We start from the raw sequence: 64,762 nt of genomic DNA, 5'->3' as shown, positions 1-64,762 counted from the left end.
TTTTTATCGCCTTTTTTTTGGGGGGGGTTCTGAGGTAGGGTCCCACTCTAGTTCAGGCTGACCTGGAATTCACTGTCTAGTCTCAGGGTGGCCTCGGACTCATGGTGATCCTCCTACCTCTGCCTCCTGAGTGCTGGGATTAAAGGCGTGCACCACCACACCCTGCTTTTTTATAGCTTTCTTATTGAAAATTTTCATATATATATATATATATATATATATATATATAAAATGTATTTGATCATAATCATCTCTTGATACCTCCCCCCCTTCTATCACCCTTCCACTGAACCCTTTCTTTCCAGCTGGCTCCTCTTCTATTTTGATGTCTTTTCATTTGTTTGTTTGTTTTGCCCTCCATCTGTGATGGGTTGATGGGCCTAATGTTGTGCATGTTTTGTTCAGGTAAGAATAGTCACTGTGAAGTCATGAATGCAAGGGCCACTTCCTGTCCAGAAGATAGCATTCCTAAGCCTCCCCATCCTGACTCTTACATTCTTTTAAAAATTTTTTTTTTAATTTTTATTTATTTGATGGAGAAAGAGGGATAGGGAGAGAGAAAATGGGCACATCAGGGCCTCCCAGTCTCTGCAAATGAACTCCAGATGCTTGCACCTCCTTGTGCATCTGGCTAACGTGGGTCCTGAAGAATCAAACTTGGGTCCTTTGGCTTTGTAGGCAAACACCTTAACTGCTAAGCCATCCCTCCAGCCCCTGACTCTTACATTCTTTCTGACTCCTCTTCTGCAATGTTCTCTGTACCTTGGAGGGCATGATAGAAATGTCTCATTTAGAACTGAACATGGGCTGGAGAAATGGCTTAGTGACTAAGGCACTTGTCTGCAAAGGCTAAAGACCCATGTGTGACTCCCCAGATTCCACGTAAGCCAGACACACAAGGGGATGCTTGAGCAAGGTTGCAAATGCGCACAAGGTAGAGCATGCATCTAAAGTTTGATTATAGTGGCTGGAGGCCCTGGCATGCCAATTCTCTCTCTCTCTCACACACACACACACACTCACAAAAGCTAATCTGTTGGGCTTGTCTCAAAAAAACCCCCCAAAAAACAAAAATTGAGCACTTAACAAATAGTCACTTATTCTCAGCACTTTAGTGAGTTTTTTTTCCCCCCCAAGGTAGGATCTTGCCCAGGCTAGTCCCAAGCTGGCCTCAAACTCCTGATGATCCTTCTCTGCCTCCCAAGTGCTGGGAATAAAGGCATGTGGCACCATGCCTGGTTTTTGATGAGTTTTGAGTGTTCCAAGTAGTTAGCATTGTCTTCAAAAGGAAGCTTCTCTACCAAAGATGAGAGCAGCACTAATCCGTGGGCATAAACGTGATATAAATATTGCAGGGCAAGTTGAGGGACCCAACACATCCTTTTAGTCAACCACTAGTAGTGGCTCCCTCCCCGGGGTCCATGACTTCCCCAGGCATATAGCTTAGACTAGGTTTTCCGTACTGGAAATGAATTCCCTCTCAAGGAGAAGCTGGTTAGCCCCCAGCCGTCGTGCCACTATTGCACTGCTGGACACCTCTTGCCTGGCTGGTCAGTTGTGTATTGGCAGGGTGGGTCCCCAGTGGGATGAGCCTGTTGATGACTTTTCTCCCCCAGCAGGCTGCATAGTACTTTCTAGCACTGTGACAACTAGCAAGGAGAGAGAAGGATTCTAGCTTCATTACAGCTGCCGTAAGTTTTTGGTGAGGTTTTCCGTACCAGACATGAATTCCCTTTGAGTGGACTCAAATTCATTCAGATATGTGTCAAACCACAAACAGCCTACCCACACCTTTTAAAAAAATATTTTGAGGGGGCTGGAGAATTGCTTAATGGTTAAGGCACTTGTCTACAGAGCCAAAGGACCCAGGTTTGATTTCCCAGCACCCACGTAAGCCAGATGCACAAGGTGGCACATGCATCTAGTATTCGACTGTGGCAGTTGGAAGTACGGGTGTGCCCATTCTCTCTTCTCTCTCTTTCTCTGCCTTTCTCTCTCTCTCTCTTAAATAAATAAATAAACATTTAAAAATATGTATATTTATTTAATTCTCATACCTTTGTCTCCCCTGTGCTGGGATTAAAGCCGTACACTACCATGTCTGGCAGCGTTAAAATCTCTTAAAAAAGAAATCTTCCTAACTGAATCTTAAGCTCAATTCTGAGCTCAGAAGACAAGTATTCCTTTCCAGAAACCTTTGGATCTGTGAGCCGGGCAGGGGACCCATCCCCAGAGGAAAGAAAACAGAGTCCAGGCATGCCAAAGCAGCAGTCCCCGCATGCAGGGGCTAGATTTCTGGGCAGGGGAGACTTGCATGAGCAAAGACTCAGAGAATGGCAATGGCTTGTATTATGAGGTTTAAGGTTTGAAGTTGGGCTAGGAGGGAAAGATGACTAGGAGAGAAAGATGGCTAGGAGATGGGCTGACTCCAGACCACAAAGTGGTCATCAGAAGATTTGGACTCTGTCCTAAGAACAATCACAGTCAAATTGGAAAATGAGATAAGCATATTTCCAATTTAGGTTCCGCTCACTGAAGAAAGATGCATTTGAGGGGCAGAGCGGCTGCAGGAGCTGGGAGGAGGCTGTCCAAGAAAGCTTGAATTCCAGTTATGCCAATGGGGCAGGAATGCAGGCAGAGAGAAGTCCTGTGGTTCAGGCAGGAGGAAGATGGGTGTGGATGGGAAGTCAGGAAGTGGCAGAAGAGGAATTTCCCACCTCACTTCCTGTTCAGTCCCCTGTCCACCTGGCTATCCTTGTTAGGTTTGGATCATTCCCCCAGTTGCCCCTTACCTGGCATGAGGCCCATCTGGCAAATGACCCCATCAAATGGAAGCAAGAGTGGCTGCTGTCAGTCTATGATGCGTCATCAATGCGGCCAGAGGATGAGAAGGAAGGAGCGGGCGCTGAGTTCTCTAGCCCGCCATGAGCAAGTGCCCTCCCTTCAATTAATGTTGGGCAGGCGCTGGGCGGGGTGGGGTCACGGTTAACATTTTACCCACAAAGAAACTGAGACTTTAAGAGTTAAAAAAGCTGCTCGATGCTGGGTGTGGTGGTGCACGCCTTTAATCCCAGCGCTTGGAAGGCGGAGGATCCATGTGAGTTCGAGGCCAGCCTGAGACTACATAGTGAATTCCAGGTCAGCCTGGGCAAGAGGGAGACCTTACCTTGGAAAAAAGAAAGAAAAAAGGAAAGCAAGCCAGCAAGCTTCTCAAGGCTAGAGAGATGGCTAAGTGGTTAAGGCCTTTGCCTGCAAAGCCTAACAACCCAGGTTCAATTCCCCAGTACCCACATAAAGCCAGATGCACAAAGTGGCGCATGTGTCTAGAGTTCCTTTGAATGGCTAGAGGGTCTGGCATGCTCATTCTATCTGTCTCTCTTCTCTCTATCTCTCCCTGCTTGCAAATAAATAAATAAATAATATTTTTTAAAAAGCAAGCTGTTCTATGTTACCCATTAGCCAAGTGAAGCCTTGAAGCCTGGCCCTCATCTGGTGCAGGTCTGTCGACATTGCTGTATGCCAGGCTGTATTCCAGATGCTGCATACACAACAGGTAGGGGCTGGAGACGGCTCAGTGGTCAAACGCACTTGTTTGAAAAGCTCATCAGCCTGGGTTCAATTTCCCAGTACTCGTGTAGAGCCAGACACAAAAAGTTGTATGAAAGCCGGGCATGGTGGGGCACGCCTTTAACCCCAGCACTCGGGAAGCAGAGGTAGGAGGATCACTGTGAGTTCGAGGCCACCCTGAGAGACATAGTGAATTCCAGGTCAGCCTGAGCTAGAGTGAGACCCTACCTCGAAAAGCCAAAAAAAAAAAAAGTTGTGCATCTCACTTGCAGAGGCAAGAGACCCTGACATGTCCATATGCATGAGCGTGCCCCCCACACAAATAAATATAATTGCAAATATATAAGGTATCTCACTCTAGCTCAGGTTGGCCTGGGATTCACTATGTCACCTCAGTGTGGCCTCCAACTCACCACGATCCTCCTACCTCTGCCTCCCAAGTGCTAGGATTAAAGACGTGCACCACCACACTCAGCTCAAACATAAATATACATATATTTTTAATTTTTATTTATTTATTTGAGAGAGAGAAAGAGGGAGAGAGAGAGAGAGAGAAAATGGGCACCCCAGGGTCTGCAGCCACTGCAAACAAACTCCAGTTGCATGCAACCCCCCTTGTGCATCTGGCTTACATGGGTCCTGGAGAGTCAAACCAGGATCCTTTGGCTTTCACGCCTTAACTGCTAAGCCATCAGTCCAGCCCAAATATAAATATTTTAAGAAAATAAAAAACAAAGCAATAAATGAACAGATAGAATATGTCTGTATATTTATAAAAAAAGAATATGTTTTTATAAAGAGTATATTCTTTTGTTTGTTTGTCTTTTGTCAGGTAGGGTTTCACTCTAGCCCAGACTGACCTGGAACTTACTCTGTAGTCTCAAGCTGGCCTCGAACTCACAGCGAGACTCCCATCTCTGCCTCCCCAGGCCTGAGTGCTGGTATTAAAGATGTGCACTACCATGCCCGTCTGGAGATTATATACATATTATTATAAATATAATATAAATATTATAAAATATATTATATAATAAAATATATATTTGTGTGTGTGGTCTGTTGAGGTAGGCTTTCACTTTAGCCCAGGCTGACCTGAACAAGGAAATACATAAACGGCCAAATCCTCTCATTACCACGAGATGGCGCTGCAACCGCATCACTAGATCTCAGTGCTCTTTCTGGGTGTAAGACAGTAAGACACTTATGACCATGAATACTAAATTCAGCATCTGCTCTAGAAGCCAAACTGGCCGGGTGTGGTGGCGCACGCCTTTAATCCCAGCACTTGGGAGGTAGGGGTAGGAGGATCACGGTGAGTTCGAGGCCACCTTAAGACTACATAGTGAATTCCAGGTCAACCTGGGCTAGAGTGACACTCTACCTTGAAAAAAACCAAAGAAGGAGGGGGAGGGGGAGGGGGAGAAGCAGCCAAACTGAGGGCTGGATAGATGGCTCAGTGGTTAAAGGGCTCTTGTTTGCAAAGTTTGAGGGCTTAGATGTCATTCCTCAGGACCCATGTAAAGCCAGATGTACAAAGTGACACACGCATCTGGAGTTTGCAGCAGCAGGAGGCCCTAGCCACACTCAATCTCTCCCTCTCTCTCCTATTTTCAAAAGCCCATTCTCTCTCTCTCTGCTTCTCTTTCTCTCAAATAAGTAAGATAAACTCTCAAATAATAAAATAAATGTTTTTTAAAAAGAAGCAAACTGGGCTAGAGTTTGCTTCTTTTTTGCTAGACTTTTTTTTTTTTTTTTTGCTAGACTTCAGCTCAATGGTAAAGGTGTACAACCAACATCATCACCTACATTCAGCAAATTGTAATCAACCCCCAGAGAAACTCTACACCCATTACCAGTCACTCATGCCCCTCCCTCAGCCCCTGGCAGCTATGTGTAATCCCTACAAATCTCCGATTTATGTCACCTGTATCAACAGAATCATACATGTGGTCTTTGTGTCTGGCTTTTACTGGTTTCCAAGGACCATCCATGCAGCATGCATTAGCACTCCATTTCTTTTAAGGCGGAATAATATTTCACTGTGTGAATATGCCACATTAAAAATATTTTTATTTATTTACAAGCACAGAGAGAGAGAGAGAGAGAATAGCAGTGTGTCAGGGCCTCTGGCTGCTGCAAATAAACTCCAGATGCATGCACCACCACCTGGGCCCTTAGGCTTCACAAGCAAGTACCTTAACCACTAAGCCATCTCTCCAGCCTTTTAACAATTTTTGAATTTTTTATTTTTCAAGGTAAGTTCTCGCTCTAGCCCAGACTGACCTGGAATTCACTATATCATCTCAGGGTGGCCTCCAACTCACCGCGATCTTGAACTCATGGCAATCCTCCTACCTCTGCCTCCTGAATACTGGGATTAAAGGTGTGCCACCACGCCCGGCTATTTTTTAATTTAATTTTTAAGGCAGGGTTTTATGTATCCCAGGTTGGCTTCAAAGTCACAATATAGCCAAGAATGACCTTAAACTTCTGATCCTCTGCCTCCATTTTCTCAATGCCTGGTTTATGCAGTGCTGAGGAGTGAATTCAGGGCTTCATGCATGCTAGGCAAACACTCTACTAACTGAGTTATATCCATAGCCCTCCAAATCTCAACTTAATCAACACATAGAAGATACACCACAACTTCCTTACTATTCTTTTTTTTTTTTTTTCTCTTGCTGTAGCACAGGTTGATCTTGAATTCCCTCTGTAGTCTCATGGTGGCCTTGAACTCATGGCAATCCTCCTAGCTCTGCTTCCCAAGTGCTGGGATTAAAGGTGTGTGTCACCACACCTGGCTCTCTTAATATTCATTTTTTTTAATATTTTTTTGTTCATTTTTTATTTATTTATTTGAAAGTGACAGAGAGAGAGGGAGAGAAAGAGACAGATAAAGAGGGAATGGGCGCGCCAGGGCTTCCAGCCACTGCAAACGAACTCCAGACGCATGTGCCCCCTTGTGCATCTGGCTAACGTGGGTCCTGGGGAAACGAGCCTCGAACCAGGGTCCTTAGGCTTCACAGGCAAGCGCTTAACCGCTAAGCCATCTCTCCAGCCCCTCTCTTAATATTCTTGTCTGCTCATTCTGAACTTGATGTTGGTTCTGGGTTGATTTCAGTTGATTGATCATTCTCTTTCTGGTGCACCACCATGCCCGGCTTTTAAAAATGTTTTGGGGCCGGGCGTGGTGGCGCACGCCTTTAATCCCAGCACTTGGGAGGCAGAGGTAGGAGGATCACCATGAGTTCGAGGCCACCCTGAGACTACATAGTGAATTCCAGGTCAGCCTGAGCCAGAGTGAGACCCTACCTCGAAAAACCAAAAAAAAAAAAAAAAAAGTTTTTGGCAAATTATAATCATAATTATGGAGTGTGTCAGTGGTGGCAAAGAGACACAGTCTGCTGCCAGCAGCCTGAGGGACCACCACTCAGGTAACAACAGGTCCTCTATGACACTGCAGGAAAAAATGAGCTGGAATGGAGTGAAGTTAGTAAAGTAAGGAATAGTACACATTTTAGATTTAAGCACAGCTGTTAGAGAGTTGAAGAAAAGGCTGGGCATGTAGCACGTGACTTTAATGCTAGCACTTTGGAAGCAGAGGTAGGAGGATCGCTGTGAGTTCAAGGCCAGTCTGAGACTACATAGTGAATTCCAGGTCAGCCTGGGGTAGAGACCTATCTAAAAAAATAAAAAGTGCTGGGGAGATGGCTTAGCCATTAAGGTGCTTGTTTGCTTGCTTGCAAAGCCTACTGACTGGGATTTGGTTCCCCAGTACTCACATAAAGCTGAACGCACAAAGTGACACATGCATCTGGAGTCTGTTTGCGGCAGCTAAGGCCCTGGAAAAACCATTCTGTTTCTCTTCTCTCTCTCTCTGCTTGCATATAAATAGGTCAAATTAAAAAAAAAATCAAGGCATTTTTTAAAATAAGTATTGTTTACATTTAGGGATTAGAGAATAGTGCTAACATTCTGGCCCAAAGTAAGCATAGTTTGTTGTTGATTTGGTTGGTTTTTTATTTTTGTTTTTTGAGGTAAGGTCTCATTCTAGCCCAGGCTGACCTGGAATTCGCTCTGTAGTCTTTTTTTGTTTGTTTGTTTGTTTTTGTTTTTCGAGGTAGGGTCTCACTCTGGCCCCAGGCTGACCTGGAATTCACTATGGAGTCTCAGGCTGGCCTCGAACTCACGCAATCCTCCTACCTCTGCCTCCCGAGTGCTGGGATTAAAGGCGAGCGCCACGCCCCGCTCCAGCATGATTTTTCCCTAGGGAGATGTGAACACATGTCTTCACCCCAGATAGGGCTCAGATCACAGTGTGACTGCAGCAATACTAGTTTGGTGAACCAGTGAGTTTCTTGGGGTTACTTTCAGAACAGAGCGAGGGGTTGCTTGCAGCTGTGCCACCGAGAAGGCTCAGCCAAGCCCTGATTCTGACCTCCGCAGGCTGCTGAGGCGAGCCCGCTGTGTCGGGGTCATCACGTGGACGCTCTCCCGCGGCCTTGCGGTGAGGGCTTCCTTAGGCAGCACGGAGACCCCAAGGCAGCCACATCACCGAGAAAACCCAGCCCATGTTGGGTGACAACCTCCCCATGGCTGCTTAGGTGGAGCTCACTGTGTGGGGATGACCCCATGGATGCTCTTCCCTCGAGCCGCAGTGGAGCCCCTTGTCTCGATCGTTTACCCTCCATCGCCCCCTGAGGCCATGGGACCTCGCCTGTCATTGCACGCAGCTGGCATGGGTGGTGGGGGGCTCCCGGGACTCTCAGGTGGGCTCCCATGGCCCTCTCCATGCCCCTCCTGCTATGGGGAATGTCAACAAGCCCAGTCTCAACAGTCACCTCATGAATTGTCCCAGCTGCTTCTGATAAAGCTGGCAGCCTTTGTTCATTCCTTTCAATGCAGAGGAATGTGCCATACAACATATATTCATGAAATTATTAATGCTTTGTGTGACTTTACCTAAAAACTCATTTTGATCTTCTAGAAAATCCGAATGGCTCTGGCATGGTGGTGCACACTTGTAATTGCACGCTTAGGAGACGGAGTGAAGGATTGTTATGAATGTGGGACCAGACTGGGGTGCATGCTGAGACTGTCTCAAGGGGCGGTGGTCAGACATGAGGCCACAGAAGCTGAGGGAAGAGAAAGTTTGGGGAGGAGAATCAAAATATCTAAGGCTGCTGGGTGTGGTGCTTTGGCCTGTAATACCAGCAGTTCAGGGAAGGTGAGGCAGGAAGACCACAAGTTCAAGGCCAGCCTTAGTTACATAGCAAGACCCTGTCTCACAAAGAAGATTACAGAAAAGAGTTGGGAAGATTGCTCAGTGGTTAAAGGTGCTGTTTACAAAATCTGCTGGCCTTGGTTTGATTTCCCAATACCCATGTAAAGCCAGATATACAAAGTAGCACATGTGTCTAGAATTTGTTTGCAGCAGCAAGAGGCTCTGGTATGCTCATTCTCCCTCCTTCTCAAATAAATAAATAAATAAATAAATAAATAAATAAATAAATAAATAAATAAAGTATTTAAAAGAAAATTATAGCTGGGCGTGGTGGTGCACCGTGGCAGAGGCAGGAAGATCACCATGAGTTCAAGGCTACCCTGAGACTATATAGTTAATTCCAGGACAGCCTGGGCCAGAGTGAAACCCTACCTCGAAAAACCGAAAACAAGAAAAATTAACCAGATATGGTGGCACACACCTTTTAGGAGGATCACTGTGAGATTAAGGACAGCCTGAGACTACAGAGTGAGTTCCAGGTCAGCCTAGACTAGAGTGAGACCCTGCCTCAAAAAAAAAAAAAAAAAAAAAACAAGCTGGGAATGGTGGTGCACGCCTTTAATCCCAGCACAGGGTAGGCAGAGGTAGGAGGATTGCCATGAGTTCGAGGCCATCCTGAGAATACAGTTAATTCCTGGTCAGCCAGGGCTAGAGTGAGACCCTACCTCAAAAAACCAAAAACAAAACAAAACAAAATTCTAAAAAGAAAACCTCAAGATGAAAAGGCTTACAAGTGTCCTTGGATGAAATAATACAGGTTATAATTTTGGGGAAAGCAGTTTCTGTAGAGTTCTAGAAGTATGAGGAAACCCACAGCGATAGGAAGTTGGAAAATGTAGACTGCTCAGATAAGCAATACTTTACAGAGGATTGGCTGCAAAGGTACTACGAATGTTGGTTGGCTGGCTATTTCTTTAAAAATATTTTATTAAAAAAATTTTTTTTTTTAGGGAGAGAAAGAATGTGCATGCCAGGGCATCCAGCCACTGCAAACGAACTCCACATGCATGCACCATCTTGTATATCTGGCTTATGTGGGTCCTGGGGAATCGAACCTGGGTCCTTTGGCTTTGTAGGCAAGTTTCTTAACCACTAACTCATCTCTCCTGGCTAGCTGTTTTAAGATGGGAAAGATGCTTATTTTTTTTGCTTTCTTTAAAAAAAATTGTTTTTTGGTTAGATTTTTAATTTTTAAAATTTTTTTTAAAATTTTTATTGATTTATTTGAGAGAGAAAATATTTTTATTAGTGGGTCATGGTAGTGCATGCCTTTAATCCCAGCACGAGAGGTAGAGGTAGTTGGATCACTGTGAGTTGGAGGCCAGCCTGGAACTACAGAGTGAGTTCCAGGTCAGCCTGGGCTAGCATGAGACCCTACCTCAAAAAAAATGATGACAAAAATTTTTATTTATTTGAGGGATAAAAACAAAGACACAGAGAGAGGGAGAGAGAATTGGCCTGCCAAGGCCTCTTGCTGCTGTAAAGGAATTCCAGACATATGCGCCACTGAGCGCATCTGGCTTTACATGGGTTTTGGGGAATTAAACTCAGGCATGTACGTTTTGCAAGGAAGTACCTTTAACCACTGAGCCATCTCCTCCAGCTCTATTTAGCTTGTTTTTGAGACAGGGTCTCATATAACCCTGCCTTGAAAAAAAAAAAAACAGAAAAAAAATAGTCTGAAGTGTGTTTGTATGAGTGTGCATTGCAAATAGAGTAACCTAGCAGACATGCCCTTCCCATAAAACATCTAGATATGCTGCATAAAATTAAACAAACATCCTTTAAGTGCACAGCCAAGCCTGGTGTGGTGCCATATGCCAGTAATCCCAGCACTCCGGAAGTGGAGGCAGGATGATTAGGAAGTAAAAACAATGTGTGCTTTCAAGAATATTTTTGAATTTTTATTTATTTATTTGAGAGAGAGAGAGACAGAGACAGAGACAGAAAGAATGGGCATGCCAGGCAGACGCATGTGCCACTTTGTGCATCTGGCTTATGTGGGACCTGGGGAATCAAACCTGGGTCCTTTGGCTTTGTAGCCAGCTGCCTTAACCACTAAGCAATCCCTTCAGCCCCCAATGTGTGCTTTTTATTTTTTGAGACAAGGTCTCAAAAAGAAAAGAAAAAAAAACTGTAAGGAAAGTGTAAGAGAAAAGAGAACACTGGACTTGATCTGTACAACAGATTATTCAGAGAAGAAGCGAGGGGCAGCAATCTTCTCACAGGATGAAGGCTGAAACCTCGAGCCAGGCTGGGGTTCAGGCTTATAAGGAGGAGCCTAAGAAACAGACTGTACCTAAGGTGCAGTTGATAAGACAATCATAGCTCTTTGTGTCCTTGTTCAGAATAGGCTTCTTCAGCCAAGATTGTCTAAGGGAGGATACTCAGATGGTTTCTGGTCCTTCAAGGCCATCTGAGCTTAAAGGGAGTCCATCAATCAGGAAAGGTGTTGAACTTAATGAGGCCAAATACCTCTGTGACTTCTTTATTGCCTGCTAGTTTTAGGGATAGTTATTAACTCTTTAGTTCCCTTTAGTTTTCAGGGAAGGCTATTAACTCTTCAGTTTGGACTCTGGAAGAATAAAAAGGATTGGGGAGAACTGGGAATGAGTGGGGCACTGTAGGGGTGGGCTGCTCAAGCAGGAGCAGGGGTGATGTCAGGTCCTGTGGTTACTTCGTGCTGGGAGGGGCAGTAGATCTCTTGGGGTATCCTGTGCCATCCTGTGGAAGTTGGATGTTCAGGGGCTGATATTCAGTGGCCATGAAGAATTCAGTGACTCGCTGTGAAGTGAAGATACATATTCTGTCTTGGAGGAATTCCATAAGGCATTCCATGAATATGCAAAGCTCAAAAGAGAGGGTAAACATTATCATAATCAGGGGAATAAAGTACATGTCAGAGATAGGATAGGTTTAACTTGAAGGGAGTAGAGCTGTGAAATTTCTTAACTTATAGCAATAGATATCTTAGTTGGTTACCGAGAGACATCAGGTCACATGCAGAGAAATAATATTATTGGCTGAAATAGCCCAAAATATTATTGGGTCTGGATTAGTAACATTTACTTCTCCACAATCATTGTAGGCCATCATTGAAGTCTTAGTCATACAGGTGTGGCTTTTGGGAGTCTCAGCTTTTGGTTTTCCATTTGCCAAGCTTCATTTTGCAGTTTGTGTACACAGTAGGCTATTATCCCATGTCATTCTTCTGAACAGGCAAGGAGGCAGCTCCTCAGGAGAGTGACAGTTACCAAAGCCACTAGTACCAGAGCCACTAGGAAAGAAACACCTAGATCATGCCAAAATCTTTAGCCATTATGATCTGGTTAATATACATGTATGAGTTTTCTTGCATGTGACATGACATTTACAGGTGACAAACATTATATTTAAGGTTGAATAATATAATAATATAGGTGATAGGTAAGGAAGAAGGAGATGTTAACTTGAATGGGAAGTTACCTGGAATTTGTGGAAATATAGTTTTGTTTAGGTAAGTAGGAAGTATAAGAGATTAGTATTGAGCAATATTTGACATATTTTAAATTTAAAAATTATAGAGATTAAGAAGATAACTAATTCTGGAGTTTAGGTTTAAATGTTTCTTTTTGTGTAAGTCTTTAATATAGAAGGTTTATGGTCTTTACCTACTTGGTCCAAAGATCAAAAAGTCATATCTTTAGGAGAACTAATGAAAATATGTTAGGCTGAAAGGCTAAAACTTTGATTAGTATGATAATTTGTTATTATCAGCTGTGTATTTTATAAACATAATAAAATATGTTTTATAGAATTAAAATTGGTTATATAATACAATGAAATATATTTTATGTAATTAGACCCAGTTTTATTTATTAGAACAAGAAGTACAAAGGGAAGGGCGGAATGGGGCTGGGGGGAGGCAAAGAAGCCCTGAAGGTAAGGAGCTTCAGCCCACTTGTCATGTTTTCTGAGGAAGTCATCAAGATCAATAAGAATAGTAAGATCAAAAGTATCAAACTCAGGCCAGTAGTAGCCATTATGTAAAGAATACTGTGGCCAAATTTGAACAGAGAGCCAGAGTACTGTGGCAGGCAGGAGCTCAAGAAGTTTGAGTTCCTTTAAATTAGCCTTGAGACATGTCAATGAGTGTCTTTTGGAACAGATAATTTGGAGCCCATTTTGAAGGACATGAACTAGAACTAGAGTGGCCAATCCTGCCACTAGGGACATCTCCCACGCTTAGGAAGGGCAAACAAAACCCAAGGATTAGAAGGTTGTGTCCAGGGGCTGGAGAGATGGCTTAGCAGTTAAACACTTGCCTGTGAAGCCTAAGAACCCCAGTTCGAGGCTCGATTCCCCAGGACCCACGTTAGCCAGATGCACAAGGGGGGGGGTATCTGGAGTTCGTTTACAGTGGCTGGAGGCCCCGACGTGCCCATTCTCTCTCTGTGTGTGTCTCTCTCTCTGCCTCTTTCTCTCTCTGTCTGTCACTCTCAAATAAATAAATAAATATAAACAAAAGAATTTTTAAAAAGAAGGGTGTGTCCCTGCACTTGTAATGCTTGCGGCGTCCCCATGGAAAGATACGTGCGAGGCTCCCAGAGTCTCCTGGAGTTTCTAAGGTCTGAGATGGAGCACCTCCACCCCAGACCGCGTACAAACACCTTGTCCTGAAGTTGTAATTTGATGAGGGTGTGGATGCAGCAGATCACATAGTGAGAGGCCTCTAGTCTGCAGTTCAAAAGTCTGGTGAGGGAAGGTGAAAAGAAGAAAAGGAAGAATCCCCTAGGTATCAAGCTGGAAAGACTGGAGGTTTTAGGTCACAGGCGGCTGGTTAGTTCAAAGTAGTGAGCACAGTGAGTTTTGTGCCCTGGAGGGAGTGAAACATTGGCAGGGAGGTAGAGAGGAGAGAGAAAGAAAGGAAGGGCATGGCCCGAAAGCCCCAGAGGGCTCTGATCCAAGTCATGACACCAGAATGTAAGGAAAGTGTAAGAGAAAAGCAAAAGAGAACACTGGACTTATCTGTACAACAGACTGTTTATTGAGAGAAGCAGCGAGGGGCAGCAGCCTTCTCACAGGATGAAGGCTGAAACCTTGAGCTGGGGTTCATACTTATAAGGAGGAGCCTAAGAAACAGACTGTACCAGGTGCAGTTGATAAGACAATCATAGCTCTTTGTGTCCTTGTTCAGAATAGGCTTCTTCAGCCAAGATTGTCTAAGGGAGGGTACTCAGATGGTTTCTGGTCCTTCAAGGCCATCTGAGCTTAAAGGGAGTCCATCAATCAGGAAAGGTGTCAAACTTAATGAGGCCAAATACCTCTGTGACTTCTTTTTCTTTTTTTTTTCTTTCTTTTTTTAAATTTTTATTAGCATTTTCCATGATTATAAAAAAGTATCCCATGGTAATTCCCTCCCCCCCACACTTTCCCCTTTGAAATTCCATTCTCCATCATATTTTTCCTTAATTAAAAATATATTTATGTATTTATTTGAGAGCGTAAGAGAGAGAGAATGGGTGCACCAGAGCTTCTAGCCATTGCAAACAGATGAATGTGCCACCACATGCATGGGTTCTGGGGAATCAGATCAGGGTCCTTAGGCTTCGCAGGCAAGCACCTTAACCACTAAGCGATCTTTCCAGCCCCTAAGACTTGGGTTTTATTCCTACCTAACAACTGGGAATAAGGCTAATAGAAAGCTCAGATTTTTTTTGTTTTGTTTTGTTTTGTTTTTTGTTTTTTAGAGGTAGGGTCTCATTTTAGCCCAGGCTGACCTGAAATTCACTCTGTAGTCTCAGGGTCTCAAAGTCATGGCAATCCTCCTACCTCTGCCTCCCGAGTGCTGAGATTAAAGGCAAGTGCCACCATGCCTGGCTAAACTCAGACTCTTCAGGGGTGTTATCCTCAATAAAAAAAGCACACTAGAGCCAGACATGGTGATGCATGCCTTTAATCCCAACACTCGGGAAGCAGAGGTAGGAGGATTGCTGTGAGTTTGAGGCTGCCCTGAGACTACATAGTGAATTCCAGGTCAGCCTGGGCTAGAGCGAGACCCTACCTTGGCAGTGGGGAGAAAGAAAGAAAGAAAAAAGAAACAACCCCAGGGAGCCCAAAACAACCTTCCCTATCTCACACTGAGATCTGATGACAATGAAGGGGATGCCTCTAGATTCATAATCAAAGGCTTGGCCTCACCTGGTTTAGGGTTCAAACTGATGCCATCTTCATGGTTTCATTTGTGTTGTTGTTTGGCCTGGTGACTGAACGCAGGGCCTTGCACATGTCAGACAGACATTCTACTCCAGAACTGTATCCCCACTCCGTCTTCATGAGGTCCAGGAAACCCAAACAACGTGGTCCAGGGTCAGTAACAGGCTTGGAGTGTTGCTGACCGACCTGCAAGCCTCTGAGGAGGCTGTGTTAGTTTCCCATTACTGGAATGAAATATCTGAGATGACTGACTTGTAAAGAGAAAAATGATTAACTTTTGATTTTTTTTAATTTTAATTAATTAATTCCCCCCCCCCAAAGGGCCTCATGTGGCCCAGACTGGCCTAGAACTTGATATGTAGCTAAGGATAACCATGAACTCCTGATCCTTCTGCCTCTACCTCCCAAGTGCTAGAATTACAGGTGTGTGCTACTGTAGTAGGCTGAAATTGTTCTTTTGAACCATGTGTGATAGTACATAACTATACTCTCAGCATTTGGGAGGCTGAGGCAAGAGGATTCGGAGTTCAAGGCCAGCCTAGGCTACATAGTTTGACCCTGTCTTTATTTTATTTTATTTTTTTTTTTTGAGGTAGGGTCTCACTCTGGTCCAGGCTGACCTGGAATTAACTCTGTAGTCTCAGGGTGGCCTTGAACTCATGGTGATCCTCCTACCTCTGCCTCCCGAGTGCTGGGATTAAAGGCGTGCGCCACCATGCCCGGCCGACCCTGTCTTTAAAAGGGGGGGAGGAGGGAGCTGGACAGATGGCTTAGCAGTTAAGGCATCTGTTGGTAAAGCCAAAGGATCCAGATCTGATTCCCCAGGACCCACGTAAAGCCAGCTGCAAAGGTGACACATGCATCTGGAATTTGTTCGCAGTGGCTACAGTTCTAACATGCCCATTTTCTGTCTCTCTCAAATAAATAAATAAAATTTAAAAAGGGGAGGAGGGAGCTAGAGAGATAGTTTAGCAGTTAAGGCACTTGCTAGCAAAGCCAAATGACCTAGGTTTGATTCTCCAGGTCACACTTAAGCCAGATGCACAAGGTGGCACATGCATCTGGAGTTCATTTGCAGCAGCTGGAGGCCCTGGTGCGTTCATTCTCTCTCTCCCCTGTCTCTCTTTCTGCCTCTTTCTTTCTCTCTCAAATGAATACAAAACACTTTTTTTTTTTTTTAAAAGAAAGGGTAGGAGAAGGCTGGAGAGAAGGCTTAGAGGTTAAGGCACTTGCCTGTAAAGCCAAAGGATCCAGATTCAATTCCCCAGGACCCATGTAAGCCAGAAGAGTTCATTTGCACAGATTGGAGGCCCTAGCATGCCCATTCTCATTCTCTCTATAAATAAATAAATAAAAATAAAATATTTGTAAGGGTAGGAGGGGCTGGAGAGATGACTCAGTATTAAAGGCACTTGCTTGCAAAACCTGGTGATCCAGGTTTCATTCCCCAGTGCCTACATAAAGCCAGATGCACAAAGTGGCACATGTGTCTAGAATTCATTGGCAGTGGCAGGAGGCCCTAGTGTGCCCTCTCTTTCCCTCTCAAATAAAAATAAAATTAGAAAAATAGCTAGTCATGGTGGCACACACCTTTAATCCCAGCCTGCAGGAGGCAGAGGTAGGATGATGGCCAGGAGTTGGAAGCCACCTTGAGACTACATAATTAATTCCAGGTCAGCCTGGGCTAGAGTGAGATGCTACCTCAAAAAACCACTATATATATATACATAATTTAAGAAATATAAACTTACTTATTGGTGCCTCACACCTTTAATCTCAGCAGTCAGGAGAATGAGGTAGGAGGATTTCTATGAGTTCAAGACTAGCCTGGGCTACAGTAAAAACCTGCCTCATAAAACCCAAAAGAGCCAGATGTGTTGGCACACGTCTTTAATCCCAGCACTTGGGAGGCAGAGGTAGGAGGATCGTTGTGAGTTCAAGGCCAGCCTGAGACTACCGAGTGAATTCCAGGTCAGCTACAGTGAGACCCTACCTCAAAAAAAAAGACATTTATTTATTTTTTAATAGGGGTTTTGTTTATTTTTATTTATTTGAGAGTGACAGACAGAGAGAAAAAGAGGCAGCTAGATAGAGAATGGGTGTGCCAGGGCCTCCAGCCACTGCAAACGAATTCCAGATGCATGCACCACCTTGTACATCTAGCTAACATGGGTCCTGGGGAATCAAGCCTCAGCGGGGGTCCTTATGCTTCACAGGCAAGTGCTTAACTGCTAAGCCACCTCTCCAGCCCCCAAAAGTGAAAAAAGGCTGGATGTGGTGGCACACGCCTTTAATCCTAGCACTTGGGAGGCAGAGGTAGGATTGCTGTGAGTTTGAGTCCACCCTGAGACTACATAGTGAATTCCAGGTCAGCCTGAGATACAGTGAAACCCTACCTCAAAAAACAAAAAAGCAAAAACAAAACACCTCAAATAATAAAATTAAATAATTAAAAAATGAAAAACTAAAACAACCCTCTACCCCTACCCCCCAAAAAAGAAAAGGAAGATGACATGTATACACCCATGCAGGCATTATCTAGTCAACCACTCATTCACAGAGCCCCTCACCCACCTATCCATTCTCCCACCCACCCATCTACCCATCATTACCTGCCATTCCAGTGTCACAGCTAGAGACTCCAGAAAGAGCATCAGGTTCAACTCTGAGCTTTTGTTGTACAGAAAAAGACTGTGATGCCTAAAACTATAGAAACCACTTTTCTGAAGTCTCCAAGTGGATGATGACAGAGCCATATCAAAAGCCAGAGTCGGGCTAGAGAGATGGCTCAAAAGCTAAGACATTTGCCTGCAAAGTCTAATGACGGGAGTTCAATTCCCAAGTGCCCATGGACAAACAGATGCACAGTGGTGCACGCATCTGGCGGTTGTGCAGCAGCTAGAGGTCCTGGCACGCCCATTCTCTCTCTCTCTCCCTCTTCTCTCTCTCTCTTTCTGCTTGCAAATAAATAAATAATGTTTTCTAAAAAGTCAGAGCCCTGACGGGCATGGTGGCACACACTTTTAATTCCAATACTAGGGTGGCCAAGGTAGGAGGACTGATATGAGTTCGAGGCCAACCTGATACTACAGAGTGAATTCCAGGTCAGGCTGGGCTAGAGCGAGACTCTATCTTGAAAAAACCAAAATAGCAACAGCAGTAAAATATATACATTTTTATATTATTTTATGTTTTATATTATTATATAATATTTATATATCTCCAGAGCCTTGCTGGGTTTCCCTTCCACCCCATGCTGCCTCCTCAGAGCATTTGGCAAGGAGACATCTAACTATTCACTCCTCATGTGTATGGTCCCTACAGCCCAGTGCTGTCAGCTGGTGGTGACAAGGAGAATGGATGTAGTTCCCCTGCTCATGAGTCACAGAGGACAGGAACTGTCCCTCCCTTCTTTCTTTCCTTCCCTCCCACCCTCTCTCCCTTCCTTCCTTTGTGATAGGGTCTCATTATGTAGCCCAGGCTGGTCTTGAACTTGGGATCCTCTTGCCTCAGCCTAATAAGCGCTGGGATAAAAGGTGTGCCCACCACCCCTGGCTCTTTTCCTTTCCTTTTGTTTTGAGATAGGGTCTCCCTTTAGCCCAGTCCAACCTGGAACTCACTCTGCGAGTAAGTGCCTTTAACTGCTGAGCCATCTCTCCAGCCCCTGACCAATTCACCCTATAGCCCCCAAGATGGCCTCTAACACATGGCCATCCTCCTTCCTCAGTCTCCCCAGTGCTGGGATTAAAGGCAAGTGCCACAGCCACCACCCTTCCTTGACTTTTAACAAAGAAAAGACAATGTGAGGTCAGTGCTTCCAGTACGCAACAATGTCTCCTTGGAACTACATTGTCTACCTTGTATTTATTTTCAGGTTTTATGTTTGACTAATGGCAAATGATAGGGATTTTCCATTTCTAGAAGCCATACAAAAAGATTCCTTTAAAAACAATTTATTAAGCAAACAGTGAGCCAATTTAAGTAAACACATAAAGTACATCATAATAAGCTGGTAGAGTGAAATGGCAAAACTGTTCAGATCCATGACACAACTTTGGGAAATCTGTTTCCTAGGGAGTGGAAACTCCTTTGTTCTCCTCACTCCCGGGGTCTTCTCCTGTAGGGGAAGTCACCTAGTAGGTACATAGGATTTGGGGTTTCATTCCTGTGGATTGGATAATTTTAAGCAAGTTCCTCTTGTGACAGACAAACCTGTCTCTGGACCACTCCAGCAAGTTGGAAGGGAAGACGGCCAGGGGCAGTGGTCAGGGTCAGGGGAGCTGCCCTTCACTGGAACAATTCTCATGATCTCACTGGATCAAACTCAGTCTGTCTGGCCCATGCTTTCCTCGCCATGCACTTGTAAGATCCTGAGTCCTAAGACGTGAGCAACCACGAGGATGCGCAGAGGAGCCTGCTGGAGGTCTCTGAGGGCATGTTTCAACTCCAAGCAAGAGAGGGGCCTCTTCAGCTGGGCTCAGCAAATTCCTTGTTGCTATGTGGTGGTCAAAGTCACGGTTTGTATGTAATAGAAGACTCCTCTGTCAGTTCTTGTCCCCTGCATTTTCTTGGAAGACCTCACGGTGGTGGAGGTGACAGCGGCTGGGACAGAGGTCAGTGGCTCAGGGAATCTGGATTCTTGCCATCTCTTGCCCACACTGGTCCTTGTCATCGCAGTATCTAGGCCTTTGGTCAGCATTCCGTGCAGGATCCTTCTGTTCTGATATCGGCATCTTAGCCATTTCCTGCCCGGCTTTGTTGTTGAGTTCTTGCATCTCCTGGAATGCCATCTTGGAACCTTCTGGCTCAGAGCCAGCTCTGCCAATCTCTGAGCCACAGTCTAGGCCGTGGACCAATCCCGAGGCTAGAGCCTGGGGTCTCACAGCAGTTCTGAGGTGTCAAGCCCAGACCACCGGCCCAGGAGGTTCAGAAGCCCACACTGGTCCGACCTTCCCGCCTCCAGAACGCAGAGATCTGCTCCAGTGTGACCCGAGGCTGGAGACCCCAGTCTGGCTCAGGGCTCCCTGGCCTCAGCCTCCAGGCCTGGGGGCTCCCAAGCTGCGCATCGTCCTCCGGCCTCTGCTCAGGCCCGACCCAGCTCACCAGGCCTGCAGCAGCGGGCCTCTCTTCCCCTGCCTGCGGTCTCCAGAAGGTACTTCTTGGGGGTGCTTCAGCGGGGGTGTGGGGAACCAAGGAGCTGGGGGCAGACTGTGCGGCTGAAGGGACTAAAGGCGCGGGTGGGGCAGTGGCTCGGCCCTCCAAGGTGCCCCCAGGGGCGGGGGGGTCCGGGGCTCGGTCCATCAGCAGGGGCACGGAGGAGCCGTACCAGTCCTCGGAGCGCTCCCTGCTGGTGCCCGTGGGTTCGATCCACAGCTCTCCTCCCGGCCGCCAGACCAGGGTGGGCGCGTGCTGGCGGGGCTGCGGGCGCAGGGAGCTGCGGAAGAGGCGCTCGGCCAGCACTGCGGTAGTTACGATGAAGAAGGCGGCCAGGGAGGCCAGGGCCAGCATGATGGGGATGCAGGGGCCACAGGGCAGCGGGGGCCACAAGGCTCCCTCGGCGGCAGGTAGCCCCTCCGTGTGCCCCGGCTGCTCGGGAATGGAAGGCATCTGGGAGATAGAGGGGTGAGGAGAGGAAAGGGACATGAGGTGAGGATGGGTCAGGGGTGGCAGGATGGAGACAAGAGAGGCAGCAAGAAAGGGACGGCGGAAGGGAGTCTTCAGCGGCTTGAGGAACCAAGGAGCTCCGGGAGGCCTGGAGGCCCTTTTCCCCTCCCAGGCCGCGGGGCGCCACAGACCAAAGGCCTAGGATCTTGCTCCTGCCCAGAGAGGAAGTGGGGAGAGAGGAAGCACGAGAGCACCTCCCTTCCTGACCCCTCTCTTACACGTACACCATCTCAGCTGCCTGTTTGCCCCTTGCCACGCTCCCTGGGGCGCCCTCCTGTTGGCTCTGGTCTGCCAACTCTGCACCTGTCCCAGCCTATCCGGTTTTGTTTGTCTCCACCCACATCTGTGACCCCACTCACAATCTGCGGAGGCTTCGGCACCCCTCTCCTGCCTTAGGTCAGCCTTTCTTCAGTTTCTCCGTCTTCAGAGCTGTCCTTCTCTGCATGCTGGGACAGTGCAGGCGGCTGTCCCAACGGGTTGGAGGGCTGGCCTCAGATAAAGGCGGAAGGATGGCTACCACCTATTGCTGGGCGACTGTGCCCCAATTCTGCCTACCCCCGTGGAGTGTTTCCAAGGCAACCTGAGAGGATGTGGTCACTGTGGCGAGAAAGCGTTTCCTGCCTAAGGTGGGGCCAGATGGGCAGCAGCTCCGTTGAACTCAGTCTCAGCCCAGGAGAACGATGTTCAGGGCATCCTCTGCTTGGTTCTTTGAAGTCGCCCCATCCCTCTCCTGTTTTGTAGTGACTAGAGGCCCTGGTGTGCCCATTTTTTTTTTCTCTCTCTCCTTGTCTCTCTGTTCCTTTCTCTCTCTAGTTTCTCTCCCAAATAAATAAATAAAAATAAAAATAAAAATATACTTTAAAAAGAACAGGGGGCTGGAGAGATGACTTAGTGATTAAGAGCTTGACTGTGAAGCCTACGGACCGCAGTACGAGGCTCGATTCCCCAGGACCTACGTTAGCCAGATGCACAAAGGGGCGCACGCTTCTGGAGTTTGTTTGCAGTGGCTGGAGGCCCTGGCACACCCATTTTCTCTCTCTCTGTCTCTTTCTCTCTCTGTCGCTCTCAAATAAATAAAAACAAACAAACAAAAAACCAGGGTCTAGAGCTGAGTAGATAGCTCAGCAGTGAAAGGCACTTGCTTGGAAAACTTGGTGACCTGAGTTTGATTCCCCAGCACCTATGTAAAGCCAGGGCTCATGGGATAGCTAGATTGGCAATCATTTGTGGTAGCGAGGAACTTTGTCTCAAGGAAGGTGGAAGGAGAGCACAGACGCTTCACTGTTGTCCTCTGACCTTCACAGCTTGCAAGAAGTAAATAAATATTAAAAAGTAAAATAAAATAAAATAAAATAAAATAAAATAAAAAAAAAGTAGTTGTGGTCCGCAATTGGGCATAGTAGCAAATGCCTGCACTTGGGAGGCTGAGGCAGGAAGATCACAGGTTCCAGGACAACCTAGGCTACATAGTAAAACCCTCTTTTCTTAAAAACAATAGCAAAATCCACATATTTAGGCCACATCCCAGGGACCAGGCTTGCGTAAGGTATTCCAGGTGATTCTAACATGTAGCCCAGATCAAGAACCACTGCTCTGCTGGGGGTGGTGGCCCACGCCTTTAATTCCAGCACTGGGGAGGCAGAGGTTGGAGGATCGCCTTGAGTTTGAGGCCACACTGAGAATACGCAGTGAATTTCAGGTCGGTCTGGGCTAGAGTGAGACCCTACCTCACAAAACCAATAAGTAAATAAAATAAAGAACCACTGCTAGCCGGGCGTGGTGGCGCACACCTTTAATCCCAGCACTCAGGAGGCAGAGGTAGGAAGATTGCCATGAGTTCAAGGCCACCCTGAGATGACACAGTTAATTCCAGGTCAGCCTGGACCAGAGTGAGATACTACCTTGAAAAACCAAAAAAAAAAAAAAAAAAAAAAAAAAAAAAAGAACCACTGTTATAACCTGTATTTTCTGGGAGTCCAACAAATTCTGCTCTGTTGGATTATTTGACCTGCATCTCTATTTGAGGAACTGTCTTTCCTGAGCTGTTGACTTTCTAGCAGGACTTCCCCTACCTTCCCAGCCTTCCACATACACCTAGTTTCAAGTTCCTGGGCTGAACGCTTTACTTTTGTTGGGTTTTTCCCTCTTTCCTTTGGATGATGATGAGGAAGAAGATGATGATGATTATTTTAGTGACAGGATCTCTAGCCCAAACTGGCCTTAACTTACCATGTTAGCCAAGGATGACCTTGAACTTGTTTCCCTCCTGCCTCTACCTCCATGTGCTGGGCTTTTAGGCATTCCCCACCATGCCTGGCTCTGACTTGTGACTAATAACTTCATGTATATAATCCTTTGACTCTTTCCTAGCTTCCAGAGCAGACTTGCAAGTTAAATCCCATGGACAACTCAAAGTAAATAAGCAGGAAGAGGCTCATAGTCCCCCAAAACAGCTTTAAACATTCATTTTATTGGGGGGCAGAGGGAGTGTTGGAGGTAGGGTTTCACTGCAGCTCAGACTGACCTAGAATTCACTGTGTAGTCTCAGGGTGACCTTGACATCTCGGTGATCTTCCTACCTCTGCCTCCCAAGTGCTGGGATTAAAGATTAAAGGCATATGCCCATGCTGATGAACTTTTTGTTTTAAATAATTTATTTATTTTGAGAGAAAAAGAGGGGGGGTGGGGGAGAAAACGGGCATGTCAGGGCCTCAAGCTTCTGCAGACAAACTCCATATGCATGTGCCACCTTGAGCAACTGGCTTATGTGGGTCCTGGGGAATCAAACCTGGGTCCTTTGGCTTTGCAGACAAATGTTTTAACTGCTAAGCCATCTCTCCCGCCCTAAATATGTTTCTTTCCCCCCTTTAAAAATATTTTATTTATTTATTTATTTAAGAGAAAGAGGCAGAGAAAGAGAGAGAGAGAGACAGGGACAGAAAGAATGGGCACACCAGGGCCTCTAGCTGCTACAAACAAACTCCAGACACATGCACCACCTTGTGCATCTGGCTTTATGTGGATACTGGGGAATCAAACCTGGGTCCTTTGGCTTTGCAGGCAAATGCCTTAGCCATTGAGCCTTCTTTCCAGCCCAAGATTCTTTTTTTAAAAAAATTATTTTTACTTATTTATTTGAGAGAGAGAAAGAGGCAGAGAGAAACAGAAAGAATGGGCACATCAGGGCTTCTAGCCAACTCCAGATGCATGCACCACCTTGTGCATTTGGCTTATGTGGATCCTGAGGAATCAAACCAAAGTCCTTTGGCTTTGCAGGCAAGTGCCTTAATCACTAACTGCTAAGCCATCTCTCCAGCCCCCAGCATTCTTTTTTTTTTTTTTTTTTTTGAGGTAGGGTCTTACTCTAGTCCAGGCTGACCTGGGATTCACTCTGTAGTCTCAGGGTGGCCTTGAACTCATGGTGATCCTCCTACCTCTGCCTCCCAAATGCTGGGATTAAAGGCGTGTGCCACCACACCTGCCTTCTTCAATATATGTATGTATGTATGTATATACATATATATACATATGTATATATAAATATAAATATATATATATATATATATATATATATATATATATATATATATATCAAGGAGAGAGAGAATAAATGGGTGCACCAGAGCCTCTAGCAACTGCAAACCAACTCCAGATACCTGCACTGCCCTGTTCATCTGCTTTAACATGGGTGCTGGGGAATCAAATCCAGGTTGTTAGTCATTCCAGGCATGTGCCTGAACCACTTAGCCATCTCTCCAGTCCCCAAACAGCTTTAGAGGTGGGCTTGGTGGTGTTCATCTATAATCCCAGCACTGAGATAGCTAAAGCAGTAGAATCATGAGCTCAAGGCCAGCCTGGCCTACAGTGCAAGACCCTGTCCAAAAAGACATTTTAAAAAATTTATTTTTCTTTTTTCCAAGGTAAGGTCTCACTGTAGCCAAGGCTGACCTGGAATTCACTCTGTATTCTCATGGTGACCTTGAACTCACAGTGTTCCTCCTACCTCTACCTCCCAAGTGCTGGGATTAAAGGTATGTGCCTCCACACTTTTATTTTCCTTTTTTATTTATTAGAGAGAGAGAGAGAGAGAGAGAGAGAGAGAGAGGGAGAGGGAGGGAGGGAGAGAATGGGCATGCCAGGGCCTCTAGCCACTGCAAACGAACTTCAGATACATGTGCTACCATGTGCATCTGCCTTACATGGGTTCTGGGGAATTGAACCTGGGTCCTTAGGTTTTGCAGGCAAGTGCCTTAACTACTAAGTCATTTCTCCAGCCCAGAAGTATTTTTTCTGAGGATGGTAAGACTGATAAAAAAGGCCTATTCAAAAATAGTTTTATTATTTTATTGCGGACATGGTGGCACACATCTTTAATCCCATCACTTGGGAGACAGAGGTTCAAGACCAGCCTGGGACTACAGAGTGAGTTCCATGTCAGCCTGGGTTGGAGCAAGACCCTACCTTGAAAAGCAAACAAAAACTACAACAACAAAATGGTTTTATTATTTTTAAAAAGTATTTATTTATTTGCACGTGTGTGTGTGTGTGTGTGTGTGTGTGTGTATGTGTGTGTGTGTTCATCAGGGTCCCTTGACACTGAAAAAAAAGGCTTTATGTGGGTGGCTGGGGAACTGAGTCCATGCAGGTAAGCTTTGCAAAGCAAGCACCTTTAACTGCTATACCATCTCCCCAGCCCTAAGTTTTTAAAAACGTATTTTATTTTTTATTTATTTGAAAGAAAGAGAAAGACAGGTAGATAGAGAAAGAGAGAGAGAGAGAGAGAATGGTGCACCAGGGCATGCATCTGGCTTATGTGGGAAATTGAGCCAGAGTCTTTTGACTTTGCAGGCAAGCACCTTAACCACTAAGCAATCTTTCCAGCACCTCAAGTTTTATTATTTGTTGTACAGTACATTTTTGTACTTTTTGATGTCTGTGTAATATTTGATAATGGATGGCTTAGCAGTTAAAGTGTTTGCCTGCAATGCCTAAAGACCTGGGTTTGATTCCCAAGTACCCACATAAAGCTAGATACATAAAATGGTGCATGCACTTGGAGTTGATTTGCAGTGGCTGGAGACCCAGGCACATTCATTCTCTCTCTCCTTGCAAGTAAATTGATAAAATATATTTTTTAATTGGGGGGTTGAAGAGATGTCTTAGCAGCTAAGGCACTTGCCTACAAAGCCAAAGCATCCAGGTTTGATTTCCCAGCACCCACATAAGCCAGATGCACCAGGTGGCACATGTATCTGGAGTGTTTTCAATGGCTAGAGGCCTTGGCATGCCTATTTGTGGTGGTTTGATTCAGGTGTACCCCATAACCTTAGGTGTTCTGAATGTTAGGTCCCAGCTGATGGACATTTGGGAATTAATGCCTCCTGGAGGCGGTATATTGTTGGGGGTGTGCTTATGGGTGTTATAGCAGTGTCCCCTTGCCAGTATTAGGCACACTCTCCTATCCTGTTGTCCATCTGATGTTGGCCAGGAGGTGGTGTTCACTCTCTGCTCATGCCATTATTTTCCCCTGCCATCATGGAGTTTTCCCTCTTAAACCTTCATCTCTTATCATTAACAAAAGGTTAGAATGTTACATTGGGACAAGCTCCCAAAATGGAGTCAACATGTAGTGACAGAGAGAGACATAAGGAAGTAGGTTATCCACATTCCTCAAGAAACAGTCCAGCCATTATCCCTTCCTTGCCTAACAATACCCCCAGGTCATGGTTTCCTGCCCCCTTATCTGGTAAGTCAACTGCTCGCTGTTCTGGTCTCACACCCTAGCTATTTGAATGGCTAATGGAAAGAACAAAGGAGTTCTTTTCCCTTCCTCATCTTCCCCCAACTGAAGAAGCCCTATAAAGCCCACTACCTGGAATCCGAGGTTGGCTGTGCTCCACTCTTGAGAATCAGTCCTGACAGCTTGTGTTTTTCCCAAGTAAAAGGTTTCATCTTTGCCTCAGAGTGGTCTCTGTAGTCTTGGTCACTCCCAAACCTTACACCTGGTGCCGTGACTTGGATAGAAGGCTTCCAGTTGCCCTCTTGGGTGGCCAGACCTCCTTTCCCCTGACCAGACCACCAAGCTGCCACTGATCCTCTGACAGCTTCAGACCATCTCTGCCTGACACCAGCTTTCACATCCACCACAATCTGGCCTCACTGTTTTTCCCTTTGTCTCCTCCCTCCCTGTTGGTAAGTGTCCTTCATGCACTGGCCTGCTCTCGGGTTTAATCTCTCCCCGTAGAAGCCATGCTGGTACACCAGGCCACACCCTTCAGTTGCTTTTGGACTCCAACCTCAAGTCTCAAGAAAGACACACTCTCGATACCTCGGGTCTCTTGCTCTCTGTCTACCGTAGCTTAAGGGGTGCCTTTTGGTTTGGTTGCACCATCTCAGGACACTCTCACTCTCTTCTTTCACTGCCAGCCATTTTTGCCATCCGGAGCATAGTTGCCTGCATTGCCCACTAACAGGCTAACAAGCTGACAGTTGTGACCTGTACAGCCTCTGCCCACGTAGGAGGTGCCCGCCCTGTTCACTCTGACAGGCCAGGAAGTCATATTGGTGTTCTGTGTAAACCCAGCTTAAGCTCTGGTTTATTTTTCTCTCACCCTTGTTTTGCTCTTTCCCTGTCTCCTTAAGAACTTAAAGCCTCTAGGACTCTTGGATGACATCTTATCTTTCTCTGCAACTTGGCCTGGCCACAATACAAGCTGTACAGTGGATCCAAATGGCCTGAGAATGGTACTTTTGATTTCAAATTCTCACCAATTTAACAAACTTCTGCCAATATACAGGCAAATGGTCCAAAATACCCTATATTCAAACACTTTTTCACTCTGCGTGCATGGCCTGCTCTCTGCTCTACCTGCTCTTCTCACCAGGTCTCTCTAGCCAAGGTCTCAGGAATGCGCTCTTCCTCAGCCCCTCCCCCCTGGTCATCCTCACCCTTTGCCTTTGACCCAGACACCGTAGATGACCTTGCCTCAACAGCTCCTCTGGCTCCTCCAGCTCCCTCAGCCTCTCCTGACCCCCTGCCTGATAACGAGGCTTAATTTTAGCCTCTGAAATTGTAAATAGAATAAAAATTTAAAATGCAGATGCAAAGCTTCTAAATGAATGAATGAATGTGTGAAGGGGAAATGGTTGTCTGGAGTCTACATGAAAAGTGCACTTGACAAGAATGTGTGTGTGTGAGGATGCACGTGGCTCACAGCCCTGAGGTTGCAGAATGATTTCTGTTCTCCTCCGAGCCTACTGCACAAGATGGCATAGCCAATGTTTTACTGGTGAGTGTCCCCCAGAAGGAACAGTAAAAGTAATTAAGAATTAAGACCATAGGCAAAAGAAAAAAAAAAAAAAGAGGCAAGATTTTTCTACTCTTAAAGAGTTGTAAAATAACAAAAAGCTGCCTTGTAGCCCTGAGGGAAGTCCAAAAACTCTCCTTGGAATTTAGAAAGAAAAAAAACAGGCTCTTTCTTAGCTTCCCTGCCTTGCAGAGCCAAGGGCCTGCAAGCACAGGGAATCTCGGGATCCTGGCCCAGCATGATGATGGATGAATGCCAAGTCGCTGTAAACAGACTTCTTATAAGAAGTTTGTAACTGTTTTTATGTTTACTTTATCTTTCTGTGCTTCTATGGAGCTACTAACAAACAACAGCCACAAATTTTATGCTTAAATTTAGAAGTACTCAATACTGATTTTGTAAAAAAATTTTTTTTTAAATTTCTAATAATGTAAGAATCTGCTTTCATATTTTAAAAAAAATGTGTTTCAGGAAAGTTATAAGAAACAAAATTCCAAAATCAATAAATGATAAAATCTATATGTTTATTCTGGGAAAATAGTATAAGTTAAATCTGGTCTACTCTTTCATTAAAAAAAGTTATTTCAGGGCTGGAGAGATGGCTTAGCAGTTAAGGCCCATGCCTGCAAAGCCTAAGGACCCAGGTTTGATCTCCAGGTCCCATGCAAGCCAGATGAACATGGCACATGCATCTGGAGTTCGTTTACAGTGGCTAGAGGCCCTGGTGCACCCCTCCTCCCCCTCTCTCCCTCCTTCCTTCTCTGTCTGTAATAAATAAATAAAAATAAATCTTTAAACAAGTTATTTCAAAAGGCCTTTTATTAAAAGTTTTATGGTAAGGACAATGAAAGTTTTTGTTGGTAGTTATAAGATGAACTAACTAAAAGATAAACTGTAGAGGAAAATTTAAATGTTGGAAATATTTGATGAAAAATATTGTTACAGAGTGGTTACATAGATTGTAGAATAAAAGTATGTAGATGAAGATATGAATAAAGTATGTAGATGAAGGTATGAATAAAGTATGTAGATGAAGGTATGAATAAGCTTAAATGGAATGTTAAAGACAAAGCACTTGATCAGATTACAGACCGCTTGAGATATAAAATGACAGTTTGTCTAGGATTTACATCAAACTAACAAAGGAAGGCCCTGGCTGGTAGCAGATTACTATGGTAGTCAGGCTGTAAACTTCAAACTTGAACTAATTGATGTTAACCTGGTCATAATAATGGTCATGAAAGACTGAATTTAGAGTACCCAACCAACTTCGCTAAGTTCCTACTTGTCAACCTTTTAACTAAATCTTAAAGTTAAAATTGACTCATTAATATTTAATTCTCTCCCAAGGTTATTATATCTCAAACGCTGCCTCAAAAAACTTCACAGAGAGGGCTGGAGAGATGGCTTAGCAGTTAAGTGCTTGTCTGTGAAGCCTAAGGACCCCGGTTCAAGGCTCGATTCCCCAGGACCCACGTTAGCCAGATGCACAAGGGGGCGCACGCGTCCGCAGTTCGTTTGCGCAGGCTGGAAGCCCTGACGTGCCCATTCTCTCTCTCTCCCTCTGCCTCTTTCTCTGTCTGTTGCTCTCAACTAAATAAATAAATATAACAACAAAAATATTTTTTAAAAAATTTCACAGAGAAATGATTTACTCTCTTATTCCTATTTTATCAGGTAGGTAGACCACATTTGTAGGCACTGAACAATATTTACAATTTCTAGATTAAATCAATTGCCTTAAAGTTGTTGATAAAATAGGCTCCCCTGTCTGATGCTGACTTATAATACTAGAATCTAACATTAACTCATGCCTTTTGCCTCTGTCCCTGATTACTTCTGAACTCCACCTACCCTGGCTCTAGCTCCTCCCACTTGCCTTAGAATCAGAGCTATTCCTTGGGCCCCTCCTTCCTTAGCCCTTACCATATCTCATGCAGGGATAAGTACACTGCCACCCCAATGGACTCTCAAACTTAAACTCTCTTGTGTTCCTACTCTTCCCCTGATCCCAAAATACTCCTTTTGAGTACGGCGATGCCCCTCTGCCCCCTCTCTCTTGCCCCAAGTCCTCTATCCCTCACCTCTTCCTCCCTTTATGCTTGGCGTTTTGATGTCATAGCTGTTGACAAGAGTAACAAGCTCCTTAATTCTCCCTTCTGACTTCTCAAGGGGTGCACACGGCCAATCTCCCTCACCTTCTCTATAACAGTTGTCGCCAGCAACTGCCCTGAAGCCAGCCGAATACAGGGACAGTATGAGAGAAGTCTCTGCTTCACTCAAAACCAAGTGGTAACAACACGCTACACTGGCACTGTTGATCTCACCACTCTGCCACCTCTAGCCACCATGAAACTGCCTCCTCATCACCTGTCCTGAAGAGAGACCCATCAATAGCATTATCCAGCCTCTCCCATAAGAACTCATCACCCCTATGGTCAGCATGAAAAGAATTAACCTTCATTTGTAATCATTAACAAAAGGCTGGAATGTTAGGTTGGGACAGGCTCCCAAAATGGAGTTACCAAGGACAGAAGAATGAGACAGAGAGTTACCCACATTCCTCAAGAAACTGTCCAACCAGTTTCCCTTCCTTGCCTAACAATGCCCCAGGTCACGGTTTTCTGCTCCCTTATCTGGTAAGTCAACTGCTCACCATTCTGGTCTCACACCTTAGCTATGTGAAATGGCTAATGTAAAGAACAAAGGAGTTCTTTTCCCTTCCTCACCTTCCCCCAACTGATGAAGCCCCATAAAACAGACTATCTGGGATCTCAGGTTGGCTGGGCTCCACTCTTGAGAGTCAGTCCTGGTAGCTCATGCTTTTCCCAAATAAAAGCTTTCATCTTTTCCTCAGAGTTGTTTCCATGGCCTTGGTCACTCCTGAACCTTACACCATCCATCCATCCATCCATCCATCCATCCATCCATCCATCCATCCATCCATCCATCCATCCAAAGGCCAGTGATTTGGCAGTTATCAGGTGGTAGGATACATAATGTCTGTCCCTCCCCCCTTTCATTGTTTGTTCTAAATGTGGAGAATCTCCTTCCAGGGCATACTTGTTTTTGTTTGTGCTGCTATAACAAAATACCCCAGACTGAATAACTTATAAAGAATAGGGGCTGGGTGTGCTCGCACACAGCTTTAATCCTAGAACTTGGGAAGCAGAGGTAAGAGGATTGCCGTGAGTTCAAGGCCACCCTGAGACTTATGTACTAAATTTCAGGTCAGGCTGGGCTAGAGTGAGACCCTACCTCAAAAAAAAAAAAAAAAAAAAAAAGAATAGGAATTGATTGCTCACAGTTCTAGAAGCTAGGCAGTTCAAGGTCAGCAGGCTTGGTGGCTTGTAAGGAATGCATTATAGGCTTCCAAGGTGGCCCTTGTTATTATCTACACCCATGGAGAGATACACCGTTTCTTCACAATGGGGGAAGCTGGAAGAGAAATTGGCTCGATATATTTAGCTGCATAATACCTTTTATAAAGGTATTTATCCTATTCCCAAGAGAGGAGCCCTCACAGCAAAACCAGCTCTTGAAGATTCCCCCCCCCCACCTTTTTTTTGTGAGTGAAATTCAGGTTGCTTACATGTGCATGGGTGAGGGGTTATTTAGTGGAGTATAGACAGCTTACTAATGTCTACACCACTGATCTTGGCTCCTCCTTCCCTATCAACCATTAGCTCATCTACTTAGCCTTGTACAGGAAACCACAGCTTCTATGAGTTCATGAGTATAAGGGCCATGTCATGACCAGAAGATATTATTCCACAGCATTCCTCCCCATCCTCTGGCTTTTACATTCATTCTGCCCTCTCTTCCATGAATCTCTTCCTGAATCCTGAGGGGGTGGCTTAGACGTCTTGTCTAGGGCTAGGCACACAGTTAGTTATTCTCACCACTTTGCCAGGTATGTGCCTATATTAACCTCTGTCAATAGAAACCTCTGTGAGTGAGGTTGAGGGCAGCACAGATATATGGGTATAAAGATAAATATTTAGAAGGCAACCCCTTTTTTGAGACCTTGCTGACCTTGGATTTGAGATCCTTCTGCCCCTCTCTCCCTAGTGCTGGGATTAGAAGTGTTAGCCACCATGTCTATCTGTCTCCCCCTTGAGGTTGGAATAGTTGACTCATTTTTTTTTAAAATTTATTTAGTTATTTGAGAGCATCAGACACAGAGAGAAGGACAGATAGATGGAGAGAGAGAGAGAGTGGGCGCACCAGGGCTTCCAGCCACTGCAAACGAACTCCAGACGCGTGCGCCCCCTTGTGCATCTGGCTAACGTGGGACCTGGGGAACCGAGCCTTGAACCGGGGTCCTTAGGCTTCACAGGCAAGCACTTAACCGCTAAGCCATCTCTCCAGCCCAGTTGACTCATTTTTACTTGATACCAACGTTCAGCTAAAAAGTGTGCCTTTGGAAGCCTTCTGTGACTTCTCCAAAGACTAAGAAGAGATGGAGTTCCCTCTGTGATGGGCAGAAAGGGCCTGTGAACAGGCAAGGCTTCTGAGAGTAAGTGATGCTCATCTGCTCATTCAGGATTTCCTAAGAAATGATTCCACTGCTGGGCTTGATTCCAAGAAAAGTTGTCAGAGCTGGGTGGATGGATTGGCCTGGATTTCCAAAAATAAATCAAGTTCACTAGAAAACCCATGATGCTGCAAGTGAGATTTGATACTGTTGGTGCTACCTTCTTGTTGCTGGGACAAAGCACCTGACCAAAAGCAGCTGTTGGGAGGAAAGGCTTATTTTGGCTTATAGCCTGCAGGAAAAGCTTCATGGTGTCAGGAGAAAACATGGCCTGAGTAGAGGCTGGACATTACCTCTGCCAGAGCAGGTGGAAAATAGCAACAGAAGAGTGAGCCAAACTCTGGCCAGGAGGAGTTGGCTATAACACCCTTAAACCCACCCCCAACCTCCTCCAGCAAGGCTCCAATTTCCAAACTGCCACCAGCTGGGGACAAAGCTTTCAAAACACATAAGTTTATGGAGGCATCTGATTCAAACCACCACAGACACCTGATTTTCAAATTACCAAGATGTGTTGTGGACTGGAGTGAGTCTGAGTATGTTTCTGCATCTTTGTGTGTGCATGTGAGTGTGCTTTTATGTGCCTGAGGGTGTCCAAGCCTTGGTGATACCAACAGAATGAAGTCATGTGAAGGGCAGCCATGGCTATGTGATAGAAAGGAACCTGGCAATTTCAGACTTAGAGCCCCGCTGCATTAGCCAGGCTTTTCTGTTGCTGTGACCTGATACTGGAGGAAAGCAACTTAAAGGAGGAAGGAATGGTTTTGACTCACAGTGTCAGGGGGTTCAGTCCATCATGGTTGGGAAGGTATGGACAATAGTTCACGTTGTGACAGTTCACACTCCCAGCTATAAAGAAGGGAATGCAGGAAGGGGCCAGGAAAAAAAATACAGCCTCCAAGAGTCGCTTACTTTCTTCAACTTGCCTCCACCTCTTAACCTTTCACCACCTCCCAACAACATCATCATATTATGAATCCATCAAGATATTAATCCAAAAATATTAATCCATTCATTAGAACTCTCATAATCTCTCTGTAACAGACACACCCAGAAGTATGCTTTACTTAATCTCTTAGGAGATTCTTTTTTCTACTTATGAGAGAGAGTGAGAAAATGGCATACCAGAGCCTCTGGCCACTGCAGATGAACTCTAGACACATGCGCCATCTGGCTTTACATGGGTACTGGGGAATCAAACTTGGGTTGTTAAGCTTTGCAGCCAAGTGTCCTAACCGCTGAACAATCTCTCCAGCCCTAGGTTTTATATATGTTTGAGAGAGAGAGAGAGGGCATATCAGCATACCAGGGCCTCTTGCTGCTGCAAACAAACTCCAGGTACATGTGCCACTTGGTGCACCTGGCTTTATGTGGGTACTGGGGAATCAAACCCAGACCATCAGGCTATGCAAGCAAGTACTTTAACCACTGAGCAATCTCTCTAGCCCCTCCTATGGGATTCTTTTTTTTTCAATTTTAATTTTTAAATTTTTTGAGATAGAGTCTCACTCTAACCAAGGCTGATCTGGAACTCTATACCACCAGGCTGGACTCAAACCCACAGCAATACTCCTACCTCTGCCTTCCCTAGGGGATTATTATTATCACTACTTTTTGGAGGCAGGATCTGACTCTAGTCTAGTCTAGGCTGACCTAGAATTCACTGTGTAGTCTCAGGCTATTCTGGAACTCACAGTGATCCTCCTACCTCTACCTCCTGAGTGCTGGGATTAAAGGCATGAGTCACCATGCCTGGCTTCCTAGTGGGATTCTTCTAAAAATTTTTTTTAATTAATTAACTTATTTATTTAAGGGTAGATGGACGGAGGGAGAGAATGGACACACCAGGGCCTCTAGCCACTGCAAATGAATTCCAGATGCATGCGTCACCTTGTGCATCTGGTTTACATGGGTCCTGGGGAATTGAACCTGAGTTCTTTGGCTTTGCAGGCAAGTGCTTTAACCACTAAGCCATCTCTCCAGCTCCCTATGGCGATTCTTAATCCAATTAGGTTGACAACCAAAATTGCCTATCATACCTGCCTTAAGGACTCCCCACCTGCTGAGGAAAAATGTAAATTGTCAACCTTAAGCTGAGTTTGGAACACCTTGTCTATGAGTAAAACTTAAATTCAGACAGTATTTACTGGGGATCTACTATGTCCTAGGCACCAAGATTCCAGGGAACACACAAGGAGTGTCTTGGGGGAGACTGACAAGAAACAGCAGTGATAGAGTGGTGTCTTGATTCCTAGCAACCAGCATAGCCCAAGCTCCTCTGGTCTCAGCCCAATGTAAGGATGTGAAGCTCCTCTCTGTGTGGCTTTCTTAGAAAGGCTCCCTGGGCAAGTCTGCCTGGCTTATCTAGGGGGTAGGAAGGCAGGGAAAAGCAAGCTTTTTCTGTAGCACAGCCTCTCTGAGGGACAGGTATTTCCAGACATGGAAGCCACAGTTCTGTCTAATTCAGAAGGTCCAGAAGATGGCCGGCCCAATGGCTTAGTTCTCAGAGGAACAGAAATTTGAGGGTTGGTTTTACTTACTTTCAGCCTAAAGGACTTGCTGATTGAGTCCAGGAATCTTCTTTGCTTTGTCTTGGGTCCTACCACCCCAGTCTGGCCACCCTGTGCCTTCACACAGTCCTTTTTAGCCCTAAGCTGAGGCCTAAACTCAGGCACAATTAGGAGATAACAGGACCTGATGGATTTCTGATGTCTATCAGAGAGCTGAGTATGAACAGGGGCACCCTGCCTACATGGCCACTTGTCATGGGTTAGTCATCCCAGACTCAGGATTTAAGAGGTCAGCATCTTGCCTGACACCGTGCTGTGGGGGAGATGTTGCGGGAGAAGAGGACTATCACACCCTCTCCTGATTTCTACATGTGATGGACCTGATTGGGATGGAGGTGGATGTGCTCAAGAAAACCTCAGGTTTGGTTCTTGCTGGACGTGGGGGAAGGAATCAGAAACTGCATAGGGAGCAGGGCCAGATGACAACAGCCTAGATTTCCTGCTGAGGCCCTTCCAGGAGATTGTAGATGCCCCAGTGGAGCCCCAGCCCTGTCCTCAAAGCTTGGCTGAAGGCCTCCTGGAGAAGGCTTTGCAGTTAGTGAAGAGCTTTGCTAATTGCAGCGTTGAGAGCCTGTGGGCATCACCCACAATTCAGTTGCTTATGGGTGGAAACCACATTGCAGCTAAGTGCCTGGCTAATGCCAGTGCGCCGATGAAGTGTTCTTCCTGAATATGAACACACGACAGCCTGGTATGGCTCAGGCTAGGTGACGTTTGGAGAAGTCAGTGTGGTCTGGAACTGGTGGGACACTGAAGGACCTAGAGTAATTCCCTTCACAGGGACACCCTAGATGACTGGTACCAACAGTCAGAGCCTGACTCCACAGAGAACCGGCAGAAAACTGACTGGGCAGACACTTCTCTGGCATTACTGCCCTAGGGACCTCGGTGCAGCTGAGCATGTCCTAGACAGACTTCTGAAGTCACATTTGCTTTCTTAGAGGAAAGGTTTTTTAAAATATTTTATGGAAGGAATAGGATTTATTTCAGCTCACAGATCTAGGGAGAAGTTCCATCTTTGGTGGAAGAAGCTGGCTCCCACTCATAAACCCAAGCAGAGAGAAACCACCACCAGCCAGAAAACACTGGAAGCAGCAAACACAACACAGATAGCAAGTAGGGACCCCAGAGCTCAAACCTCTCTGCATACGTTTGGGTGGGAATGCAGATCTGCCCCAGTGACACCTTAGGGCTGGGCTCCAGGATTCAGTGATACCTCCTCCAGCCAGGCTGCTAGAGACCCGTTACAAGCTTTAAAAAACAACAACAACAAAACACTTGAGCTGCCGGACTGATGTGGTGCACACTTATAATTCCAGCACTCGGGAGACAGAAGTAGGAGGATAATATTTTAGTTTTATTTATTATTTGAGAGAGAGAGAAAGAGAGAGAGAGAGAGAGAGGCAGAGAAATAATTGGCATGCATGCCAGGGCCTCTAGCCACTGAAAACAAACTCCAACACATGTGCCACCTTGTGCATCTGGCTTATGTGGGTACTGGGGAATTAAACCTGGGTCCTTGGGCTTCACAGCAAGTGCCTTAACCACTAAGCTATCTCTTCATTCCTCTATTTGTTTTGATTTGATTTTATTTGTTTGATTGATTGAGAGAGAGAGAGAGAGAGAGAGAGAGAGAGAGAGAGAGGGAGAGAAAGATTGCACTAGGGCTTTCAGCTGTTGCAAATAAACTGGCTTAGTTGGGTCCTGGGGAATCAAACCTTGGTCCTTTGGCTTTGCAGGCAAGTGCCTTAACTGATAAGTCATCTCTCCAGCCTCAGAAAGTCCCCCCCCCCCCTTTGGTTTTTCGAGGTAGGGTCTCACTCTAGTTCAGGCTGACCTGGAATTCACTGTGTAGTCTCAAGTGGCCCTGAACTCATGGCAGTCCTTCTACCTCTGCCTCCCAAGCACTGGGATTAAAGGTGTATACTACCACACCTGGAAAGACTTCTTAAAAATATATTTGTTTATTTTAGAGAAGAAGAGAGAGAGAACTGGTGTGCCAGGGCCTCAGCTTTTAAAATCCATTGCCAGATGCTTGCACCACCTAGTGGGCATGTGCAAACCTTGCACTTGCCTCACCTTTCTGCATCTGGGTCTAGAGAGTTGAACATAGATTCTTAGGCTTCAGAGGCAAGTGCCTTAACTGCTAAGCAATCTCTCCAGCCCCTGGATAGATTTTTAAAACCATTTTATGTTTAGTTGTTTATTGACAAGTTTGTTTAGAGACAGGAATTTGATATACAGCCCACATTGATCTTGAACTTGTGATCCTCCTGCTTCTACCTCCCTAAGATTACAGGTGTGTACCACAACTGGCAAGATTTTTTTGTTGTTATTGTTGTGTGTTTGTTTTTGTGGTGCTTGGTTCAGATCCACAACCCTGTGCATATAGGGCAGGTGCTTTACCACTGAGCAGCACCCTAGCCCTACAGACATTATTAATTGTACATATTCATGGGGTTCCGCATATCTCCCTAAAGCATACACGGTGCACTGATCAAGTCTACCTTCTCTTTATCCACCTCCTAACCACCACAAACCATTCCTAGAGGAAAGATCTTGCCAAGATCCTCTCTCATCTTTTATTTTTTTCCCAAGGTAGGGGCTCGCTCTAGCCCAGGCTGACCAGAAATTCACTATGTAGTCTCAGGGTGGCCTTGAACTCACGGCAATCTCCTACCTCTGTGTTCCGAGTGCTGGGATTAAAGGTGAGTGTCACCACACCCGGCTTCCTTCTCATCTTTATACAGAACTTCCCATCAGCCAACCTGTTTTCTCACAGGGCCCAAGACAAAGCATGAGGCATGAAGTGGCAACTGAAATTCTTGTGGGAGATTAAAGCTAGATCCGAGGGAGCATCCAAAGCAGAAAAGTGGAAACCACAGATTTTCATCCTGCCTTTGAGACCTGGGAACTTTATCTTTTTTTTTTTTTTTCTTTCTGATTTTGTCCTGTGTGTGTGTGTTTCTCACGGGGCTGGCTTGATGCTGGCCATGGTACAAGCCTATAATTCTCATGCTGGGGAGACTAAGGCAGGAGAAATGTGAGCTACAGACCAGCCTGGGCTACATATGGAGTTCCAGATCATTCTGGGCAATTAGATCTTATCTCAAAAAAAGTATGGGCTGGGGAGATGGCTTAACCATTAAAGGTGTTTGCTCACAAAGCCTGATGGCCTGGGTTCAATTCTTCAGTACCCATGTAAAAGCAAGATGCACAAATTGGTACATGCATCTGGAGTTTGCAGTGGCAGGAGACCCTAACATGCTATATTTCCCCCTCCTCAAATAAATAAAAAGTACATAATTTAATGGGCTTTTAAAAAATATTTTATTTATTTATTTGCAAGCAGAAAGAGAGTGTGAGAGAATGGGTGCACCAGGGCCTCCGGCCATGGCAAATGAACTCCAGACACGTGTGCCACCTTGTGCATCTGGCTCAATGTGGGTGCTGGAGAATCAAACCTAGGTTTTTAGGCTTTGCAGGCAAGTGTCTTAGCCACTGAGCCATCTCTCTAGCCCTCAATAGGCTTTATATCTGTAAAAATGTGCAACAATTATTATGATCACATTTTAGGACATTTCTATCACTCTCAAAAGAAATCTGAAATGCATTAGTTGCCATTCCCCAGGCTCTCTCCCACTCCCAGTCCCTTGGCAATTTCTTCTTCACTTTCCTTCTCTATGGATTTGCCTGTTCTGGATAGAAATGGAATCTGATAATATGAATCCTTAGACACTAGCTTCTTTCATGTAACATGTTCCTTGTTGTTGTTTTTAACAAACTTTGTTTTTCTTTTAACTAGCCCCTGTTTTGCATTTTCTTATTTATTTATTGGTTTTGGTTTTCTTTCTTTCTTTCTTTCTTTCTTTCTTTCTTTCTTTCTTTCTTTCTTTTTTTTTTTTTTTTTTGAGGTAGTCTCACTTTAGTCCAGGCTGACCTGGAATTTACTATGTAGTCTCAGGTTGTCCTTGAACTCATAATGATTCTCCTACCACTGTCTACTAAGTGTGAGATTAAAGACATGCGCCACCATACATGGTTATTTATTTATTTGAGAGAGTAAGGCTGGAAAGATGGCTCAGGGGTTAAAAGTGCTTGCACGGGGGCTGGAGAGATGGTTGAGCAGCTAAGGTGCTTGCAGAGCCTAACCACTCAAGTTTCCCCGGTACCTACATAAAGCCAGATGCACAAAATGGTGCATGCATCTAGAGTTCATTCTGTCATGCCTATATTCCTCTCCTCACAGATAAACACAAATAAAAAAAATTTTTTTTTAATGAGACTGGAGGGAGAGACCATGTAAACCAGAGCCTGCAAACAAACCCACTTTGTACATCTGGCTTTATGTGGGTACTGGGGAATTAAAGCCAGGCCAGAAGGCTTTGCATGCAAGCATCTTTAAAGGCTGAACCAGCTCCCCAGCCCCTCATGTACATATTTTTAAGTTTTATTCATACTGTAGTCAGTACTGACACTTCATTCCTTCTTTCTTCATGTCATTGCCTTTTATATCTGCAGAATAGTTTATTGTATGATACAGTCATCTTGTTTGTCCATTCATTATTTGATGGGCATGTGAGTGTTTCCACTTCCTGGCTGTTGTGAGTAGTGTAAGTTTTCATGCGGACATATATGTTCAGTCTGTCTTGAGCATATATATATTTACCCAGCAGTAGGTTTGCTGGGTTCTATCTGTGGTAGATCTATGTTTAACTTTGAGGAACTGTGGGCAGACAAACTTGCCACAGCTAAGTTTATCCTCTTCTCACTTGTTTACTCAGAACTCACCAGTGACAGCTTCTACAGCAAGACCTCCACATTACCTAGAAAACCACAACAGACCTGACCACGGGGAAAGGTGGAGGCTACGAGCCTCATGCAAGACATGAGGGCAGGGCTGGAGAGATGGCTCAGCAGTTAAGGCACTTGCCTGCAAAGCCTAACGACCCTGGTTTGGTTCTCCAGTACCCACATAAAGCCAGCTGCACAAAGTGGCGCATACATCTGGAGTTCATTTGCAGCATCTGGAGGCCCTGGCACACCCTTCCTTCTGTCTCTCTCTGCTTGCAAATAAATAAATTAATTAATTTAGAAAAAAAGAAGTGAGAGCAGGCACAGGGGCTGAGAGTATACATCCCTCAGGGAGACAATCTGGCTCTTTGCCTGTCTGTACCACCCATCATGGATGAATCCTGAATGTCTCTTCTTGTGTGATGTTTCTGTGACCATCTGTTTCATGCTCCTTTCTTTTTACTCTTCCTTCCTTCCTTCCTTCCTTCCTTCCTTCCTTCCTTCCTTCCTCCCTCCCTCCCTCCCTCCCTCCCTCCCTCCCTCCCTTCCTTTCTTCCTTCCTTCTTTTCTTTCTTTCATTCTCTCTTTCCTCCCTCCCTCCCTCCCTCCCTCCCTTCTTTCTCTCTCTCTCTCTCTCTCTTTCTTTCTTTCTTCAGGGTCTCATGTAGCCCAGCCTAGTCTCAAACTAACTGTGTAACTGAGACGACTTTGAGCTCCTGATCCGCCTCCCTCCACCACTCAAGTACTGAGATTATATGCATGTGCCACCATATTCAGCTCTGTCATATCCCATGTCACTTTCCCTCCTGAGCATCAAATGCTTGGACCTTGCCATGCTTTCCTGGTGATAAAAGGCAGAAGCTAAGAATATAGTGTGTGTGTGTGTGGGAGGGATTAAAGTCCAGGGTCCTGCAGTCCAGGGCCCATTGTGAATAAAAGCTGTAGCCACCAGGCATGGTGGCGCACACCTTTAATCCCAGAATTTGGGAGGCAGAGGTAGGAGGATCACCGTGAGTTCAAGTCCACACTGAGACTCCATAGTGAATTCCAGGTCAGCCTTGTCTAGAGTGAGACCCTACCTTGAAAAACAAAACAAAAACAAAAACAAACACAAAACAAAACAACCACCACAACAAAAAGCTGAAGCCTCCAAACAGAATGCTGGTGGAAAGTTGCTTCAGCAGACAAAAGAAATGTGGCCAAGGCTGAGCATCTTCCTGTCCAGACAGATGTCTATACTGCTCTATCCCCAGTGTTCTCTGAAAGGCACAACCCAGGCTGTAAGAGGAAAGAAGGCCCGCCCAAATTAAACACAAGAGAGCAGTGGACAGCCACCCCTTGGACTTGGAGACTTAGGCTGGGAGGGGCTCAATGCTGACTGGGGTAATTGTCTATCTCACGTTGTCTGAGACTGACCACACAACGAGCAAGTGCCCCAGCAGAAACAACCTAGATCTGTTTCCAAAATTGCCTTCCAGTAAATGAGTTACTCATCAAGTGCGCCAACCATATGGAACATTCATTTGTCAGCAAGAGTCTAGGTGCTTCCTGTGGTTCTGCCTTTGGCTCCCTTAGCAGTGGACTCCAACCCAGCAAAGAGCTCCTGCCCCACCCAGAGCTGTCAAGCTGCCAGAGGGGAGAAAGCCAGGGCTGAGCTCTAAAGGCTGTCACCACTCAAAGACTTCTCCTCTCCTCTACTTGGCTGCCAAGATCCAAACTAGATTGCTGGGGGAAATGATGAGAGTGAGTTAGAAAGGTCTCAAGTCTACCTTGTTGGTAGTGGAAGAGTCTGGGTTTTGTAGCCAAGTGTCTCTGGGACTAAATCTCCGCTTCCTGCTATCTTTCAGCTGGGAGACCTTTGGCAACCCACTTAATTTGGATCAGGTTTCTACTTTTCTCCAATCCCCACATTAAATATTAGACTTTTGGGGATAGGGGAGCTAGGGAGATTGCTCAGTGGTTAAAAGTGCTTGCTTTCGGGCTGGAGAGATGGCTTAGCGGTTAAGTGCTTGCCTGTGAAGCCTAAGGACTCAGGTTCGAGGTTCGGTTCCCCAGGTCCCACGTTAGCCAGATGCACAAGGGGGCGCACGCGTCTGGAGTTCGTTTGCAGAGGCTGGAAGCCCTGGCGCGCCCACTCTCTCTCTCTCTCCCTCTATCTGTCTTTCTGTCTGTGTCTGTCGCTCTCAAAAAAAAAAAAAAAAAAAAATTAAAAAAAAAGTGCTTGCTTTCAAGCCCTGCCATCCTGGGCTTGATTCCTCAGTACCCATGTAATGCCATATACACAACGTGTTGCATGCATCTGGAGTTGGCTTGCTGAGGCAAGAGGCCCTGGGGCACCCATTCTCATTCTTTCTCCTCCCACCCCCGCTGGCAAATACATAAATACATTTTGGGGGGACATTGAGATAGCGTCTCACTGTAGCCCAGGCTGAACTGGAACTCACTATATAGTTTCAGGCAGGCTTTGAACTCACAGCGATCCTCCTACCTCTGTCTCCCAAGTGCTGGGATTAAAGGCGTGCGCCACCATGACCAACAAACTCTGTGTTTTTTGATGTTGTTGTTTGTTTTATTTTGTTTTTTGTTTTTTTGAGATAGGGTCTCATTCTAGTTCAGATTGACCTGGAATTCACTATGTAGTCTCAGGGTGGCCTCAAACTCAGTACGATTTTCCTACCTCTGCCTCCCTGCTAGAATTAAAGGCATGTACCACCATGCCTGGCTACAGCCTCTGTTTTGTTATAGTTTCTTTTTCTTTCTTTTTTTTTTTTTTTTTTGTAAATTTTAGGGAGAAAGAGAGAGAAAGAGAGAGAGCCCCAGGACCTCTAGCTGCTGCAAAGGAACTCCAGATACATGTGCCACCTTGTGCATCGGGCTTATGGGGGTCCTGAGGAATGGAACTTGGGTTCTTTGGCTTAACTGCTAAGCCAACTTTCCAGCCCAGTTTTTTTTTTTTTTATTAGATATGAATATATTTAGTATGTAAACAACACATGTTGGTATCATCCTTTCCCTCATCCTTGCCCCTTTTCTGAAGAGGCCTTCCTCATTTGGGATGCAGGTCAACCCCATGGGGATTGTGGGCCATGCATTATGGAGTGGGAGAGGCAATGTCTCTGTGCGAAATGTCCCAACTTGTGGCTCTAACAATCTTTTTGCCCCCTCTTCCACAAAATTCCCTGAGCCATTCTGGGAGCATTATAAGTCTACTTTAGTGATGGGCACTTAGGAGCCTCTGGATCTTGGGTTTGGTAGGTGTTGAGTGTTCTCATTGTCTATCTCCATTACCTTTGTGCTGATATCAGATTCACTGAGAAAGCAGCTCTCTTGCTCATTTCCCCAGTTCCTCTGTGGGTTCAGCTGGGGCCGGGGTGGAATGCACTGGGTCATTTATCTCCTCAGGTCCAGCTTCCTCTGAAAAAGAGAAGCAGATTCTCCAACAGAGAATGAAGTCAGTGCCAATTAAATAAGATAACTACTATTAATTTAGAGAGAATTGAAAGGGTGTAGACCCTCTTCTAGTCTAAAGTTAATGGGAGCTTGACAATGGAAAGCAGAATCATTATCTGGATATAATTCTGACTTGTTTCCCAGTTCTAACTACTGTTTCCTTTCCACTGAGTGGATCTGTTAGCCAATCCAAAAGCAGTTGGTTAGCCACCATGGCTGTGTGCCACTATTGCACATATATTGAACATCATATTAAGTTGTTTGCTTCTGAGTCACTTAGACTTTGAGTTGCTTGGACAGATGTTGGCCACTTTCTTTCCCCTGGTAGCTCATGTAGCACCTTCCAGCACTAGATGGGCTAATTGTCTGGTGACTGGCTCTCCTCTAGATTCCAGGCAGGTCTCTCCATGGTCTGTGCTGACAGTGTATGGTATTACCATTAACCTCTGGTGGGTAATCAAGTGCTCTGACATGTCTGTATTGTTTGTTTTGGAAGATACAGTAGGTCTCTCTGATCATCAGCTCACTGTGGATGTAGGCCACATCCTGGTACAGGGAATTACAGGCCAGCACTAAAGGGGGAAAAGAAAAAGACAGAGAAGAAAGAGAAACAGGAGTAATTGGAGGTTAGGTTTCGTCTCACCCTCTCCAGGACCCTTTGATTCAGGTGCTCCCCCTAAGGTTCTCTTGAGGGTTCCACCTTTTAGTCTAACTTCCAGAATATAGAATTCTATGGTACCAGTTCAGTTTGGGTTCACTTTTCTGTCCCTCCCACCCTTCCCCTTCCCCCAAGCCTTACCCTCCTATTGTTCAAGCCTCGAGATGTTGTTCAGACATGTCAGCAGCTCAGTCCAACCCAGTTTTTTTTTAATTTTTTTAAAATTACTTTATTTTTTTTATTAACAACTTACATGATTGTAAACAACATCCCATGGTAATGCCCTCCCTCCTCCCACTTTCCCCTTTGGAACTCCATTTTCCATCATATCCCCTCCCCCTCTCAATCAGTCTCTCTTATTTTGATGTCATGATCTTTTTTTGTTGTTTTTTTTTCTGAGGTAGGGTCTCACTATAGCACAAGCTGACCTGGAATTCACTCTGTATTCTCAGGATGGCCTTGAACTTACAGTGATCCTCCTACCTCTGCCTCCCAAGTGCTGGAATTAAAGGCGTGCGCCACCACTCCCGGCCTGACGTCATGATCTTTAACCTTCTATTATGATGGTCTTGTGTAGGTAGTGTCAGTCACTGTGAGGTCATGGATATCCAGGCCATTTTGTGTCTGGAGAAGCACATTGTAAGGAGTCCTACCCTTCCTTTGGCTCTTACATTCTTCCTGCCACCTCTTCTGCATTAGACCCTGAGCCTTGGAAGGTGTGATAGAGATATTGCAGTGCTGAGCACTCTTCTGTCACTTCTTCCTAGCACCATGATGCCTTCTGAGTCATCCCAAGGTCACTGCCATCTGAAAATAGAAGGTTCTCTACCAAAAGTGAGAGTAGCATTAATATATGGGTATGAACATTAAGAGAAGTGCTTATAGCAGCCTGGTTTTTGTTTGTTTACATATTTTTAAAAATTTATTTATTTATTTGAGAGAGCATGGGAGAGAAAGAGGCAGATACACACACACACACACACACAGAGAGAGAGAGAGAGAGAGAGAGAGAGAGAGAGAGAGAGAGAGAGAGAGAGAATGGGCATGCCAGGGCCTCCAGCCACTGCAAATGAACTCCAGATGCATGTGCCACCTTGTGCATCTAGCTTACATGGGTCCTGGAGAATTGAACCAAGGTCCTTTGATTTTGCAAGCAAATGCCTTAACTGCTAAGCCCTCTCTCCAGCCCCCTGTGGTTTTTTGTTTGTTTGTTTTGTTTTGTTTTTGAGGCGGGACTCACTCTAGTCCAGGATGACCTGGAATCCACTTTGTAGTTCCAGGCTGGCCTCAAACTCACAGCGATCCTCCTACCTCTGCCTCCCAAGTGGGATCAAAGGTATGTGCCACTGGCTTCTTTTATTTGTTTGTTTTGTTTTTGGAGGTAGGGTCTTGTTCTAGCCCAGGCTAACCTGGAATTCACTATGTAGTCTCAGGGTGGCCTCGAACTCAGCAATACACCTACCTCTGCCTCCGAGTGCTGGGATTGAAGGTGTTGTTTTTCATGCTTGTTACCTCTGAAAGACCAAGAGAGGATATGTATTTCTGCTTGAGTGATTCATCCTGAACCTTGTTACCATCTGGTATTGTTCTACATCAGCCATTGAATCCCCGAGTTTCTGAGCCACTCCCTTCCCTTGCTATTGTTGGCCCATTGTCCTGAGGCTCTGTTTCCTGGAGCTCCTGCGGGCTGGGGTCCATCACTAATGAGCTGCCTTCTCTGGCTTCACTCTGCTTCCTCTGTAAATTGACTTATGGTGTATTGCTTCACTCTGGCGCTCTCCAGTCTTTTCTTTCTGCTGCACTTTCCTCATTAATCATCTTCTTTGGACCATTTTGACCATCTTCCTCTTGTCTTGTTGCCAGATGAGAATGCTCTCTGGTTCCTACAACCTTGCCTGTCTGAATGCTGTCTTACAATAGGAAAATGTAGAAAGATTTTGTACCCATTACTGGCCTCTCTTGTTGACCTCTCACATGCCTGCTCTTAGACAGAATTGATTGCAAGACTTCTATGTCCCTAACAAGTTGCTAGACATATTTGTATATTGAAGTTAATCCTATGAAGCAGCCCTTATCATTTCTTTACTTTTGTGTTTCTGAGCTGAGGATCAAATTCAAGGCCTTATGCACGGTAGGCAAACACCACTGAGCTACGTCCTCAATCCCTCTCCTTCCTTTACTACCTTGGAGATGGGTTGAGCAAGCTGCCTGAGGGAAGTAGAGGAATGGGGTTTCATCTCACTTCTCTCTGTATAATGTGGTCCTGAGATCGGTCTTGGGAAAGTGGCTATAAACGAGAATATTGACTCTCTAGGGGATCTCTGCCCAGGAAGAGAGCTAGGTTCAAGTGCGTCAGTCAAGAGAAACAGAGGGAATGCAGCAGAACAAAGGCCACTTAATAACAGAAGCAACTTGTTTAAAATCACATATAAATCCCAGAGAGAAGAAGGCAGTACACTTCACAGGGCGAATGGGAAGGGCATCCTTTCTGGGACACGCAGACTCAACTGACCAGTAACAGAAAGATCTGGGGGCCAAGGCCTTTTCTGGGGCTCATGGTGTTACCTAAGAAGGTTTTCTGGAGACTGCTAACTGGTACAAGTAGGTAAAAGTTCCAAGAAGGTCAGGCATGGGGGCGTATGCCTTTAATCCCAGCACTTGAGAGGCAGAGGTAGGAGGATCACTGTAAGTTCAAGGCCACCCTGAGACTACATAGAATTCCAGGTCAGCCTGAGACCCTCCCTGAAAATTAAAGTTCGAAGAGGCGACACTCTATCTGAGAGGTGATCACTATGGAATGTCTGCCTAGTCCACAGAGAATGTGAAGGTCTGTGGAGTGAGTCAAGCAGGTTGTATGTAGCTGGCCCATAGGAGGCCACTAGGAGGTAGTGGTATAAGGCAGATATCTGGCTTGACCACACTGAGGAACTGGGAGGAGGTGGAATACAGGTCAGTATAACAAAAGTAAATAGGTCTTGTTTCTGGAATGAGAAATTTAAACTTATATTCAAAGTGGAAGCTGTGGGGCTGGGAGATAGCTCAGTCAATAAAGTACTTGCCTTGTAAGCATGAAGACCTGAGGTCAATCCCTAGAACCCATGTAAATGCCAGGCATGGTGATGAACTGCTGCAGCCTCAGAACTGGGGAGGCAGAGGCAGGTGGATCCCTGAAGCTTGCTGGCCAGCATGGCTACCCTAATTTTAAGCTTAAGACCTTGTATCTTGAAGAAGTGGGCACCAGCCATGGTGGTGCATGCCTCTAATCCCAGCATTCATGAGGCAGAGGTAGGAGGTTCACTGTGAGTTTGAGGCCAGCCTGGAATAGAGTGAGACCTTACCTTGAACCCCTCACCTAAAAAAAAGAGGTGGGCAGTGGACCTGAGGAATAACACCTGAGATCCTCTGGCCTCCATGCACATGCACACACTTGTGTGTGTGCACCTATACCTATATACACAGACGCCCATACACATATGAACATACATACATGCATACCACACACAAACCAATGGTTGTTGAGATAGCATAAAATTACAAGACTTCACAATATTCTTATATAAAGCTAAAATCCTTTTACTCTCTTGGTTTTGTTTTTGCTTTTCCAAGGTAGGTCTTGCCCTAGCCCAGGTTGACCTGGAATTCACTATGTAGTCTCAGGGTGGCCTAATCTAATCTGGCTTCTGTGACCTGGCCACAGGCAGAGAGAAATTCCCTATGTTATGCTTGATTGTACCTGTTATGTCCCAGCACAGTGAGGGAGTATTTGTTTATATATGTCCTACATATGGAAAGACAACCCATGTTCTTGGATTGGAAGAATCAATATTGTGAAAATGTCAATCTTACCAAAAGTAATCTACACAGTTATACAATCCCCATCAAAATTCCAATGACATTCTTCACAGAAAGAGAAAAAACAATCCTAAAATTCATTTGGAAGCACAAAAACCCCTCAAATGTCCAAAAAATTTTGAGCAACAAAAATAAGGCTGGTGGTATCACCATAGTTGATTTTTTGTTTGTTTGTTTGTTTGTTTTGTTTTGAGGTGGAGTGTCACTCTAGCCCAGGCTGACCTGGAATTCACTACGTGGTCTCAGAGTGGCCTTGAATTCATAGGTGATCCTCCTATTTCTGCCTCCTGAGTGCTGGGATTAAAGGTGTGCGCCACCATGCCTGGCTACCATACCTGATTTTAATATACATTACAGAGCCACAGTAACAAAAACAGCACGGTATTGGCACAAAAACAGACACATAGGTCAATGGAACAGAATGGAGGACCCAGATGTAAGTCTGGACAGCTACAGCCACCTGATCTTCGACAAAAATGCCAAAATACCCATTGGAGAAAAGGCAGCCTCTTCAACAAATGGTGCTGGGGAAACTGGATATCTATATGTAGAAGGATGAAAATAGATCCTTATCTCTCTCCATGCACAAGAATTAAGTCGACATGGATCAAGGATCTTAATATCAGACCTGAAACTATGAAACTGCTAGAGGAAAAAGTCGGGGAAACCCTTCAACATATTGGCACAGGTATTGACTTTCTGAATATAACACCAATTGCTCAGAAAATAAAACCTCTAATCAACCACTGGGAGCTCATGAAATTACAAAGCTTTTGTAGAGCAAAGGACACTGAATAGAGCAAAGAGGCAATCTAGAGAATGGGAGAAAATCTTTGCCAGATATACACATCTGAAAGAGGATTAATATCCAGGGATTTACAAAGAACTCAAAAAACTAAATAAGAAATCAAACAACCAATTAAAAAACAGGGCTAGGTGAGGCCCTTGGTTTCCCACCAGGAATAGATAGTAAGACCCTATTGCTGAAGATTCCACATACTTGGGCTTCAAGGTCACTGAGAAACCTTGCTGGAGCTGAGCTGAAAACCTACATGTAGACCAGCTGACAGAAAGCTGGAAAAAGCCACGCTGCATGCAGTTCAATGGGACAGAGAGAGATCACCAGTGAAGATACTCAATAGTGGACACTGCAGGCCTTATATTTGGCCAGCCAGGCCAAATGAGCCAACAGGTGCAATAGGGGCATGTCTCTTATTGGGGAAACCAACCACCCTCCAATTTGACTGGAGGACCACTCAATGGGAGGGAATATATCTCTCATACTGAAACCTAAAACAGGGGTAGCCATGAGCCCTAGGAGTGTAATGTCTGCTGCTGTCTGGCTAAAGGTATATACTGTGCTCACCAAACTGCCTAGTAAGCACTTCTCTTAATGTTCATACCCTTATATTAATGCTACTTTCACTTTTGGCTAGTAAACCTTCTCTTTTCAGATGGCAGTGACCTTGGGATGACTCAGAAGGCACCGTGGTGCTAAGAAGAAGTAACAGAGGAGTGCTCGGCACTGAAATATCTCTATCACATCTTCCATGGCTCAGGGTCCATTGTGGAAGAGGTGGCAGAAATAATGTAAGAGCCAAAGGAAGGGTAGGACTCCCTACAACGTGCTTCTCCAGACACAAAATGGTCTGGATATCTATGACCTCACAGTGTATGACACTACCTACACAAGACCATCATAATAGGAAGAAAAGATCATGACATCAAAATAAAAGAGAGATTGATTGAGAGAGGGAGGGGATATGATGGAGAGTGGAGTTTCAAAGGGGAAAGTGGGGGAAGGGAGGGAATTATCATGGGATATTGTTTACATTATGGAAGCTGTCAATAAAAAAATATTTTAGGGCTGGAGAGATGGCTTAGCGGTTAAGCGCTTGCCTGTGAAGCCTAAGGACCCCAGTTCAAGGCTCAGTTCCCCAGGTCCCACGTTAGCCAGATGCACAAGGGGGCGCACGCGTCTGGAGTTCGTTTGCAGAGGCTGGAAGCCCTGGCGCGCCCATTCTCTCTCTCTCCCTCTATCTGTCTTTCTTCCTGTGTCTGTTGCTCTCAAATAAATAAATAAAAAATGAACAAAAAATATTTAAAAAAAAATTTTAAAAAATGGGGCTGGGCAAGGTGGTACATGCCTTTAATGCCAGCACTCAGGAGGCATAGGTAGGAGGATCTCCATAAGTTTGAGGTCACCCTGAGACTACATAGTGAATTCCAGGTCAGCCTGGGCTAGAGTGAAATCTTACCTTACAAAAACAAAAAACAAAATAAAGGAATCCTTCTACACTGTTGGTGGGAATGCAATCTGGTCCAGCCATTGTGGAAATCAGTGTGGAGGTTCCTGAGACAGCTAAAAATAGATTTGCCACATGATCCAGCTATACCACTTCTAGGCATATATCCTAAGGACTCATTTCATTCCCTTAGAGATACTTGTACAACCATGTTTATTGTGGCTCTATTCATAATAGCTAGGAAATGGAACCAGCCTAGATGTCCCTCAACTGATGAGCTGATAATGAACATTTACATTTATATACTGGAGTTCTACTCAGCAGTAAAGAAAAATGAAGCTATGAAATTTTCAGGAAAAATGGATGGATCTGGAAAGGATTATACTTAGTGAGGTAACCCAGGCCCAGAAAGCCAAATGTCACATTTTCTCATATGTGGTTCCTAGCTACAAATTATTGGATTTCTATGTTAGTTGGAATAAAACTCAGTAGCAGAGGGCACTAAGCTAGAAAGGAAATATAAACCAAATAGAAAGGGAGGGGGGACTTTAGAGGATGGTATTGTATATATGTAAGTAGAACAGATTACTGGAACTGAAAAGGCCTAAGTGATGTCAGGGGAAGAGATTGAACAAAGGAAAGGTGGGGGAAGGGCTGATCAAAATCTAAGAAGGTATGAATAAGTTAAATGGAAAACCTACTTTTTTTGAACAATAGCACACCCAGAAGCCATAAAAATTTCAGTACCAGGGATGGGATACCTTCCAGTGAGTTCTTGGCCAGGGAGGTCCCTAATGCCCCCCAAAATTACAAGCCATTGCCAAGGCCCTTGGTTTCCCACCAGGAATAGATGGTAAGACCCTATTGCTGAATATTCCACATACTTGGGCTGCAAGGCCACTGAGAAAGCCTGCTGGAGCTGAACTGAAAACCTCCTCTATGTAGACCAGCTGACAAAAAGCTGGAAGAAGCCATTCTGCATGCAGTTCAATGGGAGAGAGAGAAATCACCAGTGAAGATACTCAACAGTGGACACTGCAAGCCTTATATTTGGCCAGCCAGGCCAAATGAGCCAATGGATGCAATAGTAGCAAGTCTGCCATGGTGGAAACCAACCGCCCTCTAATTTGACTGGAGGCCCACTTCATGGGAGGGAACACATCCCTGATACTGAAAACCTACAGGGGAAGTCATGAGCCCTAGGGGTGTAACACCTGCTGGTGTCTGGCTAAATGTATATATATATACCATGCTCACCAAACTGCCCAGTAAGCACTTCTCTTAATATTCATTACCATATATTAATACTATTAATATATTATACTCTCACTTTTGGTTAGAGAAGCTTCTCTTTTCAGATGGCAGTGACCTCTGGGAAGGTCCCCATAGTGCTAAGAAGAAGTGACAGAGGAGTGCTCAGCACTGAAACATCTCGATCACACCTTCCAAGGCTCAGGGTCCATTGCAGAAGAGGGTGGCAGGAAGAATGTAAGAGCCAAAGGAAGGGTAGGACTCCTTACAACATGCTCCTCCAGACACAAAATGGCCTCAATATCCATGACCTCACAGTGACTGACACTACCTACACAAGACCATCATATCAGGAGGAAAAGATGATGACATCAAAATATAAGAGAGACTGATTGAGAGGGGGCAGAGATATGATGGAGAGTTAAGTGGCAAAGGGGAAAGTGGGGGTGGGGAGGGAATTATCAGGGTCTATTGTCTATAATTTTGGAAGCTGTCAATAAAAAAAATGTAAATTTAAGAAAAGATAAAAGAAGAAACCCTGTTATCCTCCAGGTGAGGTGGCACACGTCCCACCCTCCCTTCCCAGCCCTCAGGAGGCAGCGGTAGGAGGAGCATTGTGAGTTTGAGACCCTACCTGGAATAACAAACAAACAAAAACTACCAAAAAAAAAAAAAAAAAAAAAAAGGGTGGTGGCGTACTTCTTTAATCCCAGCACTCTGGAGGTAGAGGTAGGAAGATCGCTGAGAGTTTGAGGCCACCCTGAGACTGCATAGCGAATTGCAGGTCAGCCTGAGCTAAAGTGAGACCCTACCTATAAAAACAAAAACAGAAACAAACAAGAAAACCTGTTATTCCCTCCAGGGCAGGAGATATTTACATCGTGCCCATCTTCCAAGGACCCTCAGTAAGTGCTTGGATTAACATTAGGTTCAGTCTATCTTCACCTGTGTAACTGTTCTGTAGCTGCTTGACCATTTTAACATTACTCCTTTACAAAGTAAGTGGACATTCAAAAGTGATGGTGGCTTGCATTTGTAACCTCAGCATTAAGGAAGCTGGGACAGGAGGATCACAGGCTTGAGTAACATAGCAGGACCCTATGTCAAAGAAATAGAAGACAGAAAGTGAGGAGCGGGGAGAAGAAGAGGTGATGCTACAAAGTACATAGGTCCCATAAATGTTGCAACAGGGACGCATGGTAAAGAAGTGTGAGAATACTAAAGTCAGTGACTGGCTTAGGTGGACATACACTGGACTCTATCTTATTTTCATTCAATTGTGACGGGAAATGTTAGTAGCTAGTCAGATATGAGAAGGCAGATATAGTCATGGAGGATGGACCCGTCCGTCATAATCAGCAGTTTGTAAAACCAGAAACAAATGGTAGGATTGATTCTTGGTCAACAGAATGGGGATCTAAGTCTGTCTTTGACCCTGGGTAAAAAAAAAAAAAAAAAAAAAATTGAAACTGAAAGACCATAAGATTACTATCTGTTTAGAAGTTTTCCTGTAAAGAACAGAGGCCACCTTTATTCCCTCCTTTAAGAATTAATTAGAGTTCTGCCTCATCCAGAAAAACTCCAGTTTTGGTCTCTCAGTGTTTTTCTCCAATTCTAGAATCCTCTTCCTGCTGTACAAGACTTTTACGTTCCTTCTCTTAGATTCTATCCATAATCTAATAAAATCTCTAAAATCAAAATAAATAAACAAACAGACAAATAAAGAGCCAGGCATAGTGACACACACCATTAATCCCAGAATTTGGGAGGCAGAAGTAGGAGGATCACTGTGAGTTCCAGGTCAGCCTGAGCTACAATGAGACTCTACCTTGAAAAACAAACAAACAAACAAAGTTAAATTGCTCACTTAAAATTGGAACAATACAAAGACGATTAGCATGGCCCCCAGCAAGGATGACATGCAAATTCGTGAAGTGTTCTATAAAAAAAACAGTTGCCAGGAGTGGTGGCGCACGCCTTTAATCCCAGCACTTGGGAGGCAGAGGTAAGAGGATCGCTGTGAGTTCAAGGCCACCCTGAGACTACATAGTGAATTCCAGGTCAGTCTGGGCTAGAGTGAGCCCCTACCTCGAAAAACAAAACAAAACAAAAAGAGTTAATTCAAATGGGTCTGTCAAACTTCTAGACAGGAAAGTGCCACTGAGAAAGCTGTCTGTTCCATAAATGTTAAGAAATAGTATAGGGCAGAAGAGATGGCTCAGTAGTTAAGGTGCTTGCCTGCAAAAAAACCCAATGCCCAGAGTTCAGTTCCCCAGTACCCGCATAGAGCCAGATGCACAGACACATGCATCTGGAGTTCATTTGCAATGTTTGGAGGGCAGGATGTGCCCATATTCATTCTCTCTCTTGCTTTTTCTTTCTCTCTCTGTTTGCAAATAAGTAAATAAATAATATTTTTGAAAAGGAAATAGCATAAATCCTACAGTGTGCTCTTGAAGCCTCATCCCTGCCATTGCCCCGCAAGGTCAGTGCAGCTGTGAGGCTTCAGCTCAACCTGCTGCATTATGTGCACATTGTGCCCATGAAAGCTCCAGCTGCCTGCGCCCCTGCATGCTCACCCAGGACGCAGCTAGGCCCGGCACCGCAGGGATGGGCACCCGATGCAGACAGTGTCTGCTGGGTCTGTGGACCACCTGGCTACCGGCTGATCCTTGGGTCAGTACTGTCTTGGCCAGTGAACAACAGGCAGGAGAGCATCACAAATTTCAAGAGAGAAAAACAGGGCTGGTGAAAAGTAACTATGAGGAGTTACTAGGGTCTGAGCCAAGTGCTATGGCCACTGTCTGGCAGAGAGAATACTGCACAACACAACACTGCAACCTTACAACATTCTGGTCCCTCTTGAAAGGTGCCAAGTCTGCTCTGGAAGAATAAGGGTGAGTTAAAATAACTAAATATTGAAGACATAAATAAATTCAACCAATGATCTATCTCCATATGCACAAGTCCTAATGCAAAAACAAGTCACATGAAAAATTGAGACAATATGACTCCTCCAATGAGAGTGAATTAGATAAATCACAGAAAAAAAAACTCAATAGAATTATTATTAAAACAAATCAAAGAAGAAAATAAACTCTTGAAAGAACCTCAAGACAACAGTAGAATGAAATAAGGAAATTGGGCTAGAGAGATGGCTTAGCGGTTAAGCGCTTGCCTGTGAAGCCTAAGGACCCCGGTTCAAGGCTCAATTCCCCAGGACCCACGTTAGCCAGACGAACAAGGGGGAGCACGCATCTGGAGTTCGTTTGCAGTGGATAGAAGCTCTGGCGCGGCCACTCCCTTCTCTCTCTCTCTCTGCCTCTTTCTCTCTCTGTCGGTCACTCTCAAATAAATAAATAAAAATAAACAAATATTAAAAAAAAAGAAATAAGGAAATTGATGCAGATATGAAAGAACAATTCAATAAGAAGATATAAATACTAATGGAAAAAAAAAAACTGAAATGCTGGAACTGAAAAAACCATAATATGCCAAATAAAAAACTCCATGGAAAGCTTCAAGAGAATGGATCAAGGAGAGGACAGAATGTCAGAGCTTGAAGACAAAGTAGAGGAATCAGAACATTCCAACAAGAGCAAATGTGAGTTAATAAGAAGGGACGAGAGGCCTTCATGAAATTTGGGGCAATCTAAGAGTCATGAGCATAAAAGGTGAAGAAGTCCTTTCTAAAGGCATGGAAAATATTTTCAGTGAATCCATAGAAGATTTCCCTCAGGGAAAGACACAGATTCAGATACATGAATGCGGGGCTCCTTCCCGCACAGGTAGTGCCGAGGGAAGGACCAGGCCTGCTGGTTCCCCCCTAGGGGTTGAGGGGATGATGAGCGTCGGACAACCCAGAAACCTCTCCTGGCCACCGGAGAAAAACCACACTGAGTCGGGAGTCTTTGCAATGCAGGAACAACTCGCTTTATTACTCTGAGCAGTTGCCTATATCATGTTGGGGATGAAGGCGGGGATTTTAGGGTGGGAGAAGAGGTAAGGGCCGATAGTAAACTTTAACTATTGAAATGGTAATTACAATTACCACGAGGAAGTAGCAGGCCAGAAGCCCATAGGCATCCTGCTGAGTCATAGCTGGCCAGAGACAGGTGGCCAAACTTTAGCTAGGCTCAGGAAGTTCCACTAGGCCTCACGCCTAGGCCTTTAAGGGCCCAACATCTCCCCCTTTTGTTTTTGTAAGAGCATTAGTCACCGTGGCCCCTGTCTTAGGTTGTCCCCCTCTGGGGATCTTACCCGTCATTGAGTACCAGGTGTTTAGCTCACTGAGCCACTCCACGGCCTGTCTTAGGTTGTCCCCCTCTGGGGATCTTACCCATCATTGAGTACCAGGTGTTTAGCTCACTGAGCCACTCCACGGCCTGTCTTAGGTTGTCCCCCCCGGGGATCTTACCCGTCGTTGGTCACATGGAGGGCAGGGGAGGTGGCAGTGGGTCATCTGAGGAACTTAATTTCTGAGTTGACAGCCTGTGATATCTCGACCTGATGAGGTTTTATTACTTCTAGCCGCTGGTGAATAAATTGTGTAATTTTGTTAATTACACAAGGCCCAACAGTGAGGATAAGGAGGAGGGGAAGGAGAAGGAGGAGAAGGAGAAGAAGGGGAAGAAGGAGGAGAAGGATGGGGAGGGGTTCAGGTAGAGGGAGGATGTAAGGTGTCATGTAAGCCCGTCTGTAGCAGGTTTTCTTGGGGGTCCCGTCGCCTCCTCTCCATGTCTTCCTGGAGCCTCTTAATCTTGTCCTGGACGATTCCCGATTTACTGGCATAAAAGCAGCATTTTTCCTGTAAAAACAAACATATGCCTCTCTTTTCGGCTGTTAGTAGGTCTAGTCCTCTCCTGTTTTGTAGGACTACCTTAGCCAAGGAATCTAGCTTCCAGGAATGATATCTACATCTGGGATTAAGGTGGCTGGGGCACAAGGGCCCATCCAATTGCTGGGCAGAAAGTTACAGGCCATTTTGCCTCCGCAAACATAAGCCATTCCAGAAGGCGGGCAGCATTGAGCACTGGGCTCAGTTTTGTTAAAATTACAGAAGGAAATATGAATGTATCTCACATCTATACTGGAATTATTAGGAGAAGGAAGGGCCCAAATGCCCAGAGGAAACATTGGGAAAAGCTGGACGGGGATGGGGAAGGTGGCTGAACAGCTTTTTAAGGTCGTATGGACAACTGTACTGCAAGCAGCCAGAGAGGCCCAGATTGGAGGCAAAGCCAGCAATTCTCCACAAGGGAGGGAGTTATTTAATTTAGCAGGGTAAAGGACCATTTTAGGAACAGTCCTCAGGGGTGGGACACTCCCAAGAGAAGTGATTGTCAGTGTCCCCTTGTTCAGACAAATATTTTAGGTCCCTCGCTGGTACCCAAATGGGTCTTTTTTCATCTTGAGGGAAGACACATCCAAACCCTCTCCCTGCTGTGAGGAGCGGATCAGGCCTTCTCCAGGCCCCAGTCAATGGGTCTCTCCATCTTACCCAGATAGAACTGTAGGTAACAGATGAGGACCAATGTTTTTGAAAAGGGGATAATTGTTTATTTTCTTTAGAAAAGTTTAAAATGTTTAGGGTAAATAATGCCTTTTTTAGTTGGTCATGTGGGGGTAAGGACTCCCCCTTTTGTTTTTGTAATTGAGACTTGAGAGTTTGATTATATCTTTCAACTATAGCTTGGCCCTGGGGGTTGTATGGGATGCCTGTGGAATGTGAAATTTTCCAGGTCTGGAGAAAATCTATAAAGGCCTTGCTTATGAAGCAGGGGCCATTATCTGTTTTTATTTGATCAGGTAGCCCAAGAGTGGCAAAACATTGAAGCATATGACTAATGGCATGTTTAGATTTTTTCCCGGCATGTGCTGATGCCCAGCAGGCACGGGAGAAGGTATCGACTAAAAGAAAGATATATTTAAGCTTTCCAAATGGAGAATAGTGCGTGACATTAATTTGCCAAAGATGATTAGGGCGGAGCCCTCAAGGATTGCTTCCTGTATTTTGAAGGGGGGGGTACTTGGAGGAAAGGCTGACAGGACTTACAAGTCCGGACAATTTTTTTAAGGTTCTTGACTGGTACCTGTGGAAACCTGTGCTTGAGACCTCTCCAGTTGACATGGGTCAGTAAGTGCAAGTGTGTAGCTTCTGTAATAGTATGACATTGAGGCATAGAAGCCATTTTATCAGCCAAATTGTTTCCTTGAGAGAGAAATCCCGGTAAGTTTTGATGACCCCTGAGATGTTGAAGAAAAATGGGATTGATTCTTTGTTTGAGTAGGGAACGAGCTTGAATCATCAAAGGAGATATAGGGTTGGAGTCCAATCTAATATGGGCCTCAACCAGGTTGGGTAATAAATTAACAACATAAAGGCTGTCAGAAAATAAGTTAAATGGCTCTTGAATAGTGTCTAAAGCTAGAACGACAGCAAATAGTTCTTTGAATTGTGCTGACCCCTCAACCTCATGGGAGAGTGACTTTATGGGGATAGGCTCTTTTTTCTGTTTTAAAGGAGGGTAAATGACTAGGGAAGCCCCCAGGTGCCCTCCATCGGTAAACACGGTAAGAAAGTCAGGGTTAGGTTGAGACAGAAAAAGCCTGGGGGGCTTCCATTCTAACCTGGAGAAAGAACTCATCCATTTGTGGGGGCCATAATGGCAATCAGTTTTACCTAGAAACCACTCGAGAGCCATAGCAACTCTGTTATTATTTCTCTGAAGCCAGGTGAAATCAGTTATCTTAAAGGGAGTGACAATAAGGTGAGGTTCTGTGCCAAACAACCGGACAGAGGTGTCTCTGCCCTTGATAATGCAATCAGCAACCTGGTTGGTTATAGAATAAACTCTGGGGATCCCACCGATTGAGAGGTGGATCCATTGGATGGGCTCACCTTCCTGGGCCAACAGTGTAGTACATAATGTTTCCCCAGAGAAAATGTAGAGGGAGATGGGCAAATTAGGATTGAACCTCTTTAAGGTCGCAGTATTTATAGCCTGTTGTACCTTATAAAAAATTTGTTGATGACAAGGGGACAAAATTACCTGATAGGAGAAGTTAAGATCCTTTAGGAGGTCAAACAAAGGGGACAGCTCTTCAGTACTTATGGGTATCCAAGGCCTCATCCAGTTAATTTCTCCCAAGAGCTTCTGGAGTTGAGGCAAGGTGTAAGAATCCTGAATATAAAGTTGTGGTTTAACAGGTGAAACTGTATCTAGAGTAAGGGTCGAGCCCAAGATCTTAAAGGGAGGCACAGTTTGAACTTTTTCAGGAGCTACTTTAAAGCCGTGAGTATGAAGGATACTTAGACATTGATGGGTAAGGTCCTGGAGTGTGGAGGAATCTAGGCACCCAAGAATAATATCATCCATGTAGATATAAAACAGGGTATTGAGGAGATTGATAGGAGAAGAGAAAATGGATGACAGGTAATATTGACAAATGGGCGGGCTATTAGCCATGCCCTGAGGTAAGAGAGTCCATTCAAATCTCCTATGTGGGCCACAAAAGTTAATAGCGGGTACAGAGAATGCAAATTTTTCCATGTCTCCTGGATGGAGAGGGATAGAGAAGAAGCAATCTTTAATATCAATGATAGTAATATGGTATATATTGGGAATAGCTGGAATCCATGGAAGTCCCCTCTGGGGGGTTCCAAAGGGGATCATGCGTTCATTGATCTTTCTTAAATCATGTAAAAATCTCCAGGACCCATTAGGCTTTTTTATGACAAACACAGGAGAGTTCCAGGGACTAGTGGAGGGACGGATATGTCTGGCCTCCAACTGTTGATCAATAAGTATGTGGAGTTGGTGTAACTTAGAAGAAGGGAGAGGCCACTGCTCAACCCATATAGGGTCCCCCAGTCTCCAATGGATTTTAAATGGGGGGGGGCCTGGGCAGTGGCCCTTAGAATTGGGGGTATTCATTGGAGTAATTAGGATGACATTCCCTCCCTTCCTTAAACCATTGTTGATATTTTTTTTTATTTAACAAATCATTATAAAAGGCCTTATGATCAGTAGTGATGAAAGCCTCGGCATCTCCAAGGATGTCTTGCCCTAGTAAGTTAGCAGTGAGCCCAGTCACCATGAGAGGGCGGACTTTTCCCTTGTCTCCACCTGGGTCAGTCCAAGGGAGCCACGTGGCAGTCTCCTAGAAGGTGGATTGTCCGCCAACTCCCAGTAGGGGAGGGCCAGGCACAAGCTGCCAGGAGGAGGGCCATCTATTTAAATTACCAAATTTCGCCCCTGGCTCCCAATAGATTTATAACTATCATATATTATAAACTGTACTTAGTTTAATTTTAAAGGTCTCCACAGTCTTGACCAATTTAAGATATTGAGATTTGTAAAATTAAACAAGTTAAACACTTAACATATAAAGGCACAGAGTAAACATTTTTAACTGGTATAAGGCATAGCAAAGAGAGACTAAAACAATGTAAATTGAACCGTTATAACCTAAAATTCGTCTCAGTGTCTGTAACTTGCTTGAGGTGTTTTAGATTAAAATCTTAAATCTCAGCTGGGCGTGGTGGTGTACGCCTTTAATCCCAGTACTCAGGAGGTAGAGGTAGGAGGATTACCATGAGTTTTAGGCCACCCTGAGGCTTCTTAGGGAATTCCAGGTCAGCCTGGGCTAGAGTGAAATTTTACCTCGAAAAGCCAAAACAAAGAAAAAACAAATATTAAATTTTTAATCCAATATCTCTAGCAAAGCATATCAGTCTATTACAAATTTAACCTTGATTAAACTCTTTGGGCCTGGGCAGCAGGACGTAGCCAGCCCTTATGCCAGTAGCCCAGTTCCAACGAAGTTCCCTGTAGTCTTTCTTTCCTCTTACAAAGCTTATAAGCTAAGCCTCGAAGTTTAATGCTGTCTGTACTTAGAGTTTTTAAACTTTTATCTGAATAGTCCATAAAATTTGGTTTATCACTCCAGAAGACACATTTAGTTGTAAGCATTAAGTTTATGTCTATTTCTTTAAAATAAAGGTTCCAAAAGATTAACATCCACATGGTCAGGTTCATCTCAGCTCATTAGACGGCTTTAGGTTTGCTGAGATAAACTTCCAGACCAGGTACAGTTATGGAGGAAGGAATATTTACTGAAGGTTACAGATCCAGGGGAAGTTCCGTAATGGCAGAAAAAGCTGGCCTGCCTTCCCAGGCCCAAGCAGAGAGAGAGAGAAGCACAAGCCTTTAGAAATACAAAAGCCACTGGCAAACCAAAGGTGAAGGGAAAGAGAACGGGAACGAAGAGATGTCGACAAGTAAGTACAGGTTATAGAAGCAAAGCTTAGTGCAGTAAATAGGAAGACTACCTCATAACTTATGAGGGTACGCTCACCCGCATACACCGATTACCTCCTCAACGACTGCCTCTCACGGGGTGCACTAGTCTGTCGGGGTCCCAGAGCCCCACGTTGGGCGCCAGATGCGGGGCTCCTTCCCGCACAGGTAGTGCCGAGGGAAGGACCAAGCCTGCTGGTTCCCCCCTAGGGGTTGAGGGGATGATGAGCGTCGGACAACCCAGAAACCTCTCCTGGCCACCGGAGAAAAACCACACTGAGTCGGGAGTCTTTGCAATGCAGGAACAACTCGCTTTATTACTCTGAGCAGTTGCCTATATCACGTTGGGGATGAAGGCGGGGATTTTAGGGTGGGAGAAGAGGTAAGGGCCGATAGTAAACTTTAACTATTGAAATGGTAATTACAATTACCACGAGGAAGTAGCAGGCCAGAAGCCCTTAGGCATCCTGCTGAGTCATAGCTGGCCAGAGACAGGTGGCCAAACTTTAGCTAGGCTCAGGAAGTTCCACTAGGCCTCACGCCTAGGCCTTTAAGGGCCCAACACATGAAACATTTAAATTTTTTTTTGTTTTTATTTATTTATTTGAGAGTGACAGACAGAGAGAGGAAGAGGCAGATAGAGGGAGAGAGAGAATGGGCACGCCAGGGCCTCCAGCCACTGCAAACGAACTCCAGACGCGTGCGCCCTCTTGTGCATCTGGCTAACGTGGGTCCTGGGGAATCGAGCCTCGAACCAGGATTCTTAGGCTTCACAGGCAAGCGCTTAGCCACTAAGCCAATCTCTCCAGCCCACATGAAACATTTAGAATACCAAACACACAAAACCAGAAAACACTCCCCCTTATCATGTTGTAATTAAACCAGTAAGCAAGCTTTGTACAGTGGCAGTATCATAGCCAGGTTTAGCAAAGGTGTGATTATTGCTAATTGAAAACTTTTTCCAATACCCCACCATGATGACTTGAAATATACTAGGCAATGGCATTTTTTTTTTTTTAATTTGAGAGAGGAGAGAAAGAATATGCACAACAGGGCCTTCAGCCATTGCAAACAAACTCCAGATGCATGCACCCCCTTGTGTGCACGTGTGACATTGCGGGCTCTTGTCACTGCATCTGGCTTATGTGGGACCTGGAGATTCAAACATAAATTCTTAGGCTTCTCAGGTAAGTGCCTTAACTGCTAAGTCATCTCTTCAGCCTGAGCAATATGGCTTTTGATAAATACTTCCATTTATCTCAGCAGTTAAGGTGCCTGCCTGCAAAACCTAATAACCAAGATTTCATTCCCCAGTATTTGCATACAACCAGATGCAAAAAGTGGCACATGCTTCTGGAGTTTGTTGCAATGACTGGAGCTCCTGGTATGCCCATTCAGTCTGTCTCTGTCTTCTAGCACTCTGCTTGCCAATAAATATATTAAAATGTATTTTAAAAATTTTTTATTTTATTTTATTTTAATTGAGAGCGACACAGAGAGAGAGAGAGACAGAGACAGAGAGAATGGGCGCGCTAGGACCTCCAGCCACTGCAAACGAACTCCAGAAGCATGCGCCCCCCTGTGCATCTGGCTAATGTGGGTCCTGGGGAATCGAGCCTCGAACCGGGGTCCTTAGGCTTCACAGGCAAGTGCTTAACCACTAAGCCATCTCTCCAGCCCATATTAAAATATTTTAAATAAATAAATAAAGTATGAGATATCAGCCATGTGTGATAGCTCATACCTTAATAATTCCACTGTTGGGAGGAAAAGTCAGGAGGATTAAGAGTTGGAGATTTGTAGCTGGGTGTGATGGTGCATACATTTAATCCCAGACCTTGGGAGTCAGAGGTAGGGGGATCACTATGAGTTTGAGGTCAGCCTGAGACTACATAGTGAATTCCAGGTCAGTCTGGGCCAGATTGAGACCCTACCTCAGGGGGAAGAAAGTTGAAGATTCCACTGGAGAGATGACTCAGCAGTTAAGAGCATGTGGGCCTGAGGAGGCCCAAGAAACCACTTAAGTTCAGGGCCCACATAAACAGCTGGGCGTAGCTGCACACATCTGTAACCCCAGTTCAGTGGGGGAGTAGAGCCCTGAGAATCACCAGAACTAAAAAAAAAGAAAGAAAGAAAGAAAAAAAAGGCAAGCTCTGAGATCAGTAAGAGACTCCATCCAAATCAAATAAGAATTGGCAGAAGAGCAATGGAGTGGGACATACAACATTCCACTTAGGCCACTTCTGGCGAGTGCACTGTGCCGTTAGAGGAGCACATGGAGTACTGTCTGGGCACATACATGTGCAATGCACTGCCTGTACACCCCCTCACACACACCACATTACACACACAAGAAAAAACAAAGAGTTCAGGGTCGTTCTCAGCTATTGTAGCAGTTACCTGGGCTAAAACACCCAACCAAAGGCTTATGGAAGCTTATGGAAGGGAAGAGTTTATTTTTAACTTACAGTTCCAAGGGGAAGTTTCTATCTTAGGAATGAAAGCAGACAGCTGGGAGCCACAACTTCACAGCAGCAGGGAGGAAGTAGAGGCAGTGAACTGAGTGTGACTTGTGGGGCTAGGCTATACCCTCTCAAGTTCTGTCCCCAGTGACACACTGCCTCCAGCAAAGGTCCACCTCCAACAGGCTTCACCAGCTGGGGAATGAGTATGAGGCTTAATCAAAAACACATGAGGACACCAACACCTAACTTAAGACAGACATGCCTGGCATGTTCGTAATCAAAGCTGACCTACTACATCTCCTATGCAGAAAATACAGAACACACATCCATGTGCACTGCCAGGTGGCCAGGGGAGGCGGTGTGAGAATGGGATCCCAAGTACTTCACACATTCAGTTCTATGACAGAAAGGGATTTATGGATGTGGTATTTTGTGAATGACCTTTTAAATAAAAGACAACCTTACATTAAAAAAAAATGAGGCAGTTGGGCATGGTGGCTCACACCTTTAATCCCAGTACTTGGGAGGCAGAGGTAGGAGGATTGTCATGAGTTTGAGGCCATCCTGAGATTACATAGTGAATTCCAGGTCAGCCTGGGCTAGAGTGAAACCCTACCTTGGAAGGAAAAAAAGAAAGAAAGAAAGAAAGAAAGAAAGAAAGAAAGAAAGAAAGAAAGAAAGAAAGAAAGAGAGAGAGAAAGAAAGGAAACACCATAAGGCTATGGACATTTTACAATCAAGCCACCAATTATATGTAGCAAATTTGAGGACCGCCTGAGCTGTATTGTTGTGCCAAGATCCCTGACCAGGAGCCAAGACCCCCGGTCACCCAGGAGTCACCTAGAGGACCGCCACAGAAGCCGAGACACTCGAATGTAAAAGCAACAGGTTTCTTTTAATGTCAAGCTTAAGCAGGGACTCAATCCACACGGACCGACGCAGCGGGAGTGGGAGAGAGCCCTGACCTTCTAAAAGTAGGGGTTTATAAAGGAAAAGAGTGGGAAGGGGGAAAAGGGGTTACATCACATAGCATCTTTTAAAATGATTGGTTCCAAGAAGGCGTGCGCGGGAACATTTCTAGTTGCTCATCTCTGGTCAGCAGAATGCTTGTAGATCCTATCTTTTACAAGGGGCCAGAGGCCCCCAGAGCTAAGTATTTCTGGACTGTCCTGTTGAGCAAGTGAGCATGAGTTACAGAAGCAAAAGTCGGCACTTTAATCAGTTAGTTCCTTATCTGAGCCGAGCTCGGGATCCTCCTTTGTTCACAATGGTTTGTCCTACAATGGCAGTGTCACTGTTTAATTAGTTATGTGTTATTTCTTTTTGGTCTCTCATTTCCCCCTCTCTATGTGTCTTGGGGAGCCTATCTAGGGACCCAATTTGAGTGTTTAAATATTTCCTGTATCTATGTTGGTTGTCACTGGTTGGTAGGAGTAATTTCTTTGTACCATCAATTGGATGGTGCCTAGCCGTTGTTTCATAAACTGTACCAGCTTCTTTAAAATACAGGGGCCATGGGGCCGGAGAGATGGCTTAGCGGTTAAGCGCTTGCCTGTGAAGCCTAAGGACCCCGGTTCGAGGCTCGGTTCCCCAGGTCCCACGTTAGCCAGATGCACAAGG

The 64,762-nt window shown here is 45.1% G+C and overlaps 1 protein-coding gene, 1 non-coding gene and 1 pseudogene across 2 annotated transcripts; 2 read left to right on the top strand and 1 right to left on the bottom strand.

The window, feature by feature from the left end:
* Nucleotides 1–18,983: 18,983 nt before the first annotated feature.
* On the bottom strand, nt 18,984–21,269 carry C12H16orf54 (chromosome 12 C16orf54 homolog). The gene is made up of 2 exons (XM_004671077.2): nt 21,070–21,269; nt 18,984–20,653 (listed from the first exon to the last, which is right to left on the bottom strand). The coding sequence occupies exon 2, from the start codon at nt 20,651–20,653 to the stop codon at nt 19,973–19,975; it is 681 nt and encodes a 226-aa protein (XP_004671134.1). The 5' UTR covers nt 21,070–21,269; the 3' UTR covers nt 18,984–19,972.
* A 31,955-nt stretch (nt 21,270–53,224) lies between these two features.
* Nucleotides 53,225–53,324, top strand: LOC123453883 (annotated as a pseudogene).
* An 8,244-nt stretch (nt 53,325–61,568) lies between these two features.
* LOC123453793 lies at nt 61,569–61,704 on the top strand. Its single transcript, XR_006632973.1, has one exon. It is a non-coding gene; the product is annotated as a U4 spliceosomal RNA (small nuclear RNA).
* The last annotated feature ends 3,058 nt before the right edge of the window (nt 61,705–64,762 follow it).

The sequence above is a fragment of the Jaculus jaculus genome, chromosome 12 (genome assembly GCF_020740685.1).
Source record: "Jaculus jaculus isolate mJacJac1 chromosome 12, mJacJac1.mat.Y.cur, whole genome shotgun sequence".
Classification (NCBI taxonomy): domain Eukaryota; kingdom Metazoa; phylum Chordata; class Mammalia; order Rodentia; family Dipodidae; genus Jaculus; species Jaculus jaculus.
The sequence above is the reverse complement of the archived record's forward strand: the minus strand, read 5'-3'. Positions and strand labels throughout refer to the sequence as shown.

Excerpts from the sequence above, each read along its gene's own strand:
- C12H16orf54 (XM_004671077.2), bottom strand. The coding sequence starts at position 20,653 with ATGCCTTCCATTCCCGAGCAGCCGGGGCACACGGAGGGGCTACCTGCC.